Source organism: Talpa europaea, assembly GCF_964194135.1.
Source record: "Talpa europaea genome assembly, chromosome: 3".
NCBI classification, from domain to species: Eukaryota; Metazoa; Chordata; class Mammalia; order Eulipotyphla; family Talpidae; genus Talpa; species Talpa europaea.
The window spans coordinates 7,696,291-7,768,379 of NC_140069.1; positions in this window are offsets into that span (position 1 = coordinate 7,696,291).

The following is a 72,089-nucleotide window of genomic DNA, read 5'->3' on the forward strand; positions in this document are numbered from 1 at the left end:
ACATGCAAATCTGAGATGCTGTAGACTGGGCTTGAAGGCTGCTAATTTGAGACCCCTCATAGAACACAGTAAAATGTCTTCCAAGTAAAAATTCAAAGTCATTGGATACTGTGGCTTCTGGGTGGGACTGGATGGGGGGACAGTAAGGGGGAGGCATGGATTGGAAGGGGAGAATGCATGGAAATAAGAACATTGAAAAAGCCTCTAATTGTCCAGTCACTGAATGATATATTATATTTCAAAAGATAGGAGCTTGAAAAGTGAATCTGAATTCTAGCTTAAACAGCTCTCAGGAATTCCTTGGGGAATCCCCCCTCAATTTTATCACTATATAGGAAATTCTTTTGCTATATATATTAAATGACCCAGCTGGAAATATTTCTCTTTTTTTTTAAGATTTATTTATTTATGCATACACAAACTGGGATGCAGGCCAGAGGTGTGTGTGTGGAGGGTGAGAGGATTCACCAGAGACAGAGTGGGGAGCAGAACAGGCCGATTGGCTGAAACACACTGCGGAGGGGAGCAGCGGGCAAGTCAGGAGAGGGCTGCTGCACCATGTGGGAATGACCGGGGATCGAACTCTTGCTGCAGTGGCTGTGGAGAGCTTCATAGTTTGCGTCTTAACCCCTTGCGCCACCAGTGAGGCGCTGGCTGAAATAGTTCTATTGAATTTCCACTTTCTGCCAGAAGGTGGCAGCATTGCCAAACAGCAGGAAGCTCCTTGGTGATGCCAGACCCTGCTTTTGGGGTCCAGTGGAATTGCAGGCAACATCTCTCCCCCAACTCTGCTCTCCTGCTGCCTTCTCCCATCTCTCCCTTGCTCCCCTCTTCATCTTCCTCCTTGCTGGGTTAACCTGGAAGGCGCTGGGAGACATGGGGAAATGGCGAAGGGGTTCACCCTGGTTTCTCTTATATCCTCAGGTTAGAATCTCTCACTTACAAAGGCCCTTGATCTCGAGACTGAGTCCCTTAAAGATCTCTGGGAGCTGAGGCCTGAATTATGGGGAACGAGAAGCTATTTTCAATGTTTCAGAAAAGCTTTGACTGGTAAAATGTCCACTGCTTAATGCTGGAATTATGGATTCTGGGATGACTCTGGTTGTCGCATGCTAAGCAAAAGCGCAGGTGGACAGTTTAAACGTCTTTCGATAAGTGGGGAAATATTGTTTCTAAATAAATTCAGCCAAACAATTAAATTCTTTCAAAATAGTGGCAGCCTGGCCAACATGTACGGAAGCAGGGGTGGTGGTGGGGCTGGGGGAGAGCCTGCCTTCTTGGTGGAAACGGAGATTGTCGTCAGGCCCTAAGGAGGCAGCTGTGCTTGAGGCGGTGGGGACAGGGCCAAGGATCCGGATCTGGAGCTGCCGGAGAGCGACTCCGTGACCTCCGGTGGAAGCTCACATTCTCTGAGCTGCATTCTTCTTATCTTATTGGGTTGTTGCTGGATCGGGTTAAATACTTTATATAAAGAACCCGTCGGAGTTCCTGACATGCAGTTAATGCTCAATGAACTTTTACTGAATAAATTGAACTGAAGGTACCAGTAACAAGGCGGACCTGAGGTCATGGCTCACGGAGACTCGAAGGCAGAGGGAAGAAGAGAAGAATGTGGTTCTCTGGCCCGGGACATTTCCATGACTATTTAAAGCCATTTTGCATGTCTTGGGTCATTGAACAGGACCCATGTCCCCTTCCCGGGCACGGGCTGGCACGAGTGGGTACCGCTTTCCTCACACAGTGGCCCCAAGTGCTCTGAGCGGGACCCCGCAGCCAGGGGCACGTCTTGCTTTTAATCTGCGCCCCCTCCTCATGCTAGACGCAGCGAGACAGCGATTTGCTGCCGTCTGTTATCTTTTCCCATTTCTATAGAGCTGTCCTCAAACGGAGAGCCTCACGAGACACAGGGGGGATGTGAACATGAATGTGTGGGCCCTGGACACTGTCAGCCTCCTGGCCCTGCCTCTGGACAGCAGCTCCTGACAGGAGGGCTCAGTGCCCTGTCGTGTGGGTCTGCCCGTGGGTGACATGAGTGTCCTCACAAGAGGACGGACGGCTTTCCCCAGAATGAATGATTAAAAAGAAGAGAGACAGAGACAGAGAAGGGAGGTAGAGGTATAGATGGGGGGGGGGGTGGGGGGGGAGAGAGAGAGAGAGAGAGAGGTCAAGGAGAGAGAAAAGGAGAAAATCCTGGATTCTTTTATGACCTAGGCGGCACACACTGTTAGAAGTTAGCCACCAGGCCCAACTCCCAGTGATGCTCCATCTTTTTATTTTTATTTTATTTATTTATGTACACAAGAGTTGGGGTATAGGCCAGAGTTGTAGGGTTGGGGGGGTGAGAGGACTCACCAGAGACAGAGTGGGGAGCAGAACAGGAGGATCCACTGAACTACGCTGCTGAAGGGAGCAGCGGGCGAGACGGGAGAGGTCTGCTGTGCCGTGTGGGTCACCTCCCTGGCCAGGGATCGAACTCATGCCGCAGTGGCTGGCCATAGCTTGAGAGTGCTGAGACTTAATCTCTTATGCCGCCAGGGAGGCCTGAAGCTCCATCTTTTGAAGGGAGGCCTGTCAAAGAATTTGTGGACTTAAGACCACTACACGGACGCCTGTCCTGTACATCTTCTGGGGTGGTGCTTCCTTCGGGGTGCAGAGCAGGCCCTGGTGCCCCTACGCTCACTCCTTCATTCACTTGACAGATCTTTATTGACCCCCATACTTGCTGACCATCCCAGCATTGAGTCATTTCACTCTTGGGATCCTGGAAAGGGTGAAAAAAGACTTTCCACTTCATAAAACTTCCAAGGGGCTATTTTCTAGAGTAACCAAGAAATAGACCATCTAACCAAGGTGCAATCCAAGCAACTGCAGATTATGGAGGCAGTTGTACTTGATTCGAGTGTATTCTGGGTCTCTTTTTATTTTGGAAATCCTTTGGCTTTTGTAATGGTTGCCTAGCAACCAGAGCTTCGCTCAGTTCACACCATGAGCGTTTGAGCAAGTTGCTCAATAACATTAAAATTCACTGGGTTTCCCAAGCAGCCAAGAAACACTGGCTGCTGAGCCCAGGGCCTCCTGGCAGTGCAGAGGGTGGGCATGGAGGTGGGAAGACCCTGGGAGCATGTCTGTCTGGGGTTGTGGGGACAGATGTGCACACACAGCTGGTCTCTCACCTTCTAGGTGGCCAAGAATGACATGGTTTGCAGCCGAGAAAGGACAGCCTCTGTTTTCACGTGCCTGGACACTTGCTCCAGCAGCATCTGTACTGAGTCGGGAATGAGTCAGAAAACACAACTCGCTTGTTTGCGAGTAACTTAGAGTCTCACATCTGTGAACATTCGACCCTTGTATGATTAGAAGCTATAAATTTTGGTGATGTTGGCACATGGATAAGTCCAATCCAGCTGCTTCCCCAAATTTGTGCCAGCTCACAACAAGAAAGTCTGATTACAAGCCTTTCTTCTATGTTTTGAAATAAATTAAATCCACTAGACATTTATTGAGCACACGCTGTATACAATCTCTGTGTAGATGTTGTCGAAGTGAAAAAAATAGCCATGTGTGGTCTCTCGTTCATTCATTAGATCGATACATATTTATAAGGGTGCGATTTGCCAGGTACTCTGCTAGGCATTCGGAATATAGATATAGATTAAATGGATGTGTTCCCGTGGGAGTCATGATGCAATGGGCAAGAGAGATAAACTCCCCTCATTTTTTTTAAAGATTTATTTATTTATGCATATAAGAGCTGGGGTGCAGGCTAGAGATGCAGGGGGTGAGAGGATTCACCAGAGACAGAGTGGGGAGCAGAACAGGCAGAACTGACTGAAATACATTGCTGAGGGGAGTGGTGGGCGAGTCAGGAGAGGTCTGCTGCACCATGTGGGTTGCTCCCTGGCTGGCTGGGGATTGAACTCATGCTGCAGAGGCTGCACATTGCTTCATAGTGCGGTGCTTACCCCCTCGCGCCACCAGGGAGGCTATCCCCTAGTTTTTATGGGACAGAAGGAAAGGGAGACTCTCATGGTCAGAGAGGATTCTGACATCTACATAGGAAATGCAGAGTCACTAGGATCCATATTTCTGGCAGCTTTGCTGTTAACGCCATCCAGGACTTGTGGATTCTTACCTTACAGATTCACTTACAAGCCATACACGCCCAAGATGTCTGGTTGGGCTACGGGAAATGAAACAAGAGCACAAATCCCACCCTTCCTCACAGTGATTATGTCAATAAAGCTCCATCTCTTCCCAAGCCTGCCCCTCAACCCTTCAGTCCCATGCAAGGAAGACTTTGCAAATTACCAAGGCCTGAACATGGCAGGGCATCCCATGGGGGGTCATTGAAGGCTTGTGAACAGCGGAGAGAATTGGTGAATGGTATGATGTCTGTAAGATGAACATGCAGATGGGGGCAGGGGTCATTGGAATGGAGTGAAAATAAAATCAAGGAATAAATTAAAAGATATCTATCTATCTATCACCTATCTATCATCTATCTCTCTTACTGATTAGCTGTCCTTTCCTATTTGGGTGCAAATGTGGCTGCTTCTCTGTTTTGCTTTGGGGAACCATCCCTTGCACTCATTTAATATGGCTTGGATGGGTTTATGTCGCCCCCACTTGGGGGCTGGGACAGGTGGACTAAGTCTGACCAGTGAGAAGACTCCAAGTACATGATTCTCAAGCCAGAAATTATCATTTACAGAATTTTTGTTGGAACTCTGATTGAGATGCCCTCTTACCAATGGGACTGCCCATTAATAGGATATAAGCCCCAAACTGTGTTTGCCATTAACGAAGAAAGTATGAAAGAGTGTGGGCTTAGCCCAGGGGAGTAGAGCAGAGACATAGAGAAGGATATTAGGAAGTGATGAAGTCCTGGATTCATCCTTGCCTGAAGCCTACTTTAATTTACATTTTCCAACAAATTTTCTACTTTACTGAAAGGAATTTAATTGGAATTGCTGTCATTTTTGCAAAAAGAGCCCTTGCTAACACTGCTCCATATTTAATACAAGTAAGCAGCATCAAGGCTTAAATAAAGTAAAATAATTGAAACAAGGGAAATTTTGAGGACCACAAAAGAATATGGTGGGCAAAGGGGAGAGGGAGGGGGCAGTAAGTCTTCACATCTCAAACCTGGTGATTAGGAGGATGGTGTCTCCTTAAGTGAAATAAGCAGGTTGGGAACATGGTCTGGAATGAGACAAAGGCAAGAAACCCATTGCAGATGAGCTGAGCTCCCCCAGCTGACAGGCACCTAACCAGTAGCAGGGAACTTGGGGTTGAAGCAGGGGAAGCAGCCCTTTTCTAAAATGGAGGCTTCAATTAAAGAAATAAAACCATGAGGACAATCACAAGGGTGCAGATGGGGTAAGCATGTCTTCGTTTGCTTAGGCTGCCATGATGCATACCACAGGCTGAGTGCCCTGACAGAAATTTACTTTCTCACATTCGTGGAGGTTGAAAGTCTAAGATCTTGCAAGAGACACGCTCTATACGACTCTTTGTCCTTTTACACGTATTGAATTACTTTATGGCACAGAATGTCATCCGTCTTGGTGAGGGGTCCATGTCATCTTGAAAGGGGAATCCAGCTGCTCCTGGATATTGTGTCCTATAAACGTCTATTTGGTCTAGGTGGTTGATAGTGTTCAAGATTTCCAAATGCAGTCTCTTCTACCAACCGTGGAGAGATAGATATGGAAATTGCAGGCTGCCATCGCTGAATTTCTGTGTATCCTTTTGGTTGCATTACTTTTTCCTTTGTAGAGTTTTTGGCTGTCATCAGTGGAAGAGCTAGACCTGGCTCAGTTCACTCCATCAAGCCCAGCATTGGGAAGTTCTTGTCTTTCTCCTCCACTAGAAGGGGGTCCTTTGAGGCAGGCCTGCGTGCTCTCAGCTCAGTGCCCTTTTTCCTAAAATGAACTGTACGACTCTTTAAGGACACTCATGGGCAAGATCTTATCCTGCCACAATGTGCTCGTTTTCTAAGCAGGGGATGCAGGACATGGATTATTACACATGAACACAAATGAATTTGTGTGGCTGATAAAATGCCAAATGCATGAATTTGCAGCCTTTTTAGGGAGAAAATTTCTGGTTTCATTTCCGGAATCCTTGACATGGCTCATGTCAGACATTTATTAGGACACAGAAGTAACGCGGCTCTGTACGGATTATGAAAGAGGATCCTGTGACTTTATAGGGACTCGTGCTCTCACAGACCTCCACTGTCGGGAGGGAGCCGGAAGCACGGACTTTTGGACGAGTTTGCTCACAGCTGACTCCGACCCACGAGAGCACAGCAGCGGCCGGCTTGCATGCTGGTCACATGTCCACTGCCCTGGTCAGTTCTCAGCATCACAGCTAAAGCTGCTGATGTGACACGTCATGAGTGGCAACAGAAGTGGCAACAGAAGTGTGGTGACTGTTAGTTTGCCAGGGCTGTTGTAATAAGATACCACAGACTGGGTGATGTAAACAATACAAGTTTATTTTCTTGGCTAGGAATAGAAGATCAGGGCTTTGATAGGTTTGGTTTCTGTTGATGTCTCTTGTCCTTGGCTTGATCACCCTTTGCTGGGTGCTCACATGGTTTTTCATCTCTCCGTGTGTGCATCCCTGGTCTCTCTCTGCATGTCTGAATCTCCTCTTATAAATACACCACTCGGATTGGATGAAGACTCACCCATATAACTTAATTTTAATTTAATTGCTTTTTTAAAGGCCTTGTATCCAAATACAGTCTCATTCTGAGGTACTAGGCATTAGGATTTCAGACATAGGAATATTGAGTGTGGGAGGTACAATTTAGAACACAATAGTGACTAATTAGAAAATCAGCAAATATAGGATTACATCAATGACAGCTCAAATTAAAAAAGATTATGAAATTTCAAAAGTATATAATGGAATTTTGGAAAAAAGCATCTTATCTTATGGATGCCTTTTGTCTGGGATCTTTCTAACTTTAGAACTCTCTCTAAATAAACGTTCAGTTAATGTGGTGTTTCCAAGATTCAGTCATCCCTGAACCCACCTGTCCTTTTATTTGTTGAATATTTTTAGACTGATTCTCTTCTTTTAAATGAAAATAGTCAAACTATTTTAGATCACTACCAAAATGGCAAATCAGTGCCATTTTCTATATCTAGATGGCAACAACAAAACATTAACAGAGTAAAAGTAAGACATTATTAAGTTTTCTCTTGCCAGCCAGAGAGGAGCATGAAACATGTTCTGTTTTTGTAATATGTGATGCCCGTTGGGAAAGACATTGGATGGATGGATACATGGATAGATAGGTAGATGGATGGATGGATGGATGGTTGAGTGGATGAATGTGCAGATGGATGAATGGAGTGGATGGGCAGATGGTAGGACAGAGGGCTAGATGATGGATGGATGGATGATGGATGGATGAGTGGATGGATGGACAGACGGATAGATGGATAGATGTCTGGCTGGTTGGCTGGCTGAATGGGTAAACGGATCAATGAACGAGTCAATAAGAAAAGACTATTTCTCTTTATTCAGTAAATCAAGATTATATGAGTCTCTGTCCTAGGATGGGACCCACATTGTCTCTGGAGTCACCAAGTCTATGGAAGAGAGGCTGTCTAGACCCTCATGGTGCTTTGACTTGACAGCTCCATGTAGAAGAGCAGAACCAATCTTTACCTGAGAGCAGGTTTTGATGGGGCTAAAGCTGGGATAAGAGGGCACCTTGAAAAGCTGTACAGTACAAAGACTGTTAGAGATCAAGGCTGTTGCTGGCTGCTGTGAGCTGTCTCTCTCTGTCCAGCCTCCCAGGGATCCCGCCCCTTCAGGTTGACCTCAGCTGGGATGGCAGTGTGCGCTGCTTCAGTGATGTGTCGGAGCCATCTCTTAGTAATGTCACTGTCTGTTCCAAACATCTTTACTTAGCATTTAGTGAGAGCCTGACCTTTTCCCACCCGAGGCCATTAGTTATATCAGTGCCTCTGTGTGTGCTCTTAGCCAGAATAAATCCCCCCTGAGTCAGGGGCAATAGATCATGGGCTGATCATTTACGGCCTATAAATTAAAGGCTGGCTGGCAAATCTGGCTTCGGTGCCTGGCTGCTGGCTCCTTAGATACACAGTGTCACTCTTTTATCGGGGGATGGTGGGAGCAGACTGTTTGGTCTCCTTCTGAACCCCCTGAAAGACAGTATTTACTGGCTATGGAAATACCTTCACCACATGTTTATTTCTTCGAGACACTCTGCCCCCAGCTCATTGGCTCCTTGTTCTTGTCTCTGTCTCGAGCTGTCTGGGCATTTCATAGCTTGGGTGGGACGCTCTCCACATTTCCAAGGCTCCTCAGTGGCAGCAGAATACTCTTTTAAAAAACCCACCACACCCAGAGTGTTTGGGGTTTCATTATGGCAAAGGGTGGCTGTCTTCAGCGCTCTGGAGGGCGCATTCCTGAGACAGGGCGTGTTCTCTCTCCTCGGAGGCCACAAAGCCCCATTGACGGCTGGGAGTCCCATCCCTCTCCTCGAGAGACTTGGCGCCACTCTCGGGCACCCGCCTCCCCGCAGCCGGCCGTCACATCACCTTTGAAAACAGACACACGGCTGCCTGTGCGGCTCAGGTCTCTGATGAGCAATGACTGTAGGGAGATGGGTCCCGGACACATCTCCGCTAGATTCAGATATTGGAAAATTTTGCTATCTCCTTATCACCTAACCAGCCCTGAGATGCCTCTGTGAGCTCAGATGATGGTCCAGAAGGCGGGGGAGCAAGTTGGAAGAAGCCCGTGGCAATCGTGGGGTGGCAGGGCTGTGGATGTAAAGGATATGAGAGGCCATCTGGCCTGACGTGTCCCCAGATTCAAGACACCCCACCCTGGCAGTGCTGAGAAATGTTACCAGCCTCGAGTGTCGCCCTGCCTGGATCCCAGGCTTGGAAAGCTGCTGCTAGTTGCTAGTTGGAGCCTCTCAAGCTCATCTGCGCCTCCTCTCGCTGCTGGCCAAGCTCCCTTGACTCGGCCGTCACAGGGCAGGAGAGTTTTTAGAAACTAGATGAGTGGGATGGAATTGAACTTCCACTTGGGCCGCTCCACTCATGCCCATCTTTGTCCAGTTATCACGGCACCGGCCACCCACCCTTCCTTCGCGTCCAAGGCATTGCTTTCAAACTGTAGACACTGCCCGCCTGCCTTGTGGCAAGGTCTCCCTGGGGCTCGTTGCCTCATCCCTGAGCCCCCACTCGGTGCTTCACGTCTTGCCAGGTGCCAGCAGCCCTCCTGGATCTAGACTTGCCTTTCCGGGTGTATATGGCTCCTGATTTCCATCCCCTGAGGCCGCTCTGTGCTGGCACCACCCACAGGTGGGTATGCTCTGCCTGAGGTGGCTGCAGCACCCGATGCCCCCCGGGGACGTGCTGCGGTCACGCGCGAGATGTTAATTTCAAATCGGAGACTGTCCTGGGCATCCGTCTATCTGATCCCGCTCCGCTAAGCAGGGCTCCTCTTTTTTTTTTTTTTAATAATAATTTTTATTTTTATATTCCCCATACAATTGCAGCCCCCCCATTCTGACCCCAATCCCTCCCCTCCCGCCACCCACCCCCCCAAAAGTGTCTCTGGTTCATAGTTTTTTGTTGATTTTGATTTTCACTTTCTTATAGTTATTAATTTTCCTGGTCCCTTATTTAAGTTTTCTAGATTCCTGCTATGAGTGAGACCATCCGGTATTTTTCTTTTTCTTTCTGGCTTATTTCGCTGAGCATGATCCCTTCCAGCGCCATCCATGTTGCTGCAAATTGCATGTGTTTATCTTTTTTGAATGCTGAGTAATATTCCATGGTGTATACATACCACATCTTCTTGATCCAGTCATCTATTGTTGGGCATTTGGGCTGTTTCCCAAGCTTAGCTATTGTAAACAGTGCTGCTATAAACATAGGGGTGCAGGTGCTCTTTGGAATTGATGTTTCTGTGTCCTTTGGGTAAATACCTAGGAGTGGAATTGCTGGATCATATGGAAGCTCTATGTTTAGTAGGTCCAGAAATCTCCACACAGCTCTCCATAGTGGTTGGACCAGTCTGCACTCCCACCAACAGTGCAGAAGAGTTCCTTTTTCTCCACACCCTCGCCAACATTTGGTGTTGCTAGTTTTTTTAATATGTGCCATTCTCACTGGTGTAAGATGGTATCTCATGGTAGTTTTGATTTGCATTTCCCTGATGACAAGTGATGTTGAACATTTTTTCATATGCCTGTTGGCCATTTGCATTTCCTCTTCAGAGAAGTTTCTTTTTAGCTCTTCTGCCCATTTTTTGACTGGATTATTTTCTTTGTTGTTGTTGAGTCTCATCAGCTCTTTGTAGATTTTTGTGATCAGTCCTTTATCATTAGTGCTGTGTGCAAAAATGTTCTCCCAGTTGGTGGGGTTTCTCTTTGTTTTGGTTATTGTCTCTTTTACTGTGCAGAAGCTCTTTAATTTGATGTAGTCCCAGCTGTTGATCTTTGCCTTCACTATCACTGCTTTGGGTGATGTGTCTGTAAAGATGTCTTTGATGTGCATATCACGTAGTGTTTCGCCTATATTTCCTTCTATGTATTTTATGGTTTCAGGTCTTATGTCTAGTTCTTTAACCCATTTTGAGTTGATTTTTGTGTATGGTGTGAGGTAGTGGTCAAGCTTCATTCTTTTGCATGTAGCGACCCAGTTTTCCCAAAAGCAGGGCTATTCTTAAGCACGTACTGAAAAATAAGGACGAGCCTCCTAAGGAGCGAGTGTGTTTCATGGTAAAATGTGCTATGCACTGAGTAAGTAAGTGCTACTGGGCAGACCCTTGGTCTGTATTTCATGTGCATCAGATTCTGCAAAGCCTGCTGGGTAGGTCTCCTCCCCCCCACCCCCCTCTCCTTTCATCATCTAATCAGTCTGGAGGCACCTCTGTTTTGTACAAAGAGGCAGCACATGGGCCTCCTCATCCTCCTTCTTCCCCTCGCTGTTTTCTGAGCTGCGTGATCTGAGCGCAGGGATGGAGCCCCTGAGCACCTGAATTGAAATTCCAATTTACCACTTTCTAATTAGGGAACTTGGACAAGCTGCTTATTGTCTTCATGTCTCAGTTTTCTTATTCAGGGGCAGGGACTGCCGGCTCGCACTAGGGCTGTATGCATTCAACACACTTAGAACCACGCCTGGTGAGGTCTAGAGGCCAGGTCCTGAGAGGCTAAGTCACTGGCCCAGCCAGACCGAGAAATGGTGAGACCTGGACTTGCAGAAAGCCCCTCCAGGCCTCACTGTCCCTTTCTCTCCCTCTATGTCACAGTCTCTCTCTGCATCTCATGCCCCCTCTGCTAGCCTGGAAGCCCTGGGGGTGAGCATGGGTGATACCTTACCTGACACTCTTTGCAACAATCAAATGCCTTGTTTTCATTGATTTTGAATGAATCACCTTTCATCTGTAAAGCCATGCTATTTACCTGCTTGTCAAGGAAAAAAGTCTCTGGTATCTTGGTGAAGGGGATGGAATTGGCTTTGGGAGCACCACATGTGAGATCAGGCTCTGCCCCTGCCCAGCTGGGTGACCCTGGGCAAGTCAGCAAATCTCTTCTGTCACTGGCTTTCTCTACCATATAAGAAAGATGATCAGATCTACCAGGCATTCAGTTAAATGACGGGCCAACCTCTGGAAACTGTGGCTCTCTCATCTGGAAAGTGGGACCGTTACACCTGCTTGCAAGGGTCAGTGCGTGGAGGGCAGCCCCTGCCAACACAGAGCACCCACTCAGCGGGGCAGGCTGCCTTCACCATCATCCTTGATGTTGTGTGCAAGTGCAGGCAATGGTGGCATTCCTCTGACAAAGGACCTCAGCGAAGCCGTCTGTGCTCTCCCCTCCGCTCCCAGACAGATGCATGGATTGGCAAGAGGTTGCCCAGCATTAGCGCTGAGTATGGCTGCAAAGCAGATTTTTCCTTTGCCTGCAGATAACTGCTCTCCAGGGGGCCTCAAACCCGTGACCTTGTCTTCATTAGCCGTGTGAACTGGCTAGCCTGTCTGTCCTTGATAATAATTCCTGCCAGGTCACAAAGAATTTCTTACCCCATGAGTCTTGGGTTAATACCAACCTTTGACCCTATTCACTTAAAAGGTAATAGCAACAGGAGTGTTCATTCATTTATCCAGCAAGCATTTATTAGGGGACATTCTTGGTTCTTGGTTTCTTGGTTCATTAGGACTCAGTGTGGTGGCTGCCAACGCTCTCAGGCTGTTACATTCTTCCCCAGATAAGAATGAAGTCAAATATCGGGGTCCCCTTGTATTTGGGTCATACGTCCCTTTTTCTCTTCTCTCACCACTCAATCGAATCAGAAACACACATTAAAAGGCCTCGGAGCTGATGACTGAGAAAGCTCAGGACCTGAATTTCCCCTTCCTTTATGATCCCATTATTGGCTTGATGGGTGAGGAGCCTGTGAGGGAGGGGCGGCCAGCAAGCCCCCCTGACAGATGCAGGACATATCCCAGCCCCTGGAGGACATGGCACTTCCTCAAACTGCAGCTCTGCACAGTTCAGTCTAGTCCAGCAAGTTTTGGGTTAGTGCCCCACTGCTCATTCATTCAGAGTTTCATGCAGTCATTCATCAAACATTTCACGGGTGTGGTGTATCAGCACTGGACTGGACTGTGTACTGGGCTGGGTAGAAAATACACCTATAATCCTTACTCTGCCTGAAAGCTAGTGGAAAATACCATCAGCATTTGCAAGACATGCATAGGGTAGGGGGAAGCAAATTTACTCCATTTATGATTCCTGTGTTTATTCATCTAACACTTATTTACTAATAATCAACGGTGTGCCATGCTCTGCTAGATGCTGTGGTGGAGATGAACCACAGAGACATTACCTCAATCATCATGGACACTCGACTGGTAGCCTTGTATGAAGTGGTCAACTATCTGGAAAAGAGATGGACATTTTGCTGGAGATATTTTGAAAACTGGCCAGGGGGGTGGAGAGTAGGGATGAGGGGGGAAAATGACAAGAGATGAGGCTGGGGATTTAGGAACGGACCAGGCCACGCAGCTTCAGCAGGCACTGATAAAATTTGGATTATTATTTATTTTTTTTTTGAGGGCAGAGAAACTGTTGTGGGGTTGGAAGCTGGTGCCAGCACATTCCAGCCTCCTGTGTGTCTCTGATGTGTCAGCCTGTGCTCCGAGGATGTGCATAGTCCAACAAGTGGATGTCATCCTTCCTTAGTTGAGAAATTCATCCAACACTTACAATCACCACAATACTGTGGCCATCACAGCAGCAGGCAGCCACCTGAAAGCAACTGATGACTCCAGTGTGTGGAACAAACAATGTTCATGAATGTTAGGCGGGGAATCGCATGAGAGATGGAGGCAGAAACCCCTGGGTGGGGTAAGATGTGAGTGAGGCTTGCATTGGAGATGGAGAATGCTCAGTGGATGGGAAAGTCGGATAAGCAGGTGCAAGCTCTGCCCTTTTGTGCTCATCACAGGTGGCCCCTCCTGGTGAACTAGACCCAGTGACCGTCAGGGAGGTGGTCCAGGCACCAGCAGCTGGCAGAGCACAGGACACCTGCCCTCACCCTGCTCTGGGTCACCAGCTTCTGTCTTTGCTTAGGAGCTCTCTCTGGGCCTCAGTTTCCCCATCTGTAGCATGAAGGGGCTGAGCAAGATGGCTTTGGTTGGGGGGGGGGGTCAATTCTTTCCTGTGCTTTTATTCTGTGCTCCTCACCTGTGGCCAGCAGCCCCTGACATCCTACTGTGCCCCACATGTGTCACCTGCCTCGCTCCTCCACCTGCCTTCCCTTTAATTCCCAGGTCTGTCCCGGGGCCCCGGAATCATTGGCTCATTTCATGCTTGGGGTCCCAGGCCCTCTCCTTCTTACAACCAAATTCACCTTTCTGGGTCTCACTGAGAAATGGACTTGAGGATCTTTGTATCATCTTGGAGTTAAAATCTAACTTCTAAAATTGAGTTATTTTAGTAGCCAAAGGCACAGGTCAATCAAGAGAAAGGTTGCCTCATCTGTCTTTAATTATAACTGATTTAAAACCTGGATTTTTTTATTCCAACCAACACAGCTCTAGGATGGAGGAGGATGCATGATTCACATGGGACTTTAAGCTGAGACTAGAAACTTCAGGGCAAGATGTCCTCGGTGGGGTGGGGTGGGGTGGGCGGCGAGGACTGGAGCCTCCAGGGTAACCTGTTCATTCTCTCTGGCCATTTGGCCTATTTCCTCTGAAGATGCTGAAAAGCAGGTCTTTGCTCTTTTTCTCCTTTTTGCCTGACCACATTTTTTTTAATAATAAATTTTATTTTTATATTCCTCATACAATTGCAACCCCCCCATTCTGACCTCAATCCCTCCCCCCTGCCCCCCACCCCCCATAGAGTGTCTCTGGTCATAGTTGTTTGTTGATTTTGATTTTCACTTTCTTATAGTTATTCATTTTCCTGGTCTCTTATTTAAGTTTTCTAGATTCCTGCTATGAGTGAGACCATCCGGTATTTTTCTTTTTCTTTCTGACTTATTTCGCTGAGCATGATCCCTTCCAGCGCCATCCATGTTGCTGCAAATTGCATGTGTTTATCTTTTTTGAATGCTGAGTAATATTCCATGGTGTCTATGGACCACATCTTCTTGATCCAGTCATCTATTTTTGGGCATTTGGATTGTTCCCAAAGCTTAGCTATTGTAAACAGTGCTGCTATAAACATAGGGGTGCAGGTGCTCTTTTGAATTAATGTTTCTGTGTCCTTTGGGTAAATACCTAGGAGTGGAATTGCTGGATCATATGGAAGCTCTATGTTTAGTAGGTCCAGAAATCTCCACACAGCTCTCCATAGTCTGACCACATTTTTTAAAAGATTTATTTATTTATGCATACAAGAGCTGGGGTACAGGCCAGAGGCACGGGGGCAGTGAGAGGATTTACCAGAGACAGATTGGGGAGCAGAACAGGCAGACTGACTGAATTCACTGTTGAAGGGAGCAGAGGGAGAGACAGGAGAGGTCTGCTGTGCTGTGTGGGTTGCTCCCTGGCTGGCCGGGGATCGAACTCGTGCTGCAGAGGCTGCGGATTGCTTCATAGTGCGGTGCTTAACCCCTTCCACCACAAGGGAGACCCCCCCCCCCCCCGGCCACATATTTCCATGACAGCTGAGAACTTGGAGACCTCTAGGGCTCCTGGGCATGCGTGGAGCCCCAGCAGGCAAGGAGGAGCTCAGCAGGGGAGGTCCTGGGGGGCCAGGGCTGGATCAGGCAGGAAGTGGGCATAGGGAAAAGGCACCAAGCAGGGGCAGAAACTGGGGCCAAGTGAGGCAGGAAGGGAAGCTGGGGGCTTGCAAAGCCAAAAATGGCAGTGCCAACCGGGGGGCTCAGTGGGTTGGTGGAACACAAGTCTGATTTTCTCAGGTGCTTGCAGAGGTTCGAGACCTGACTGGACCTTCAGGCTGTCGAGATGAAGATGCTGGAGGTTGCCTGGATGTGGGGGCTGCTGCGAGGACTTGGGAGAACACTGTGACCTCAAAACCGAGGGCTCATCTGCCCGATGCACATCAGTGCCAAAGATCTACCCCTTTGGGGTTTGGGAGAAGAAGGGCTGTTCATGCACAGCTGGGTCAGCAGGAGGTTGAGCCCCAAGACTCAGATCAGTCCCTCCCAAAATGAGGGGAACAGGCTTATATTTGGGGACATGGATTTGGGAGAACAAGAGTCGAGCTTCACTGGCTGGGGTGCAGAAGTAGGGGCTCAGCAGAAAGTCATTGGGTGAAGCGCGCAGGGGGAGGGGGTGAAGAGGGCAGGGCAGGGGACAAGCGGGCAGGTGGCTGAGGACCTCAGTGGGTGGTCGATGGCTCTCCTCTGTCTGTGGCCAGGCCCTGCCTACACGTGGACAAGGGCTGGGCTGGAGCGGCCAGGTTTTCTGAGCTGGAGCAGCAGAACTGCTCTGGCAGAAGGGGTGAGTCCGGCTGAACCGAAGGGGCCTCATGCTGTCTAGTTTAAGGACCAGGCTGAGCAACAGAACGTGCTTGGAACTGCGTCACGGCCGCGCTCTGGGCAGAAGGCAGGCAGGAGGGACGTGGGGTGGGTGTAGCTTTGGGCCTGTTTTCCTCACTCATGCAGTGTCAAGCTGAGGTAGGAGGCCTTGGAGGCGGTGGCCCAGAACAGGGCAATGTTTTCCATGTGCAGTTGAGGGGGGTCAACTACACAGTCCCCAAGGGGTGCTTGGGAGACACCCAGCTCCCAGCCGCCTCCCCCAACCCAGTGATTGGGCTGTGCACCGAAGATTTAGAGGCAGATGGGACCTAGCAGAAGCTGCGAGATGGGACCTAGCAGAAGCTGCGCCGTGTCCCCTCCAGGAGAAAGAGCCAGCACAGGGCTGAACTGGCTTCAAGGACCCTGGGTGGGGGGTTTCAGGCCGCACGGGCTGGGGAGGGGCTCTTTGTCTTGGGGCACCCCTGACAGCACAGCGTGGGGGCTCCCATAGGAGTGTCCCTTCCCCCCCTTTCGCCCTCCCTTGCACGCAGCCAGGATGCTGGATGTTGGTGATTGGCCTGATTCCCAGTGGTGCCTGGAGCTCAGGGGTCTTTCTGCAGATCCGGGGCACCACCAACTCTGGGGCTCACTCTCTGGTCCCTAGACCCCCACCCCACCCTCGCAGCTGGCCAGCGTGCCTGTGCCACCCCTTCCCCAAGCTGTGTAGCCCCATCCTGGCCTCCTTCCAGGCCCCCATGGGGGATTGACCCCCTCTCCTGGCCGGGTCTCGGGAGGTGGTGTCGGCCCTCAGCTGGGCCCAGCTGTCGCAGCCTGGGAAGGGCCCTGCTCTTCGCGTCTCCATTTGTTCCGGGATCGACCTCCATGTTCACTTCAAGGTTTTTAGACCACCCAGGACTTCGGGCCCTGAAATGTTCTTGGCTCCAGACACAGCCATGGGAAGCAGTCGCGGTGGGCAGGCCTGGAAGGCGCAGGGGCCTCGGGGCCGTGTGGCTTGGAGTTCGGCTCTGATGGGCCGTTACCTTGGACGAGTCCGTCCTTGGCCAACCCAGCCCTTGTCCTCACAGTCTCCTCCATAGGTCGGCGCGAAGATCAAAGAAACGCTGTGCACAGTGTCTTAGCTCTGCATGCCACCCTGGGAAGGGTGGACGAGGCAGTTTGTTGCCAGCATGAAAACCACAGCGTGAGACCACGGTGCATCCAGAGAGAGCACAGAGCAGGGTGAGGGACCCCCTTCAGCTGCAGGACAACCCCTGCTCCCCACTGCCCTCCTCCACCTTCGCCCCAGACTCCCCTGGTGCACCACCACCCCCTCAGTCTCGGCCTCTCTACCCAGAGTTCAGCCCCTGGGTCACCAGTTCTTGCTTATTATCCTTGGGGAGCGTGGAGGGGGCATGGATGCTGGGGCTCATGAAAGTCCCTTTTGTGAGCAGAGGTGGGGGCAGAGATGGGGCGGGGCGGCGCAGTGGTGGGAGGAGACTCCAGTTTAAGAATGAGACATGCACCACGTTTCTCTGTTCCCATTGGCCACCTCTTACTGCATGACTCCAGGGGGATATGATAGTCACAGGTTGTGTTTTTCTTAACAGAGCACCCTCAGAGAAAAGATTGGTGGGGTGACAACCCCTGTGGCCTTAGGCAAGGTCTCCAGCGCAGACCCCTAGCCCAGCCATCGCTACTGTTGGTGCGATAACAGCAGTGGTATTCCAGCGGGCAGGCGAGGGTTCTGACCTTGTTTCCCCACATTCCAGAAGAGGGTGAGGTGGTGGTGGTGCCCAAGTATTCCAGAGCAAAGGGCAGACTCCCAGCCAGGGGGTCTCAGACTCCCACAAGCTGGGGATAGGGGGCATGGCTGGGTGGGGTTCAAGCTATCAGCAGGCCATGGTAACAGAAACCCAAACATTATCTCTGGCAAACATTTGGTGTCAGCGCCAACTTCTGACATAAAAAGTCTAGTACTTAGAATGTGCAGGGCATAAGTGAATATTTTTAATTAAAGCTCAGAAAAACTGGGGCTTTCCAATAATTAGCCCATTTTGGAGAGGAGAGAGGACCTTGCATTTTTTTAGATTTATGTATTTATTTATTTTTTTTAAAGATTTATTTTTATTTATACAAGTGCTGGGGTACAGTCCATATGCACGGGAGGGTGAGAGGATTCACCAGAGATAGATCAGGGAACAGAACAGGCAGAAGGACAAATATACACTGTTGAGGGAAGCAGGAGAGGTCTGCTGCACCATGTAGGAATCTCCCTAACAGGCCAGGATCGAACCTGCACTGCAGAGGCTGCAGACTGCTTCACAGTGCAGCGCTCAATGCCTGCGTCACCAGGGAGGCCCCTAGATTTATTTTTATTTATTTATACATACAAGAACTAGGGTGTAGGCCAGAGGTGTGTGTGGGGGGGGCGGATAGTGATAGGATTCTCCAAAGACAGAGGGGGAGCAGAACAGGCAGACTGACTGAAATACACTGCTGAGGGGAGCAGCGGGCGAGACAGGAGAGGTCTGCTGCGCCATGTGGGTCAGTTCCGGGGATTGAACTTGTGCTGCAGTGGCTGGCAATAGCTTGATAGCACTGAGACTTTAACCCCTGAGCCACCAGGGAGGCCCAGGACCTTGCATTTTTAATGGAAAGAGTGATACAGCTGTTGAATGTACTATGTACTCACACAGACAACTCTTTTTTTGAGAACTCACTTAGTATGTTTATGATTTGTGTGGGAATATTAAGGCTGAGTCATTAGTATAGGAAAGAACAAAGGGTGTAGTTGATTTATAATATAAATCAAATGCTGAAAACTCAAGGTACTACAACAGGGTAATAGATGCTTTACATACGGAAGGGCGGGGCCGCGGAGGAGGGGCGGGGCCGGATCTGAAGCACAGAGCATAGCTGAGCAGCAGGCACAGAGAGAAGAGACCTTCTGCTGCACCACATGCGCTCTAGCTCCATGCCCCCGTACCGGGGCTCCCTCCCACGCTCCTTGCGGGTAGCTCCCTGGCCGGGGCTTGAACTCAAGCCACAGCGGTGAGAGTGCTGAGACTAACCCCTAGGCCATCCTGGAGGCCTCGCCAAGGGCTTCGTTAAATGGAGCCTTTAACCTTTATTAGGAGGCTTCAGGAGAACTACTGACAGCTGCTTCTCCAGCAAGTCAGAAGAGACTACGGCTGCCCTTCCCTTCCCTCAGTGATTATCACTGTCTCCTCCTCGGGCCCCTGGGCGCTGAGGGAAGATGGCTTTCAGCGGCACCTCCATGTCTTCATCGGTGACAAGAGGGGGCAAAGTATGGGGATTTTTCAATTCTAAAACAAGTATTTTTCATTGATGAATCAGAAGAAAAACCTACACAGTTCAGAAAGTAATCAGGATTGTACTGATCCAGAAAGATTTCTTTGGTGATGATCATGTGTAAAATCAATATTTAGAAGTTTCTAGAGATGTAAGTATGTAGACTTCTGATGTCCTCATAGAACAATGAATGCTCTTAGCGAGCTGAAGAGACTCAAAAAAACAAAGTAAATAACCCAGTCACAAAATGGGCAGAAGAGCTAAAAACAAACTTCTCCAAAGAGGAAATGCAAATGGCCATGGGGCATATGAAAAAATGTTCAGCATCACTTGTAATCAGGGAAATGCAAATCAAAACTACAGTGAGATACCATCTTACACCAGTGAGAATGGCACATATTAAAAAAACTAGCAACAACAAATGTTGGTGAGGATGTGGAGAAAAAGGAACTGTCCCGCACTGCTGGTGGGAGTGCAAACTGGTCCAACCATGATGGAAAGCTGTGTGGAGATTCCTCGACCTGCTAAAGACAGAGCTTCCATATGATCCAGCAATTCTACTCCTAGGTATTTACCCAAAGGACACAGAAACATCAATTCCAAAGAGCACCTGCACCCCTATGTTTATAGCAGCACTATTTACAATAGCTAAGCTTTGGAAACAACCCAAATGCCCAAAAATAGATGACTGGATCAAGAAGATGTGGTACATATACACCATGGAATATCACTCAGCCTTCAAAAAAGATAAACACATGCGATTTGCAGCAACATGGATGGCGCTGGAAGGGATCATGCTCAGCGAAATAAGCCAGAAAGAAGAAGAAAAACACTGGATGGTCTCACTCATAGCAGGAATTTAGAAACCAGCAAAGCACCTGTAGTCCATGACCCTAGTCTATCCTTTGCACTTGTTTTCTTCATGTTGTATAGAAGAAATGGATTAAGTAGAAGAAGCCATACATTTCTAGGCATTAAAGAATAGTTTGTGTGGTTGTTCAGAATCAACTTGGAAGGTGCAGTGATTTATCTCTCCATATCCTCCAGATATTTCTTAGCTCGTAAGTGTCTTCTAGTCCCACCGTCTCTTCTCCCATCAGTATACATTCTGTTTGCCTTCCTTGCTCCTAGAAGCTGCCCAAGGACATATGACAACATTCTAAGATCTTTCCAGGCCCTCCATGGATGGCAGTGGTTTCATATCACACTTAAAAAATCTCCTGAGGTTGTGACCAGAGATTCGTCCATTGTCGCTGCTCTCACAGACGCGCGAGGGCTCTGGAGCGGCGCTGGGAGGGGCGCTGGGGTCCAGCACAGAGGACGGAGGCAGCTGCCGGGGTCCTGGAGTCTCCTGGCCAGAGCCCGCCACACGCTGCCTCGGGGCGCCCCGGTGCTCGCGGAGGCGCCGAACTTCACACAGACAACTCTTGAAATAGCTCTTGGGCTTTATTTTCCAGATGATACAAGGCTCAGAGAAGTTAAGTAACATATCCAAAGACACACAGCAATGCAGAGGGACAGGATTCAAATACCAGGTCGGGGCTCTTTCTAGTCTATTGTGCTGTCTTTCAGAAGGGACACATTATAAAGAAGTAAGCTTATGCTTTTATTCAAATCTGTACTATTATTGCTACAAAAAATTGCCTAAGCTTAGTGGCAACACAAATTTAGTCTCTTGTAGTCTGGACATCAGACATTGGAGATGAGTCTTCTGTGGCTAGCCTGGGGGTGTCACAAGCTTCCAGAGGCTCTAGGGGAGACTCCCTTTCTTGCCTGTCCCAGATTTTAGAGGCATCCACATTCTTTAGCTCATGGCCTTAAACCACATCATTTCTCTCCCTCTGCAAACATCATCCAGATGCCCTTCTATCTGTGACCTTGTCCTCCTGCCTCCCTTTGAGAGGAACTGGGGATGACAGTAGGGCCACCTGCATAGTCCAGGATAATCCTCTCACCTTGAGACCCTTCACATGTCTCATCTCCCAAGTCTCTTTTGCTGTAATAAATTACAGGCTCCAGGAATGAGAACACGATAGCTGCGGGGCGATATTCAGCCCCAATACCTTGGGGTGTTTGATCACAGCTCTCTCAGAGTAATCTTCCCTTTTAAGACCATATTCTGCACTCACCACATGACAATAATTGCTTACGTGAGTTAAGTGCCCACTGTGTATCCTGCACAGTATTAAATTCTTTGCTACTTCCTCACTTAGCACACATCAGCTTTAAGAAGTCAGGATTATCATTATTTGCATTTTCCAGGGGAGAAAAATAACAGCTCAGAGAGGTTCAGCAAACTGCCCCCAATTACCCAGGACATGGCAGTCTGGAGCCTGCTGCCCGGCCCAGTGCCCTCGTCCTTGAAGCTGCAGCTCCTGAGTCTGTTTGACTGACTGCTGTATGCTCCCTGTGTGTCCTCATGGGGCAAGACTAGGAGGAAACGAAATAAACATGCTGTGCTGATAAAACCATAAAAAACACAAGCCAATAACTGATTAGGTATCCTAAGAGGGGCCCTTACATAGAAAAGAAGAGTTAAGCATGTCAGAGAAATTGAGAACTCTCCCAAGAATTAGCTGGCGTTTCTGTCTACTTTGCCAGTAAGCCAGAAATTAAGCTTTTTTTTTTTTTTTTACCAGAAGTTTCTAGATCCGAGGGTTAATGGTGACTGGCGTGCTCACGGGTGTGCTCTGTGGTTCCAGACCTGGCCCTTTAAATAGGTGGGTAGACTGGTCCCGTGATCTCTCCTCTCGCTCCTTCTGGTCTTTGCCAACTGCTTGCTGGCAATGCCACTTTTACCCGCCCTCCTACAGGAGGCAGCTGTCCGGCCACATCTGTTAACTTGGCTGCAATTTGTCCCCAAGAATCTTATTAGTCTCAGTGCTTATCTGAAACCGACCCCAAGAGTTTCGGACTCGCAGCTCATTTTCTTTGTGAGAATCTCCCAACTCCATCTATCCCCGCACCAGGGGCTCTCAGCGGATAATCTGTGTGAAAAGACAGAATAACACAGTCCCACTGCGAGTGACAAGCAGAGACGACAGTGTGGCAGTGCTGCAGGACTTGGGGTCCCGAGTCAGCCACAGTCTCCTACCTGGGCTCAGAGAAGAGTGTAAGGACAGATCTCTGAGTCCAAATCCGCGATCCCGGTGGCCTGCGGGGAGTCCTGGTCACCGCAAAGGCTTTGCCTATGCAGCCCCTTACCACCTTGCTCCCTGGGAAGGCACCAAGTCTGGAGATGCTAATTAATCACACCCTTTTTATTGCTCAGAGTGCAGAACTTATTAAAAAATGGAGAAAGGACACAGGCAATTAGAAGCAAACTATCAAGTACCACGAAGGCCAATGCTGTGCTGGGAGCTGCGTGTCCTCCTGCTTGGGGGTAAAACCTCCCTCTCAACTGCCAGCAGCAGGGCTGAACCTGGCACTCCAGGGCCCTGTTCCCATGCCAGGACTCATAGACCTGCTTTTTAGCCACAGGATGGCTTAAGTCCAGCCCCTCACCTTGCATTCAGCGGGTGTAGACCTCTTTAGTCCTTGCTAATATGTTATCTTAAGGGCATGGTGGGCATTCAAGTGAGAGGGGACAGAGGTGACGTGTCTCCGTGTTTTAGGTCCCGGTGTGAAAAAGGTCTCTGGACTTGCTTGAAAAGCTTGGGCTCCGTGGCGATATCACACATGTCCAGCAGGTGACGGTGTTACTACACGCAAGGGACGATTCAGCAGACTTGACATTGCGTCTTCCTCCCTTTCCAGAGAAAAATAAGCAGGCTAGGTTTTTTCCCCATTCTTTGAAAAATGGGGAGAGCTTTATAAAAGGATGTATATTTCTCAGCTTTAGGTAGGATTTAAAATGAATTTGAAAGAAACCATATTCTCTTCTTAGGCTTATACTATTTCCCTCCTGCCCTCCCTCCCGCCTCTCCTGGTGCTGACATGGCTTTATTATGGAAAACAAGGAATTCTTAAACCATGTCATATAAATTAGAAAAGATTACATGTGTATTTGTTAGTGGCACACATAATTTCCTTTCCAAAAATGCATACGAAGAAAAGAAGATTGAATAAAAGAGGCCAACATGCCAGTCAAGGTTTCCTCCTGGGGAGATGGAATTGTAAGTGATTTTTTTCTTTTTGCATTTAATTGATTTTTAGAACGATCTTATCATAAAATTGACTTATTTTGATGTACGATTCTGTGAGTTTTACCATATGCAGACCGGCTACTGTCCCACCCAGCCCCGCCCAGCATTTCCTCCGAACTGCCTGCCCACCCCCTGCGCCTCAGCTGCCTCTTGCTTGTCCACAGCCTCTGAAATGCTGGTGGCACAGTTTGATCTTTTTGAATAGGGACTCCTGGGGGCAATCGCCTTGATCCCCTAAATTCTGTTAACCCCAGCATGCCTAGCGTCCATCTGTGCTGTCCTGCTCTCGCTTCCATCAGATCCACCTCATCTATACATTTGGGCATCACTGGGACTCCAGCTCGACCCTGACACCGCGGGTCGCTTCCAGACTCCCTTTCTCCTGCTGCTGCGTGTGTCTTCTGCATCGCAAACCTCTGACGCGGTGACGCAGGGAGCTTGGCCTCCCAAGCCGGGGCCTCAAGGCTTCTGATGCTGGCTCTCACCCCCGTGTCCATCTACCACCAGCTTTCCCGCGTGGTGGTATGTGTTTCAGGCTGTCCCACCTCCTCATCTCCCCTTCATGGACTTTACCCTAACCGGGTCCCTGATCTTACCTTGCCTGGGTTCACCTGGAAATCCTCCTGACTAGTCTCTCCTGTCCTTCCTCCCCTGCCAGCAGGAGGTGCACAGTCGGGACGTCACCCTCTGTGCTTAAAACCCTCCAGAGCCACAGGATGCGTGGCAGGCGCCAGAGACACTGGGATCTCACCACGGCCCCATGAAGCTGTCAGCCCCACTGTCCCCACCAGCCTGGCCCAGCTCCAGGCTTCACTCGGTCACACTGAGCAGGACGCCCAACCGCTGGGGACAGCCCGGGCTCCCGCGCGCTGTCCACTCCATCGCCAGTAGTTAGCTTCACACCACCTCCTCCGTGCTCTTCTTGACTCTGGAAAATGGACTCTGGAAAATTGAATTGTTCTTTCCTTTGGGTCCTCCTGCGCTGAACTTGGGGAGGTGGGAGCAACCACGCAGGGGTGGTCAGAATCTAAAGGACCTTGCAAGTATGCGGAACAGTCAGCACAGAACAGAATGGGGTGAAGACCGATGAGGCTTGTCTTAGAGAAGAGCAGGGGGCAAAGGATAGAAAACAGACGGGCAGCGAGTGTGGAGCATGGAAGGAACCCTGCGCCGAAGGTTTGTCCTGCTTGGTCACGACAACCATAAGAATCCAGCTTTCAGATTAGGATGGTGAGGTTCAGAGACATGTCTGGTCCCACCCAGGAGCCTGGGAACTTCTTGAGGGTCAAGACAAGTTCATATTCCTTATACATAAAAGAAACTGTTACATACCAAGTATGTAGGGTTTTGTAAATCTTAATAAATATGAAGTTTTCTCTTGAAGGTTCTGAAGACAATGCTCTATTTTTAAAAAATTCATCCTTGCATCTAGGCACCGACTCATTCTTCATCGAAGTACAATTGACACACGATATTTTGTGAGTTTCTGGCGTGCAACACAGTGATTCGACTTTGTCCACATCATAAAATGATCACAAAATGTCTGTGTACCATCTTTTCTTTTCAAATTTGCAACACAGGACCACTGACCGCAGTCCCCTGCTGTACACGACACCCCGTGACATCAGAATTTTATATTTGCATTTGGGTCCTCTCGACCCCCTCCACCCATTTTACCCACCCTCCATGTATTCATTTCTTTGCATAACTATCTGTGGATCATTGACAGTGTTGCAGGCCGTGTGCAGGTCTGGCAGACATGGAGAAACAACAAACATGGCCTCCACCTCGCTGGACCAAGCTCTGGGAGATACAGTGCCCTACCCACACCCACACACACAGGCCCAAGTCGGGGGGCACAAAGCAAAAACGATGTGTGTGTTGTGAGGAGGGGCAAGCTTCGGCTTACGGTTAGTGGCAAGGGAGACATCTCTGAGGAGGGGACATTGTGGATGACACATAGGGGCGGGGAGCTGGCCAAAGAGGGACACAGGGTGGTGAGGTGGGGCAGAGAGGGCCTGCGGAGACAGTCTAAGCACCTTTCGTTCTAATGTAGGTGCTGCTTTTATTTCACTGAAGAGAGATCAGTTCTGGAACTTCTAATAAGAGAGTTTCACAGCCTGCTCCAAAGGGAGTCTGCTCTCTGCCCCAGGCGAGCTGGGAGCCGGGGTTTTCAATCCTTGCACCAGCACAGCACATCCATACAACTGATGTCAGGCCCCCCGGGGTTCAGGGAGAGGGAGGTCTCCATCGAGGGTCTTGGGGCTGTGCAGGAGTGGCCCGTCCTGTCACAAAGAGACTTCTGTTCCCAAGGCCTACCCCCACCCTGGCCCCAGGCATGGTCGTCTACTTGACCTCCCCTTCTGCCACGTCTGTGTGAAGACCGCTCCAAAGGCTTCAATGGCAGGAGGTGACTGGGAACAGCTGGGAACTGTTGTTAGCTTCTGGCAACATCCTGGAATTTCTTCCTTGTGGATCCTGCGCCCCTGAGCTGCTGGGGACCCCTGACTTGACCTGAAGTTGAACTTAGCGAAAGGGTCCAGGCTAGGAGTGGCCTCCGTGCACCCTAATAACAGCTTGAGATTGTGTCTTTCTAAGAAAGCCCAGGCTGCCCTCAACCTGTCCTGTCCTGGGAGACTCAGAGGCCACGCCCTCTGCAATCCACCCCTGTTTCCCCAGGGCAGGGCGGTGCATGAGAGGGGCCAGATAAGACACCAGCTTTTGTTCACAAACACCCCAAAGGAGGTCCCATGGGTGATAGCCACGCTCCTGGTGGGGAGAAGTGAGGAGGGTGGCTTCAGATAAGACTGTGGGTTGAGGAGAGTGGCTGGTTTCTTGGGCGGAGGTGCTACCAGTAACATCCGTTACTGAGCTTGTCAAGGGGGAGCTTTTCATTCACAGAATCGGAGAACAGGGGGGTGCAGTAATTCAGTCTTTTTACACCCATGTGCAAAGAGGCCCAGAGACCGGAAGCAATTTTTCCCCTAGATCGCGCAGCACCTCAGGGAGCCTGCTTATGGAATCCCCTTTTCCTTTGTACCTCCCCCGCCCCCTGGGTCTCAGGAGTTTGCCTTTCCCTCCTCTCATCGCTCTGCGGATTTACTTCCCCGTTAACGGAGCAGCCGCCCGCTCATGCCCTCCTCTGTGTTTACTCCTCACCGTTTATTAATAAATAGACGATCACAGCAGCTCCTTCAGGCATGGATAACTTGATGGAGCACACCCTGCAAGGGCAGAGGAGGGTTCCAGTCAAGGGCGTGGGAGAGGCTGAGGGGGGCCATCGTGGTGAGCACGGAGAGGGCCCATGGGGAGGCTGGCTTTGGGGCAGTGTAGGGTAAAGAAAATGTCAGGCTTTTCTGTCCTCCCGCCATCAGGATAGATGATGGATCTTGAGGTCCTGAACGCATGCCTGATGGCGGGCACCTGGAGTAGGGTGCGGGCAGAGATAGATGGGATTCACCTGAGCTGAGACTGGGCTTTTACGGGCGGCGTCACGGGGACGCCAGCAGAAGCCGAGAGAGAAGCAGAGAAGGCCGGAGAGCCCAGATAGAGTGAAGGCTTGCTGGGGGCTGGGAGGCCTGCCAGCCTCCCGCCCCCCAGCACCCCTGCCTGTTGTGTACGGGGTAAATCCCAATAAAAGACCTGCAAAACCCACTGAGGACTCTGACCCCTCCTTTACCCGGTCTGCATGGGATCAGAAAACCTGCTCAGTGACCATTCCTGTCCTTACCGGCAGGACGGCGAGGAGGAAAAGGCCTGCATTTGCTTTAGCATAATTCCGGAGAATGCGTGAAGGATGGAGTGAAGCAGTGAAATGTTGGCACCAAGGAGGTGAGTTTTAATCGTCAACTCACCCAAGAAGCCAGCGATTGAAGCTCATGTCTTCAGAGCCCCCCAAGGACATTAGGAGCCACAGGGACTTGGGGTGCAACGCACTGTTTTCTCGTGGAGGAACTTGCCACTCCAATCAGGGGTAAACCAGACAAATCTTTTAACATAATAAACTGCAAAGTGAACAATAGCGGTGGAGATTGTGAGCCCAGGATTTTAGCCCCATTTTGCCACCGGCCTGCAAAATGTTTCCCGGAGCTGATTTCTTGTGAAATGGTGCCTGGTCCCTGCCCTCCTGTCCTGGTGGAAAGCAGATGGCCGTGTCCAATCGTGAACCTCTGTGTGTGACCACCAGACGTTAATTAGACCCTGGAGCTCAAATCCTCATCTGTGATGTCAGGGAAGTGACCCGCGTCCCAGGGAGTGAGGTTCTCAGATGGCAAGGATGGGCCCACACGCCATCTGGAGAAGAATCACCTTAAACAAGCTCCTGCTTAGTCCCCAACCCCTAGCTCTGGTTTGCCTTTTGGGGGGTGTAAAGGCAGGACTGGCCACAGTGCAGGTTTTCTGATCCCATGCAGACCTGGTAAAGGAGGAGTCAGAGTCCTCAGTGGTTTTGTAGGTTTTTTATTGGGGTTCACCAGGCATATGGCAGGCAGGGGTGCTGGCTGGGGGGCTGGGAGGCCTGCCAGCCTCCCAGCCCCCAGAAAGTCTTCACTCTATCTGAGCTCTCTGGAGTTCGTTCTGCTGCTTCTTGGCTTCTCTTTCGACTTCGGCTTAGGCTTCTACTGCTGCTGCTGGCGTCCCCGTGACGCCGCCCTTAAAAACACAGCCTTAGCTCAGCTGAATCCCATCTACCTATGCCCACACCCTACTCCAGGTGCCCGCCATCAGGCATGCATTCAGGACTGCAAGGATCCATCATCTATCCTGATGGCGGAAGGGCAGAAAAGCCTGATATTTTCTTTACCCTACAGTCCACCCCCTCAGGGTTTTCTGCCATACAGTCTACACATATATACAATTTTCTAAGCAAACAAACAATGCAGCCATGGCCCACAAAAGCAAATACATCAAATATAACAAAACACAATATAACAAAATACAACAGAACACAAATAAGTCCAGGCAGGGCACCAACCTAGGGCAAAAGACAATTATTGGTACCAGCAGATGAGCCACCAAATCTGCTGCCGAAGGCACTGCTCATACAAGGGAGGGGAATCACTCACGGCATCTACTATATCACACCAGGAGCCGTCAGGCTTCCTGGCCTTTTCTGGCTGTAGTCTCGGCTACAAGGCACACACAGCATCCACCCCCAGGATGCACTAGCTCTGGGATTGGCAATTTTATTCTGTTGGGGGTAATCGCCAACCCTCAGGGTTTCTGTCTGCAGTTGCTCCAACACTCGGCCTTCACAGCCACCCATGCGACTCACAGACCCCTGCACTCAGGCCAACCCACTGCACAAGCACATGGGTCGGGGATCTAAACTCTACATGTGGCTTGGGCTCCACCCATCCTCCAAGGACGGGTTCCCCAGCTCCTCACCCTCACTCAAGAATGAGCAGGGCATCACCCACAGGTGATTTTACGAGACTCACAGGGCTTCAGCATACCCAGGCTGCTTAACAGCCGCTCAGGGCTTCTCAACTTACATCAGTACCTGCTTTTGCCTTCTTAGTTGGCTTTTCTCCTCCACCTGGCTGCTAGGCATACACAGGCTGCTTTTGGCCATCAAGGCCCACTGGCCACCCCCAGATTCCCATCTCCTGGGGTTTACAAACAAAACTGTTCCACCCCCAGGGTCCCAAAATATATCAACCTGCAAGGTCCTCCGCCTTCTGGCGGGATTGTCAGTCCTAGTCCATCAGTCCATCAGTTCAAGTCCACTGGCCTCTCCCTGCGTCAGCAACGGCCTGCTGCCTCAGGGGTCATTGGCTGGTCCTTTCCGGTGTCATTGGCTGGTCCTCTTGGGCATCTTCTCCTCCATGTGAGGTCTTGTCCCACAGCTCCCGGACCATATCCACCTTCTGTGCCACCATGGCGCCTCCAGTGTCGTCACAGGCAAAGTCTGTTCTCCTTAGTCCCTCCAGGTCTTTGGAGGGCTCCAATACCTGTCTGCATGGATCTTGCCAACTTACGCCAATTGTAAAGGCAGGACTGGCCACAGTGCAGGTTTTCTGATCCCATGCAGACCGGGTAAAGGAGGAGTCAGAGTCCTCAGTGGTTTTGCAGGTTTGTTATTGGGGTTCACCAGGCATATGGCAGGCAGGGGTGCTGGCTGGGGGGCTGGGAGGCTGGCAGGCCTCCCAGCCCCCCAGCAAGTCTTCACTCTATCTGGGCTCTCTGGCATTCGTTCTGCTGCTTCTCGGCTTCTCTTTCGGCTTCGGCTTCTACTGCTGCCGCTGGTGTCCACGTGACGCCGCCCTTAAAAAGCACAGTCTTAGCTCAGCTGAATCCCATCTACCTATGCCCACACCCTATTCCAGGTGCCCGCCATCAGGCATGCATTCAGGACAAGGATCCACCATCTATCCTGATGGCGGAAGGGCAGAAAAGCCTGATATTTTCTTTACCCTACAGGGGGGATGCTGGGTGGAGTGGGGAGGAATCAAGAAAGGTGATATTGTGAAATCTCTTAGTGACAAGAACAGCCCCGGGAATGCCAGAGAACCCACACTGGGCTTCGGCACGGGGAGACTGGCCCCCCGTCTGTTATAGTAAGTGCAGCCCCCATCACAGGCATCCCTGGGGCAAAGGCACAGCAGAGACGGAGCCCCAAGCTGCCTCCCCTTTGTGGGGCAGACAGTCTAGGAGGCCCCCTGGCCTGTTCCTCAGCTCAGAGAGTAGCTCACTCCAGGCCAGCCTGAACCCCACCAGTAAGGCTGACTGCTCAGACCACTCACCTCTTCATTCTCCCTCCGCGCGTCTCTCGGACACCTCTGCTTTCCCAGCACCCCTGCGCCCACCTCCCGCCGCCTTTATGACTGTGTCACCTCAAGCTTTGCTTCCGGCTCTAGCGGCCAAAGGCATCTTCCTCCCTCCTACCCAGCTCTCTCCCGGGCCACAGTTTTCTGCCTTCTCTTCCCAATGCAGTGGAGGGGAAGGCGCAGAGGATGCCCAGAGGGGCAGGGCTGGGGCCTGGCCTGGCGGGGCTTTGACCTGCGGAGATCTTCTCTGCTCTTGTTTTGTTTTGTTTCTAGAAGGGTAATTATTTCATTGTGATTCCATCTGAATGATTCTTCTTGCACTCACAGGTCACATGCAAACACCTGTGCTCAAGGCAGCACCTGCACTGAATGAACTTCAACTTGTTCCCAACGGTTGCCTTCAAGTATGGCGTGGTGGTGAGGAGCGCGGATGATCGCTCACAGGCAGCCTCTGCCCTCAGCGGCTGTGTGTCTTGGCCAAGTTCCTTAACCTCTCTGGGTCTCGGCTTTCTCGTTCATCCATCGGGAATGGTAATACTCCATGCCTGGCTCCTGTGAGGGTTAAATGAGATGATCGAGATACAGTTCTTAGACCTGACCCAACAGTAAGTACTGGGCATTACCTGTTGCAGAAAGCCTTGTCTTAACTACAACCTGTCTGCTTTCGACGTGCCTGCCTGATGGCTCACGTTCCTGCCTGCCTTCCTCCTGCTTTTATTTGAGTCCTTTCTGTCCATCTGGGACACCCAGGAAACGGGCTGGGTCCTGGTGTCAGATGGCCCCTGTTCTCACCTAGGAAGCATAGTTGATTTTTTTTTTATTTATGCATACAAGAGCTGGGGTACAGGCCAGAGGCGCAGGAGGGTGAGAGAATCCACCAGAGACAGAGCGGAGAACAGAACAGGCAGACTGACTGAAATACACTGCAGAGGGGAGCAGCGGGTGAGACAGGAGAGGTCTGCCCAGCCATGTGGGAATCTCCCTGGCCAGCTGGGATTGAACCTGCCCTGCAGAGGTTGAAGACAGATTCACAGTGCTGCGCTCAACCCACTGCACCACCAGGGGAGGCCCTAGGGGGCACAGCTGATTTACTGGGGAGTGCTTCCCCCTCTGTGAGACATTTAGGCCTCATAGAAGTGTTCAAAGTCAAATAGGCTCTCCGGTGCTTAACAGTCGGCAGATGCCGTTAAGTCAAGTCTTGTTAGGTCTTTCTGCTTAAACATCCCCTCTGAGCTCCACTCCTAACTGCTGATTCTACCATTTGTCTGACCATTCAATGCCCTGGTCATGCTTTGTGTCTCCTCTTATTATTATTACTTTCTTGCTTGGAACTACTGTTGAAGTATTATCACCCCCTCGCGTTTCAAGCACAGGTGGGGTCCTCCTCCCTGCGCAGGGAGTCTGCACACCACTCCTGACCTGGGCACAGTGACTAGGCTGCCCCTCTGGTCCCGGCTTCATTTCCCAGCCCTCACTGTCTTTTCACAGCCGCCCCCTGGCCTGGCAGCCCCGGCTCTGAGGCCGCAGCTCTCTCTTAAGAGATTTTTGTTTTCTTCTGTGTTTTCACCCTGTAGGGTAGCCTCTCCCTCTCTGGCTTTGGACTTTGTCTTTGTCTACCCGCCCCACTGACCTGTTGTGAGGTGGTCCAGGGCCTGCATTGAGAGCTGGGTGAGGGCAGATAAGGGTCTTCTCAGAAGCTGCTGCCTGGCTGGGTGTCTTCTTCACCTCTTTCTTCTCTGTGAAAGCAATTGTTTTCCAAGAAACATTTCAACAGTCCTCTGTGCGGGACATTTTCTCACCTGAGATAAGACCTGGGCGTCTGTTCTAAGGAGAAGGGGTTAGAAGGGAGTGATAGCCCACTTGGCTGATAGCCCACTTCTGGCCCCAAGGGGGTGCAGATGGGGCTGCGTTGGTGTGCATGGAGACATGGCTCATCTGGAAGAGGGGCTGCTGGTACTGCCTGGGCATCCTCAGCATTCCAGACCCAGCCGGCCTGAGAGGTGCTGGGGCAGCAGTGCTGGAACAGGCCCCGCCGCCGGTGAGAACAGCTCGCTCGGCCTCCCCAGTGAGGTTGAGTGCCGGAGCTGAGGCGGCAGGAGCCACAGGAGCCTGGGCATGTCACTCAAGTTCTTTGGCCCTGCTTCCTGTCGTCACATCAGTAGCTTAAAATTTATTAAAAAAAGAAAATATCAAACTGTTAATTTCCCCCCCCCAAAAAAAATCGCATGCTTATTCCAAGTTTATAAACCAGATTAAAAGAGCAGGGAGGTGTGAAGGGGTTGGCACTGCCAGACTCCCGTGCTTGGCACTGCTAGACTCGCGTGCTTGGCTCTGGCCTCTCATTCCTGCTAACATGTGCGCACCGGCGGCACACAGCTGTGCACACCTGGCTTAAAAACATGATCCAGCTTCCGGGGACGCTTCGTCTCAGCATCTGTTCCGGGTCTGCCAGGCGGCTCGGGATGCCCCCTGACAATGGGTGAAGCACAGTGCTGTGTAAGGACCCACCACAGCCTGACCGGAAGGGCGCTGGTTAGCCTGCTGGATGGGGGAAGATGCTTCAATTCGTATACCAGACAGGGTTGATATGAAAAATAAACAACTCCACAACAACAACAAAGCATACAACCCAATAAAAGGATGGTCCAAGAATCAAAACAGGCATTTCACCAAAGAAGACACAGATGCCCACAGACATGGAAGGATGTTCTATGTGGCTTATCCCTAAGGAAGTGCAAATCAGGTCCACAATGAGATTTCACCTCCCACCAGCTACTATCAAAAAGTCAAGAAATTGTAAGTGTTGTTGAGGACGTGGAAAAAAAGATCCTCCATGCACTGTCGGTGGGAATGTAATTGGTGCAGCTGCAATGGGAAACATTAGGAAGGTTCCTCAAAAAATAAAAAATAGAACTATGAGATGATCCAGCAATTTCATTCCTGGGTATTTACTGGTAGAATATGAAAACACTAATTTGAAAAAACTTATGCGCCCCTATGTTCATTGCAGTGCTAGTCACATTAGCCAAGATGTGGAAACTACGCAAATACCTGGTGACAGGTGACTGGATACAGAAGACATGGTACCTAGACACAGTGGAATACACTCAACCACAAAAAAGGTGAAGCCTTGTCATCTGTAACAATATGGTTGGACTTTCGGGGGTTTTTGCTGAGTGAAGTAAGTCAGAAGGATAAAGACAAATGCAAATTTTTCTGTGGAATATAAAGGTAAACAAGCAAACAAATGAGACACAAGCAAATGCTCAGAGGCTGCCTGCAGAGGGTGGCTAGCGGGGAAGGATAGGGTGTGGCAGAGGGGCCGCTTGTGGGTGGCCACTGGTCACTGGACACTGGGTGGTGGGTGTGGTGTGAGCTATATAGCTGCAGAGGTGAGAAATGCACCGGAAACCTAACAGTGTTACAGGCTGTTACCTCAATGAAAAGGAAAAGTAAAGAAGAAATGCTGGTGAGTATAGTGTTTGACTATCAGTCCCATTTTTGTGTCAGAGTCATAGGTCAAGTGTTTTTAGATTTATGTAGATAAAAATTGGGGGCTATTATTTTTTAAAAAGATTTATTTATGCATATGAGAACTGAGGTACAGACCAGAGGTACAGGGGGTGAGAGGATTCACCAGAGACAGAGTGGAGATCAGAAAAGGCAGACTGTTGAGGGGAGCAGCGGGCGAGACAGGACAGGTCTGCTAAGCCATGTGGGTAGCTCCCTGGCCAGGGATTGAACTCATGCTGCAGAGGCTACAGACATCTTCATAGTGCAGTGCTTAACCCCTTGCACCACCCGATGGGGTAGAGGGAGGACTATTATTTTGAGCTATGTCCACAGGGAGTAGAGAAATGTACACCCCAAACAAATAAATAACCCGAAACCTAGACACTAAAACCTTTCTTCTGGATCTTTGGTTGAGTGGGCACAATGAGAGGGACTTGAGTGAGAGTAAGAAGATGGTGCTAGGAAGCAGCTGCCCGGGGAGAGGGTCCCTGCTGAACAGAGCATGAAATCTGTATGGATTAGTTTCTGAGGGATGCTTAAAAAATCTCCAGATATGTATTCTCTCATATTTCTGAACGCCAGGAACTGAAACAGAAGCTCAGGAATCATCATTGCCTCTTTTAGCTTATGAAGACTCCAGACCTCCCTCGACTTGTGATTGTGTGGCTCCAATCTCTGCTCCTCTGTGTCTTCAGGCCAACATCTCTGTGTCCTTCTCTTATAAAGACACTTACCACTGGATTTAGGGCCCACCTGGATAATCCAGGGAGATTCCAGATCCTTAACTCAACTGTATATGCAAAGAACCCTTTTCCAAATAAAGTTGTGTTTATAGGTTCTGGAGGTTAGGGTGTAGACATAGCTTCTGGGGGAACATCATTCAACCCACTGCAAGATAGAATTGACTTTGCTATAGAAATGAGGAGCCCTGAGTTCAATCCGTGGAGGTAAGTGGCTCATTACCACTCAGCTGGTTGGGATGCACCTTCAGATCCGCTTCGTGCTCATCTGCAGAGAGTTGGGGGAAATCAGCAAATGTGGCTGACACTTAAGAAGACCCTTAGAGCTCCAGCTTGCAATGCTCTCTCTTGCCCACAGAGGGAGCTCAACACCAGTCTGTCATTAAGGGGGCGATTGATTCTGAGCTTCCAGGGGACAGTGAGCTCATCTGTCTGCCTCCGTATCTCTGATTAGTGCAGACCATGTCAGACACATGGAATTGAATGCCCCTAAGAAGATACTGTGCTTAGGGTCTGTGTCTTTTAAACAGTCTATACCTTACAGTTCTTGACAGTGTATAGAAGCCATGGGAAGGGGGTGTAGGAGAAGGGGGGATTTCCTGGGAGACCCAGGTCTGGCCTCTCTTCCTGCCTTACCCACAATCCACTCAGGGACCTCAGCCCGGCCACCCGTCTTGCTTTCCAGGTATATCAGTTGGGGTATAAAGACATTCCCTCGTGCCACAGGGTCTTTCGATGTTTTGTGGTCTGGGGGTGAGGGAGGGTGGGTCCTGACTGAAGGCAGGGGGAAGTGAAAGATGAAGTTCCCAAGTTCCTTCCAGATCTGGTGTTTTAGGACAAAAAGCAATCATATTTTACACCACCAGCTGTAAGCACATATTGTCACTGGGAGGGCAGATGAAATGAGGACAATCGTGTTCTTTCACTTAGATCTGAGCAAGACACCCTGCGCTTAAACTTCGATTTGAGGATGGGCGTTAGACAAAACCCCCTTTGTGATGCCAGGGGATCTGTTTCATGGGAAAGGCTCCTGAGACCAGCTTCTCAGGGGAGCGTTTGAGAAGTGGGAGGACTATGGGGTGCAGAGGGCAGGGATGAGGGTGATAAGGCATTTTGACATAGGGAAAGCCTTTCTCAAAGTGAAGGTTGGAAAATGCTGCCGTGGGTGAGTCAGAAATGTGACATGAGCTTGGAATCGACAAAACAGGCTGAATCCTTGATGGGTCCATCTCTGCCGGGTGGAGGGACGAGCACTTCCTGTCCATCCCACTTGGTCCCAGCTTGGGCAGGAATCAGGGCTGGGCTAAGTCCCTCCTTTGTCATTTCCCGGTGTGTGTGGGGGAGGGGAGGTGATTGCAGCATCCCTCGCCCAGGTGCTTTAGCTGTAGTGATGCTATGTATATTAGCACCACACTCCTGACGTTGAGAATGAAGAAGATGGTCAAGGCATAGGCATCTGAGACAGCGAGCCCAGGGCGTGGTACACAGCGAGCATTGAGAGGTTCTGCCCTGTATGTGACACCCCATCATCCTTGTCAGTGTAACACAGAGTTTGGGAAGCTCCAGGCTGGGGCAGGAGAGTGTCTGTGCTGTTGGATGACAAACACTCCCAATGTTTCAAAGCGAAGGCGAGTGGGCACTTGCTGTTTTTGATGAAGGCAAGGCTGGGTGGAGCACCAGGAAGCCATTTTCCGGGACTGTGGGGCTGGGGCAGGGTGTTGGAATGCCCCTGCCCCCCGACTTCCTTCTGCTGCATTGATGACTGCCCACAAAAAAGCCAGCTCCCGGTCATCTGAAACACCACTCAAGAGGCAGGAATTTGCAATCCGTTCCAAGCTGGAAGTGACTTTCATGTGACGGGGCTGCATGGCTTGCTCTGTGCCTCTTACCCCTTCTCGGGGCTGGGCGCCTCTCCAAACTCCCGGGATATGATCAATGACGCAGCACTCCAGGTCGGGCTGAGAACTGACACTGACTCTGGAATCCGGGGAGTGCCCCAGCATGGGGAGCCTTCAAGCTGCAGTTTCTGTTTGTTTTTGTGCTGCTCCTTTCAGGCAGCTCTTGTTAGCTAAGGAGCATACCATAGTGGAAGCTGAAGGAAGTTTAGGCTAAAAACGTCAGAGCTGGAGTGGGATGACTAGGCGGTGACTCAGTGGCTAATGGTCAGCTTATTTCTGTTGAAGCACAAGGAAGGGACATGAGCTGAGTTGCCTTCAACCTATCTTATGAGCCTTCTTGGAACTTTCCTGGGGCTCAAGGTGGCTTTTGACAAGGAATCTGCTCCTGTGACTCCCCCCAGGGGCTTCTAGAACTAGTTGATTCCCAGCTCAATGTGAAAATTTGAACAAACCTCCTAACTTGCCAGGAAGTCAGCCTCCTTACTTCTAAAATGGCTTGGATTCGGAGTTTCCTTGTACTTTCAAGTGTTGGACAAATTCCCCATTGATAGATCCATGAAAGCATTATCGAGATTCACTATGTTTGTATATTGCTTCATTTTTTCATTTGTTGCTTAGGACCTCCTGATTGTGGCCAGGCAGGTTTTGTTACCCAAGGATATAGATGAGGAGACTGAGGCTCAGATAAATTCAGTGTCACGGCCAACAACTCTTGGCTGGTGAATGGAGAAGATGAGAATAAACCCCAGATCTCCTGCTTTCTATCCAGAGTTCTTCCCCACCTTGATGTGTAAGATTGAGGGCCGAGCAGGCAGCCACCTCTGCCATGGCTGGCCTCCATCAGAGGCACCATCCTGTTCTACTTGTCCTTCTGAGTAGAGGTCACCAGCCACCTCAGGCGACTCTTCGTGGATTCGCATTAGGGATTCAGTTGATAATGATATGTGCTCATGCCCAAAGGGCAGATTTCCAAGGTGACTCTTCCCAGCCTTCATGCAAAGGAAGCACAGGTGTGGAAGAAGGAGTCAGGTTGGAAACCAGTCTGGGGCATCTCTGCTCTATCATTAACTGGCTGTTCACTTACCCTTCATTTTCACATCTATAAAATGGGCAACATAACATCTAATTTTGAGGATACTTAATGCAGTAAATTCTCACTGAAATCATCAATCAGATTCTTGGAAATGCAACTTTTAGTGAAATGCGGTGTAATGAGAGAAGACCCTTAAATAGTGCTTGCCCAGCATCAGCTGGGATTTGTTATGTCTCATCAACATTGTAATTAAATGCTGCTAGTTATGACCTCCTGCATGTGAATTCTCTTGATCTCTTCATCCTCTGTGATCATTGTTTTTTTTTTTTAAAGGAAGATATCTATTTTTTTTCAAAGATTTATTTATTTATGCATACAAGAGCTGGGTACAGGCCAGAGATGCGGGGGGTGAGAGGATTCACCAGAGACAGAGTGGGGAACAGAACAGGCAGACTGACTGAAATACACTGCTGAGGGGAGCAGCAGGCGAGCCAGGAGAGGTCTGCTGCGACATGTGGGTTGCTCCCTGGCCAGCTGGGGATTGAACTCGTGCTGCAGAGACTGCGAATTGCTTCATAGTGCAGTGCTTAACCCCTTGTGCCACCAGGGAGGCCTTCTGTGATCATTTGTAAGTGGAATACTATGCATTCCTTGCAGCTGATGTCATAGAGGAGCACTGAATGCCAGAGAGATCGGATGCACATGACACCAACGGAAATGTTTTGTGTCAAGTCTGAAAATGCAAAACAAAGTAGAAAAAGATAAAGATGAGAGAAGGGTTATGTCACATGGGGTCATAATGATTCTTTTATAGGTCATACAAATGCTTTTCAATTCTTTTTTGCTCCTCAACTATATAAAGTGATCCTATCTTAAGACAATAAGTTTTTTTTTCCTACTCACTACCCAGTTTTATTGTTAAAAATCTTTATCATATGTGCTTCATTTTTTTTTAATGATTTTATTTTATATAATTCTTACATCATTTTTCATTTTTGCATAATGGATGCATTTTCGTTTTGGTTATATTCCCCATACAATTCCCACCCCCTTTTTCTGACCCTAATCCCTCTTCTCCTCCCCCTACCCCCGCCCTCCTTAGGACAATCAGTTTTAAAAGGTTTCTTTTTTAACAGTGTACAGGTGATGATTGTATTTGATGGGGAAAAAATTGGACAACCAGTTTACTTCTAGCTGGTCATTGAATAAGACTGACTCCCAAATATTTTCAAAACAGACACAGATGATGTCATCTGCAGTAATTGCTAATTAACCCTCTTTTTGTTCAATGAAGACAGCCGCTCTTAGCTGCCTGTGGGTCTGAGGCTTGAAGATGCTGCCGCCTAGCACAGTTGGGGCCCGGGCTTCACATCTGCTGCTAGCTTTGCCAAACAGCTGTGTTCTGAGCAAGCCGGCTGATGCCACTCACCTGCAGGAAGTGTGGGTCTCAGAGCTGGTCTCCAGGCGGGGGAGCGAAGAGCTGATGGTTCCACCCTAACAGGTGGGCCAGCCAATTGACAAAGGCTAGAGCAATGCAAAAAGAATGTCTGTTGCTCTTAGTCATGAGCGAGGTGCCCAGCTGTTGGATAAGACCCTGGGCAGGATGCTGTTGCAATTTGGCCAGGAACCCACTGTCCCTGGCCTCAGGACTTACAACACAGAGGAGCCTGCCTGGGGCTCCTCCCACCCCAGAGCTCTGGAGAGAGATGGAAGACTGAGAGAAAACGGTGCACACACACGTGGAGGTACATAGGAACACATTGCAAAATGGTGCATTTTGTCACATTTTCTTTGGTCTTTATCAGGAGCAGAGAGGGGGAGCTTTCTTTGCTCTCAGTAAGCAATGGTGCCCCCAAATTAGAACATGCGATAACTTCCTATCAAGCGTGAATATGCATCTTTAACTTTTGTGTTTAAATTAATTTATTTTTATGGTTCAATTTTTTTTTATTTTTAAAGATTTATTTATCTATGCATACAAGAGCTGGGATATAGGCCAGAGGTGTGGGGTGAGAGGATTCACCAGAGACAGAGTGGGGAACAGAACAGGCAGACTGACTGAAATACACTGCTGAGGGGAGCAGCGGGCGAGACAGGAGAGGTCTGTGGCCAGGGGACTGAACTTGTGCTGCAGAGGCTGTGAATTGTTCCATAGTGTGGTGCTTAACCCCTTGTGCCTCCAGGGAAGCCTGATTCAGTTTTGTTTTGTGGTAGGTGATATTGGTTTTCCATTTTGGAAAGTAGCATTGTTTGTCAAGGACAGTGATTTTGGCAGGAAAGGGGTACTTCCAATGTTATTGATAAGATAGCTACTATGGAACGGGCAAGAACATTCAAAGTGCACCCTGCACACCTGTGTGTATGTTGGGGTCACCTCAGGGGAGAGGCAGCTTCAAAAATGACTGAGTCCCCAGAGATTCTGATTTAATCACCCAGGGTGTGCCTGGGCTTTGGAAGTAGTGGACGATCCTGGCGGTCCTAAGGTCGGGCGTGTGGGGAAGCACGGCCACGTGGAAACACGTTCATGGACCCGAGTCTCCCTCTTTTCTGTGACATGGGGGTGTTGAGTGTCTGCTACACAGATCTGCCCTGTCCTCCATGTTGCTAAATAAACTAAGCATGTGACTTCAAGTGAATGGGCCAACAATTTCTCCCTGAAAGGGATGGGTGGACAGCAAGAGACATCCAAGTTCTAGACGATGAAAATTTCAGTGCAGGTCCATAGTCTGGGGGCTGTTGGTATAAAAACAAAGAAGGTGGTAGAGGAAATGCAGATAAAGGGGCATCTTGCAGAAACTCTCCTCCAAGTCAACTCCCTGATGGTTCATATTTTCAGAAAGAACCAACGTGGCGTGGGGCAGAGGCCAGATCTGCACCTAGGAGAGGTGGGCTACCTCGGGCTCCTTTACCTCTGAGGGCCTCAGTTTCCCCATCTGGAAGATGAGGGGGTGGGTTGATTGGTGGATACAATCCCTTCCACTGTGCTAGCCGCCACCAGCGTAGGCCTGTGGAGACCTGTGGAGGCTTCACACTGCTCCCCAAACCCCTTCTTGGCTCCCGGCCCACAGGCTCCCCGGAGGGTCAGTAGGTGGCAGTGCAGGCTTTCCAATGAGGACCTCAGGGCTGCCCAGCCCACCTGACTTCCTCTGCCCACCCTGGCAATGCCAGGAATGCTGCCCAGAGGGCTTCTCTGTTGCTGGGCTCCACAGCTGTTGTCTGAATTTACTCATTTGTGAATCACAAAGGGGCAATGTTGGAGGGAACAGCATCTCTGTGGCACTCACAGCCCAGCTAGACAGGCCGAACCACCCAGTCACTGCCTGCGAGGGACACCTTTCCTCTCCCAGGGCGCCACCTCACCTGAGTGGGTGTTGGGTGCTTGTTCCTGCAGTGGGGGATGCACAGGGATGCCAGGGAGGGTAAAAAAGGACTCTTGGGGTACAAGGGAAACCTGGGCCATTTTCAGGCAAAACCAGTTTCCAGGAGGGACTGAACCTTGCACAGGACTTTCTGGTTTTAAAAAGCATTTATGCATGTAAACTGATCTCACCTTTGAAACTGTCCTTTGAAGTCAGTAGAAAGAATTTTTAGTTTCATTTGTCAGGGGAGGGAGCAGAAACTCAGGGCGAACAGGAAAGCAATTTGTTCAACATCACGCTGCTCTGAGGGGCCATCAGGACCCCAAGGCCAGTTGCTTGGGCCTGTTGGTCCAGTCATCTCTCCTGCCTCAGGCTGTGGGCCGCACATCCCCATGGATTCACGGAGTCTGGGGCGGGACACACCTACGTCCCCATCACTGGCTCCCAGTATGTCAGGCACAGACCCGCTTTCTGGGAACAGAGATGAGAAGCGGCTTCCCTTACATTTGCTTCTTATGTCCCAGGAACTCTTAGAAGCACCTCTGGAATTCCTCACAGCCCTGTGACGTAGGCACGGCTTTAGCCCCAACAGAGGTGCCGACAGGGAGGTGCAGAGCAATTCTGTCTCCATCACACAGGAAGGGGTGAAGCTGGGATTCAAAGACATCAGGAGTGTTCTTTGTTTTAAAAACAGCTCCATTGGGGTATCATTTGCATACTCTACAATGCACCCCCTTAATGTGTCCAATCCAATTTATTTTTAGCATGTTTGACAGAAACGCGCCAACATCACCACATTTCAGGATACCCTTTCCTCACCTGGCGGGAGCTCATCTCCCACCAGCGGGGATCTGAACTGAGGTGCCCCAACCCCTGGCCATGGAGGGCACAGAGGGGGCTGCCTCCTGCCCCCCAGAGTTCTGTGGGCACAGAGGTGGACGTCACACACACCATGATAAACCCACAAGAGTGGGGGCTCAAGATCGATGGTCAGCTGCTGGGTGCTGGTCTTCATCGCTGGCACTGTCACCTCCAGAGAGGAGAGAGGGTTTCTGGATGGGTCCTGTAGATACTAAGTGGATTAATGCATCAAATTCCTGGATCGGGAATGTCCTTGTAGGGGATGCTAGAGACGATGCGTGTGCCAAAGGCCAGTTCCCAAGATGTTATCAGATCAGCCAAAGCCCCGTTTCTGTTCGTGGGGGAAGGTGGCAGGTGGGCAGGAGGCTGGGCACAGCCTGGGGTAAATGCAGGTTAAGAGCCCTGAGTCCCTGGTATGGGGGGGTGTCCCAAGGTCACTCAGCTGGTTTCTCAGGTACCCCAGGGTCAACCAGGTATGATAAACTTTTCCATCAGGAAGGTTTTTTTAGGATACACTTTGTCTTGGATGCTCCAGTAACTTCTGAGGAGCATCCAGAGGACCAAGGAGACTTACATTTGCTCTATGCATGGTCTTGCCTCAGTTTTTCCAAGTTTATGGCATTTGTGAAGATCCACAACCGCTGATCCCAGGGATGCTGATGATTGCATTTTAGCTTCCACAATGGCACAAAAAGGATGGTTGAAAATCTTGTTTTCATAACATCATACAAATAATAATAGCTGCCATTAATCTAATGCCTTCCAGGTGCCAGACGGTATGTGCGGGCTTTTTCCTAATTTCACTAAGCTCCCTGATAACATGCCAGGGTCCACATTGGTAGTGATGGATCAGCACAGGGAAGCAGGTTGCCTCGGGTCACATAATTAGAAGGATCAGGAATTCTAACCAGGGTGTCCAGCTCATCCAGGTTTGTCTGGGACTTTCTGGGTTTTAAGAGTGAAAGCCCCAGGTCCCAGCAACTGCGTGGGTCCCGGCAAGCCATTGAGGTTGGTCAGCCTGATATCCGGTCTGTTGGGTTATCTCTGCTCTGTTTCCTCGGCTCCTCCCTTGACAGCATCCATGGCTGTGGCTCCCCTTCTGAGCCCTCTGGGCATGCTGTCCTGCCTATCTGTCCCCAGTGCCTGCTCCCTCCCACTGTGCAGAGCCTTGTCTCCTCCCAGCTGTTTCCTGGACCCTCAGTTACCCACTTGCTCTTGTTTTGAGGCAGGCCCTTTACCGTTTATCTGAGTAGAGCTTCCCCCAAGCACCCGACCCACTGGCTACAAATCCTCTGAAGACTTGACTTGAGTTCCTGCTGAGCCACCTCCCGCTATGCCCCAGGGAAACCACTTCAGCTCCCCAGAGCCTTCGCTTCTTCATCCAAGAGGCAATGGCAACCGTGCTCACCTCCCAGCACTGCCGTGCAGTTTAACTTAAACGCAAGCTGGCGAACATTCCAACGTGAAAGGCCCTGCACCTGTTGACTGTCGTCACTGCAGATGACTTCCTGCTTCCCCGGTCCACCCCAGGGAAGATAGACAAGTTCAGTGCAGGGGAGGGACCCGGCCTGGAGGGCTGGGTGCCTGCTCGCCTGGCTACCCATGGCTGATACGTCTTGGGTTTCTTCTCTGCATGTTGTGGATTGAAAATCGGGATTTATCGGAGTCTGGGAAATCAGCTTGTGAGATGCTTGGTCTCTTGCGAGCTGGCTTCCGTGGTTCTAGCTGGGGACTTGGAGCCACTGTCCATGGCACACGGAGCGGTCCGCTCACGGTGTTGCCGTCCACATCTGGGTGTGGGTGAATCAATGAATGAATGGACGAATGAGTCGGATACATTAGTGCTAAATAAGGGGTAGGAAGAGCGTGCGAGGGAGGCAGATCGCTCTGTAAGATTAAAAGCATTCGGTGTAAACAAGTTGATTCCTCAACATCTTTAAATCTTTCCTAGAAGATGCGCAAGGTGGGCGTGTGAAGAAAGGCAGGAAAGAAAGAGCGTGATGATCTACGTGGTTCCCGAGTTTTTCCTTCTCCACTCCGATTCTTCTTGCTCTTTACCATCTCTTTGCTGAGGCCGTTCCCCCGTAATCCCATCTGGCTCTTGTCATCAATTGAGCACAGATCAGAGTCCTTTTTGTTGGATCTATTTCAGAAGCACTTAAGGAGGGTATTTTTCCTCTTCTCTGAGCCAATGCAGAACTCATGGCATTTTCAATGATTGCTGTTATTTTGTTTCATCTCACTGGTGACTTTCCTCAGTCTTCATTGCTGGTTTTTTTCCTTCCAGATCTCTTAAATGGGGAGGGCTCCATACGGGGCCTCTTTTCTTTGGGTTTTCTTTGGGTTTCAGTGACTGTTTGGGGTTTCAGTGACTGTTTAGAGCCTGTGACCCTCACGCTTGTATCTCTGGTCTCACTCTCTCTCCTAAACTTGTATACCTGGCACCCTATGGAGACTCCTTACTTCTATTTTTAATGGATACCTAAACACCTCCCAGCCCATATCCCTACCCGCACCTCATCCCCTGCCCCCGGACGTCCTCTCTCCAGCTCGGACAGCTCATCCTTTCAGTTAGTTGTGCAGACCCCAACCCTTGCAGACACCTTTGACCCCCCCTTATTTTTCCTCCCCACTTCAGTCTTGCCAGAAGCCTGTCAGGTCAATGTTATCTTAATGCCTCGGTACTGCATTATTGATTATGTCACTGCTTAATTTCTCCAAGCTAGGAATGTGTCCCTCAAACAGACTCCTTAAGTCCAACGGGATCAAGACATCAAGGATTTGGACATTTCTCAGCCCTCTGCTGTCCACACTGGTCAAGCCGCCATCGTTTCTCACCTGGTCACTCTCCTAGCTTCTCCTGCTTCTGTCTTTACAATCCATTGTCTATCCTCAAATGATAGCAACTCATTTAAAGCATTCAGTGGATCAAGACCATCCGCTGACTTCCTATCTCCAGCAGGGAAGAAGCTGTGGCCCCACAATGTCCTACAAGAATCTATGGAAAGACTCTCCCTCTTTGACCTCACCTACTCTGCCGACCCCTCACACATGCTTCCCCTTAGCCTCTTGCTATTCTCCAACAAATTCTGACATTCTCCACATCCGGCGTGGGGGTGGCTCTCCTATGCCTGCCCTCAGATACCCACTTGGCTACCCCCCTTGTCTCTTTCAAGTTTTGCTCAATCGTGTTCTTACCTTTGAGGCTTACTTTTTATTTTTTACATTTTGATAAGAATTTTATTTTAAAATTATTAATGAAAAACACTGTTAATATTTTTGTCAATATAGGATTTCTCCCCTCAGCTGTGGTCCTCTTAGCTCGACCACCACAAATCACCACAGCCCTTCACCATAGTCTCTTGTGCTCTCTCCAACCCCCCCACCCACCTTTCCCCTCCCCTTTTGGATGCCTCAGGTCTCTGGTCTGCTGTCTGCTTCCTTGAGGCTTCCTTTAACAGCTTTCTTAAAAAATACAAATGCCCCCTGTCCCTGCTACTTATTCCCCCATCCTCTGCCCTTCCCCTGCCCCCATATCATTTTGCCTGTTTTGCTTGCTAAGTGCGCCTTAGTACCTAGAGCAGGTCCTCATCAACACCTGCATACAGGTGAACGCGTTGCAGATTCAGCCCCAACAGCAGCAACCAGAGGGTCAAAAGCCGAGCATACAGGCCTGTCGGGACACCTGTGTGATTTCGGCGACTTCCTCCCTCCTTTCAAACAAGCCTCCCAAAGCTGAAGCTATTATTGAAAGTGGCTGTGGGGAAAGGATGGGAAAGACAACTCGTGAAAAAGCCAAGTCAGCGTCTTCGCCTGTAGGTGAGTCAGAAGCGGGGCGGCCTTGGGTCACTTCCATTAATCATCCTCTTCACAACACATCAACACAAGGGCCGACTTTTGTCTGCACCTCTTGCCTCCAGGGCCATGATATATGGCCTGAGAAGAGTCCTGGGCACTAATAGTTGAAGAGCCCAAACTGATGAATGCTCACGTCCAGGCCCGTGAAAGAAGAGTTAATCATAATGAAGGGGGTGAGGGGTGTGGGTCACGCAGTCCTGCTTGCCTTTGCTCTCCCAAGCCTGGCCTGGCTGTTTCTCCCCATGATGCCTGCTGTTCTAGAAGACAAAATGGTGCTCATGAATATACTGGTGACCACCAGTTGCCATGGCTCACTGTGAATCAGTCTGAGAGGACAGCTGAGGGCAAACCACCAGATCAGGCCAAACAGTGAGCCCCTCCTCTGGCATCGAGTTTGCCCCCTTTTACCTCCTGGCCGCCCCGCAGAGCCCCCCAGGTGAGAGAGCGAGGAGGTCTTCCTCCAGAGTCTCATTTCCCATTCCTACCACCCTTGGGCCAGTGATTGATTCCTCTCAGCTTCCCCCATGATTTATAGAGCGGTAATCTTTTGGTGCTGTATGGAATTTTAGATATCACAAATGACTTGAACAATCATTAGCTTATGAGGTTCTCTCAATCAAGGAAGATATAATTATCTCTATTTTACAGACAAAAAAGCCCCTAAGATTCTGAAATTCCCAGCCATTTGTCTGAGGTCATGAGGCCAGTAAACAGCAGAGATGAAATAAAAATTCTGCCTTTTCCTTTAGCCCTCTTAAATTTGAAGTGTCTCTTAAGCATTCCTATCTGACTCACGGACACTGCAGTACAGTGACCAGTGATGACTCCACCAGGGAAAAAAGTGGACTGGGGAAAGACACGTGAGAGTGGTTAACTGGAGGAGCTGCATTCTGTCACCTGCTTCGGACACTCATTCACCTCATAGTTTTTTTTTTTTTTAAAGGTTTATTTTATTTATTTATGTATACAAGATCTGGGGTAGAGGCCAGAGGTGCAGGGGGGTGGTGGTGGTGAGAGGACTCACCAGAGACAGAGTGGGGAGCAGAACAGATGGGTCCACTGAAATGCACTGCTGAGGGGAGCAGCCGGTGAATGAACTTGTGCTGCAGATAGCTTCATAGTGCTGAGGCTTAACCCTTTGTGCCACCAGGAAGGCCACACCTCACAGGTTTTTGCGAGCACGTGCTTTGTGTTGTTAACCTTTCTAGGTCTTTGAATCTTGGGTCCCTTGGCACATCAATCTTAAAATAGCTTTGTATGGTGGAAGAAGACCTTGCAGACTCTGCATATTTAACCATCCCTAATGGCTATTCCTGGTGGCTGCTGAGGGTTTGCTCAGGATGCCTCCTAGTGCAGCTCTCCCCTCTGTTCCTGCTTGAGACTCGGCTCATGCATCACCCCTGTCCTCGATGGAAGCTTCCTTGACCCCTCACTGTTTCCCATAGAATTAACTGCTGTCACCTCTTTGAGCCCTGCAAACGCTGTCATTTACTTGCAGTCTTTCTTGAGACTGGGTGTTGTACACGTCTTTTTTTTTTACTAGTTTCTGAACATATTGAAGGAAGAGGTAGTATCCATTTAGAAACTTTTGCAAAGTATCAAAAATGGAACAGAGAGAGCCACAATTAACATCTTCAAATATTTCACTTTAGTGCTGTCTCACATATACTTAAATGTATTATGTTTCTGAGTCTGAAAGCTTATGGCTTTATTTTTTTATCTTCTAAAAATGACCAATTTCTCCTACTCTCAATGCTTAAAGTGATACACACTTTGTGGCTAATTTACATTATTATTATACTGTGAATCAACACTCAAATTTGATATCAAATGCGTAAGTCTTAAATTGCTACCAGCTAGAACTGAGGAAAGAGTATGTGTGTATGTGCATATGCTATATATTTCCCAAATATACATATATGTATAGCATTTTGTCAAATATTTATATGTAATATATTTTGTAATGTGTGCTGACCACAAAATACCATGCAGTGAGACTTTTGTCATGACAATAACTATTTCTTCAAAACACAAATTTGAATGATCGCCTAGATCTGCATCTATGAACAGACCACATTCTTCAATTATTGTTGTCCCTTTGGACTGTTTCCAGATTTTTACTATTAAATGAATGTGAGTAGATCTGATTGCACCTAGAAGTAGCATTACTAGTTTGAAGACAAACTCTTTGTAATTGGCCAGTGCAGGACAGGTACAAAAGCAGCCCCTACCTACCTCCACTCCTGCTCTCCCCAGTGTCACCTCCTAGGGCCATCAAGAGAGCCAGGTACTATTTACAAGCTCCTTGGAGGCTGCCTGAGGATCCTTAAACTGTCTCTGGCGAAAGCCATACCGGCACGTTTAAGAAACTCATTCATTCTTTTATAAAAGATGAAATAAAAAAGTAAAATTTAAGCGATATTGCTGCATGGTGACCCTGACCTCAAGCCCCAGTTACTGATCCTCAAGGATCACTACTCTCAAAGTCGTACAAAATCATACTCTCAAAGTCGTACAAAACTAAGCCATCCAGACTGACTGCATCAAGGAAAAATAATGAAACAAAGGAGCAGCTTCAGCTTTGGGAAAGCATGCTCTATTCCAGTTTTCAAACATTAATTAAACACCTTCTGTATGTTGACATTGTGCTCTGGGAACACAAGATCTAGTTCTTACGTTTAAGAGACTGGGAGATGAACGGGACATAGGAGCTCACTAGAATAGCACATATGTCTCGTTCGGCTTGTGGCAACAGAGGGAAAATGGGGGAGGATTAATTGTAAATGGGAGAAGTGACGATTCAGAGAGAAGCTTGAGCTGGGACCAGCACGGAAAGTGAGGCTTTACCACAGTGAATGCTACAGACATTGGATTTTCTCACTTCTTTCTTCACCACGAGTCCCAAACACCCCCTTAATAATTTTTATGAAGCCCTAGTTATGTTGTCTCCAGGGGGGGACGCTTTAATATCCTTCATCATATCAACACTCCGGCTGGAGGGGGGTGAAGACCAGTGGGTGTTCTTTTCAGGTTGGTTCCTGAGAGTAACGCCAGGGGAGCCTCGGAGGCTGGGATGACACTGATTAAAAACGACTCTTTCTTGCAAGATGACAAGATGGCTCCTTTGCCAACGTATTTGCATCCTATAATAATTCAGTTTTGCTAAGAAAGCAGAAAAGGGAAGACTAACCTGAGCAGATGTGAACATTAGTCTGAGTAGTTTAATGAGCCAGCGCTGGGGGATCACACCCAGTAATTTACTCGGATGATGATAAGACCTTCTACATCCAGAGGTCACTTCTCTGACCACATTGGCTAAGTGACAAACATCTGAGCACCAGGAAATGGGCAAAAAGAGACTTGCAATGTCAAAGCCAAGTTCGAAAAGCCCGTGTAACAAAGCGATCTGCTCCTTGGCTTTGGTGCAAAACTTCATTTTCTTAAGAAACAGTCCTAACATAGCAATCTGGTTTCCTAAGACATAGCAGATTAGATACAGAAAATTAAAAGTGTGAAGGGGAAGGGGAAGCAGCTTCCGCTCAGGCACGCTGTGTAAAATCCGACAAAGAACCATCAGTAAAAACTCAGTCAGTGGCCACATTCTAGTGTTTTGTGGGGGACCTCGTGCTCCCTAATTCCCAGAGGTGGTACGGGGCAATGATCATGGGATGACTCTTGGTCACTGAACAGGACAGAAATTATGTATAGAATCCTCACTTTACTAAGCTGAGAGAGGTGAGACTCTGTCGTCGCTCCAAAATAGTGAAGAGATTTAATTCATACATAATTATTTTTAATTTCAGAGAATATTTTTGGTTTGAAATTCTTTGTTCTTGCTATGCCTAGGTTCATGAAGTACTATTGTCTCAAAGGCAGCTGCTATCCGAGGCAAAGTGGGAGCCGCCTGTGTGTACGGAGTCCGCGTAGGAGAGAGCAGTGAGTGAGCGCAATCGAGGACCAGAGGAAAGAGAGAAGGTGTGTGTTAGACATGCAAGAAACTGCGTAAAGTCGAGGCTTTGCCTGGGCTTTCAGGGCACACTTAGAGATGAGTTTGGAGCTGTTGAAAGCAAGGAGAACACTGTAGGGTGTTAAGAAGGGGGAGGAGGCAGACAACCTTTGAGAACAAGTTATTTTGACCATCAAGGGGAGAGGGTGGCCTGTGTGTAGGTCGTCTTTGGCCACCTTCTTGCCAATCTCCAGAATGGCCCCTTTCTCTCTGTGCAGAGTGTCTTTGAGGGATACCATTTCCCCACTTGTGTTCTGATTGATAAACGCAAAAGACAGGTGTGCACCAGGTCACGACGGCCTGGCAATGGCTCGGCCTTCCCTTGCACTAAACCTTTCTTCTTCTGAACCTTCTTATGAGAGCTTTAATGAAGATCAAATAAATCAGAGGAGCACAAGTGCTTTGTAAAACAGAGTACTCCTTTTGTTTTAATCCCATGGAAAATTGCTTCCGTGGTGCCATGTACCTAGCAAGTGGGATTAAACAAGAGTGTGATAAACAGATTTGATTCACTGCATCAGAAATGCTACTTGGATCTCCTGTTGGAAAATCTTGGTTTGCTTCTAGAACTTCTTCTAGGTTTCTCCACCTCTTCTGCCCCAGGTCCTACATTCAGGAATGGCATCTTCTTGATCTCCCTTGCTCTCTAAGTTCTGCTTTGATTTTGCCGGCAGACACAGCTAGCAGGAGACTTGAGGACAAGAGGAGAAAGAAGTCAGTGTATTTAGCTGGGATCTGGAAGGAGTTCTTTCCCTTTACCCACATCTGCAGTTCCTGCTGGGGTTCCCCACCCATACTTCAATCTTATTTCACTACCTTCAGACCTCAGTATGACAAAAGCACCCCATCATAGTACATGCCTGGGTCCTCTACCATCCTCTGGTTCTCCAATTCCCTCTTCATGAACATAGCCCCTTCCCTTCTTTTCTGAGTGTGACATCTGTTTTTATAGCAGGATTCTAATCTATGAAGGGATCACAGGGCCTTGTGTGATATCTCAGTTCAAATTCGTGGAAGCTGCCTGGAAGTTTAGAAGGCTTCCTTTGTCTTTGAACTTTCAACTACTGTGGGATTTCTGTACTGATCTTTCAATTCTTCCTACATCTGTTAAAGTGGAAATACGTACATCCTATGCTAAATGCCCCACAGACCTTCCCCCACTTTAAAAAGTATTTAAAATAAGCTTCATTTAAGTATAGTTTCCATGCAAAAATATGCACCTATTTTGAATGTACAGTTTGATGAGTTTGAAAAATGTTTATGCCCTAAACCCATCATGACATTAAGATTCAGAACATTTCCGTCACTGAAAAAGATTTTCTGGTCGGTCTTCCTACTAATTCTGGCCCTACTTGGATCTGCTTTTTCTCACTGTAGATTAGATTTATCTTTGTGAAACAGTTATATTACTGTGCTTATTCTTTTGTGTTTGGCTTCTCTCACTTAGGGTAAAATTTGGAGGTTATTCTAGCAGTTGCATGTATCAGTAGTTCATTCTTTGCTATTGCTGTGTTTTGATTCATTTACCCTCTAATGGACATTGGAGGTATTTCGTTTTTCTTCTCTTGTACATAAAGCTGACATAAACATTCAAGTTCAGGGTTTTGTGTGAACACATTTTCATTTCCTTGGGTAAATATCCAAGAATGGAACTGTTGGACTGTATGGCAAACATATGTTTAACTTTGCAAGAAAGTGCCAAGTAGTTCTCCAAATTGAGCAGATCACTTTACACTCTTTCCAGCGATGTGTGAGAATATCACTTACTTCCTTGCCAACACTTACCATTGTCAGTCTTGTTAATTTTAGACACTATAATGGATGTGTAGTACTAACCCATTGTGATCTTAATTTGCATATCCATGGTAACTAATATTTCTGAAAAAATTTTAATGTACTTATTGACCATCTGCATGTTTTCTTTTGTGAATGTCTGCTCAAATATTTTACCTAACTTTTTTTTTTGGTAGGAGATCTCACATATAGTTTAAATATAACCCTATAGAGTTTCATGTTTATGATACTATTGTAAATAGCATTTTTTAGAACTTCACATATAGCCTCTGCCCACCTGTGATGATACAGGTGTCTCTCTTTTTCTTTCTCCTTTTCCTAATAATCCTGTCCTTTTAAAATGTTAAAAGAAGAGTCTCCTTGGTGACACAAGGAGTTAATGCTCAGCACTATGAAGATATCACCAGCACTGTAGCACAAGTTCAATCCCCGGCCAGGTTGCTAACCCACACAACGAAGTAAACCTCTCCTGTCTTTCTGCTGCTCCCCTCAGCAGTGTATTTCAGTAGAGCCACCTGTTCTGCTCCCCATTCTGTCTCTGGTGAATCCTCTCACCCTCCCATACCTCTGGCCTGTATCCTAGTTCTTGCATAAATAAATCTTTAAAAAATGTTAAAAAAAATAAAGCTTCACATGTAGATGTTTGTTGCAGGTATATAGAAATACAATTTATTATTATTGACTTATCCTGCAACTTTTCTAAACTCACTTATTAATTCTAATAACTTTGCATCTTTATAAATTTCCTAAGATTTTCTTCACAAATGATAAGACCATCTGTAAATAAAGAGAATTCACCTTGTGTCTGGTGAAACTGGTCATCTTTGCCTTATTCCCAAACTTAGAGGTAAACATTCAATTTTTCATTACTATGTGCAATGTTAGAGCAGGTTTGCATTGATTTTTTTTTTAATCTGTGTCAGGAAATTCCCTCTCTTCCTGATTTGTCGAAAGTTTTTATTATGAGTAGGCTTTCATTTTGTCAAATGTTTTGTCTGTACTGATTGAATTTGTTACATTTTTTTTCTTTATTCAATTGATATGGTAAATTACATTGATTAATTTTGAATTTTAAACAAGTTTTGAATACTTGAGTTGGTAATTTGTATTGCCTTTATTAAAACCCTACCATGTTGAATCCTGACACCTTTTTAATTCAACTGTAAGATTACTTATTTTAGGGTCCTAGAGTTCTACATGTGACACATGTTACCAGTTATGAAAAGACCAGGTTGAGTTAGTGATGGCTTCTTATTGTTCTATGACATCCTTTCTTACTTTTGGCAATGTGCTTTTTCATAGAATTACAATGGTGAGTGTCTTTCCCTATTCAGTTGGACTTTCTAAGAGCTGAGACTTTGTCTTTTTCATGTTGGTATTCCTGGTGCCTAAGGCATGATGATTTTAAGAATAGTTATGAAGAGACACTTTGCCTCTTTGACCTCTAAACCTCCTAAAACCCCTACTAGGTTGGGCTACTTAGTCTATTTTATGTATAAGACTCAGAGAATTGAAGTTGTTTGCCCTTGGTCAACATGCTGACTGGCAGAAATCCATTATTTAAAGTTTATTCTTTTTGTATCATGGTGCAAAATTTCTTCCAAATAAGCTATTACATAATTATGTGTTGACTGATTGACTGAAAGAGTGGATGGATGAATGAATGAAAGTAACCTTTTCCTCTTGTTTCATGAATGGATCAGGTTCACCTAATGAAAAAAAACCAGCTTGGATACTGACATGTTGGCAAGGCATGAGCGAAGAGGAACAGTGTGGGTATGGAGCACTTACTAAAAAAACAGAAAGAAAAGGAAGTATAAACTATAAATTTACTTGACAGAGTTGCATCTCTGTGGCTTTAGACGTTGGCCACTTCATCTTGGCATGATTATTATATAACAGGAGGATGGAGAAATGGCCGGAAAGTATTGCTTCCTATTACATAACTCTTACTATGTGCCCGACAGTATTTCTGATAATGGGAGAACAGAAAGGGTGCCTCCCTCCCAGTGAAAGGCTTCAGGCGTCTTGCAGTGGAAAGAGCCTGCTCTTCAGCCGTTTGGAGCGTTACTGATTTCCTCAGACACACTCAGCCTGCCTGCGCTGCCTCATGTCTCCACACTCTCCCCCAGGAAATGTCATATTCACATGCCTCACACACATTTTTAAGATCTTCTAAATACATGGTCTCATCCTGTTCTCCACAATTTGACTTTATCTCCTACCTCTCTTGCTCCTTCTGTTCCCCAAACACATTTTGTCTAAGGCTCTTTGTTCTAGCTCTTTCTACTGCTTGGAAAGCTCTTTCTCAGGATCCTGGCATGGCTTGTTCAGTAGCTTTCTGGTCTTACCTCAAATGACATCTCCTTCCTTGCCATCCAATCTAAATTTGCCTCTCATTTCTCTATCCTGTTACATTGCTTTAGTTTCTTCCTAGAACTGACATGTATTCCATACTTTCTGTCTGTCACCACTTATTTTTATGTTTATTAACTTATTGGTTTCTGAGACCACTGAGGGTCAAATCAGGGCTGTTTGTTTTTGTAAATAAAGTCTTACTGGAACAGAGCCACCCCTGTTTGCGGATGGATTTCCATGGCTGCTTGGGTTTTCTTAGGTATCAAGCTGCACAATTGTGGCAGTGACTATTTGGCCTGCAAAGCCTGAAATATATTTTTACTTTCTGGCCCTTCACAGAAAATGTTTATGGACCCCTGCTCTCTCTCCTTCCATGCGCTACCTGATATGTCCCTGCTAATTCCCTCCAAGGACATGGTGGGACCCATTAAATATTTGTCAGGGCCTCCCTGGTGGCACAGCGGTTGAGCGCTGGGTTGCGAAGCTGCCCGCGGCCTCTGCGGCCCCAGTTCAATCCCCGGCTGCTCCCCGGCCACCGGAGGAGGGTCCCACATGGCGCGCAGACCTCTCCTGCTGCCTGCTGCTCCCCTCAGCAGTGTCCTTCGGTCCTTCTGCCTGCTCTGCTCCCCGCTCTGGTTCTGGTGAATTCTCTCACCCTCCATGCTTCTGACTGTGCCCAGTGCATGTATAAACAAAACAAACAAACAAATAAATAAATAAATAAAACATGCCTCTATTAAAAAAAATAAATAAATATTTGTCAAATGAACAATGAGTGAGGGGACACAGAATATTGGCTTGTTTTGACTTTACCCATCTATGTCTTTTCCTTTTTTTTAAGATTTATTTTTATTTTTGTTTTATGAGTGAGAGGGTTCACTGGAAACAAAGTAGGGAGCAGAACAGGCAGATCTACTGAAATGCACTGCTTAGGGGAGCAGCGGGGGAGACAGGAGAGGTCTGCTGTGCCATGTGGGTCGCTCCCTGGCCAGGAATGGAACTCATGCTGCAGTGCTGGTGATAACTTGATAGCACTAAGACTTAACCCCTTGGGCCACCAGGGAGGACTCCTACTTATGTGAGTCTTTTGAGCCTGTATTTTTTGCAGGCAGAACATAACTCAAAAGGGTCATGTGTATGTTTATGTGTTCACACATATTTGTGTGTCTGGGAGTGAGAAGGCAGGGAGGCAAAATCGACGTTATGCAGGTTTGGCATCCAGCACACAGAATAGCACTCCAGACCTGCTTCCATCACTTAATGTTGGTATGATTTTAGACACAATGCTCAACTTTTTATGCGTTAGACTCCATTGTAAAAAAAAAAGGAGAACATGATGCCTACTTTTCATGGTGCCAGTGAGCATTTCAGAGACAACACTGCCTGACTTCAGATGCACACTGTGGAGAGTGGAGGCTGTGCTTAATTGTCTTGAAGTATTTTGAAGGAATGGACTAGGGCAGAGTCCAGAGCACCAACACCGCCATCTGGCAATTCAGTTCAGTCGAATCACCTGACCTAATAGACATTTATGAAGTCCTGCCTTTCAGGTGCTCTGCTGTATTCTAGGAATGTAGAAACTACCCAAGAAGAGCTTAACAGTCCTGAGATTCCTGGGTACCATGTAAGCCCAAGGCTAAGTGCTACACACTGGGGAATGCAGAGGCAAACATGAAACAATCCAGCCCCTCAGGCCTTCTGATCTTATAAAGAGGTCAGAGAAGCTCACCTACTCCACCTTAGCAGTGGAAGGTTAAATAACCACAAGCGACATGCAGACATCAGAGAAGATCTAAAGAAGGGGATATAACCACATCAGGTTTATTTTTAGGTTTGACACAGAAGGCCTACAAGTAGTATCAGCCTTTTTCTTTATATTATCTCCAGTGTCCTCTGGTTTTATTTTTATATGGCCTTTATTTATATATCACCTATCTGATATCACAAATCTCATGCTTTTTCCTAAGTAGGTGAGCCATACATAATAAATTTAAAAAGTAATGTAGATCTTAGTGGAAAAACTATGACTTTTTTTACCATTGAGGATGAGTTAGCTGTGGATTTGCCATCTAAGGTCTTTATTAAATTGAGGTATGTTCTATCTACCCCCATTTTTTAAAAAGATATATTTATTTATACAAGAACCGGGGTACAGGCCAAATGCACAGGAGGGTGAGAGGATTCACCAGAGCCAGAGCGGGGAACAGAACAGGCAGACTGACGAAATACACTGCTGAGGGGAGCAGCGGGCGAGACAGGAAAGGTCTGCCGTGCCATGTGGGTCTGCCAGCCAGCCGGAATCAAACTGGCACTGCAGAGGCTGCGGACAGCTTCACAGGGCTGCACTCAACTGCCTGCGCCACCAGGGGAGGCCCTCTACCCCCATTTTTTAGGTCCTTTTAAAATTAAAAATGGGTGTTAAATCTTAACAAATACTTTCTCTGCATTTATTGGTATAATCATATGACTTTAATCTTTCTTTTTGTTGATGTGGAGAGTTACATTGATTGAGTTTTTGGATGTTGAAACATCTTTGCATCTTTAGAATAAATCCCACCTAGTCATAGTGTTTGATCCCTTTAACACATTGTTGAATTTGCTTTGCTAAGATTTTGTTGAGAATATTTGCATCCATGATTGTCAGGGAAACTGGTCTGTAGTTTTCTTTTTTTGTGGATATGGTGTGTTTGTCTGGATTTGGGGTTAGGGTAATGTTGGCCTCATAAGATGTATGGGAAGTATTTCTTCTTTCTCAATTTTTTGGAAGTATTTGAGAAAGACAGGTATTAGTTTGTCTTTGAAGGTTTGGTAGAACTCATAAGTGAAACCATCTGGTTCTGGGGTTTTGTGCTTTTTGAAGAGTTTTGATTACTGTTTTAGTTTCTTTGCTTGTAATTGTTTTATTCAGGTTTCCTATTTCTTTCTGATTTGAGCTCAGATGGTTTCCTATTTATACAAGTTTGTCTATATCTTTCAGATTATTCAACTTAAAGGTATACAAATGTTCATAGTAATGTCTTATGATCCTCTGAATTTCTGAGTAATTTGTTGTAACTTCACCTCTTTCCTTTCTGACTCCATTTATTTGAATTTTCTCCCTTCTTTTATCGTTGTGAATCTAGCCAGAGGTTTGTCTATTTGTCCATTTTTTTTCAAAGAACCAATTTTTAGTTTCGTTAATCTTTTGGAGTGTGTTTTTGATTTCTATTTAATTCATCTGTAGTCTAAATTATATTCCTTCCTTCCTTCTACTGGTTTTTGGTTTTATTTGTTCATTTTTTCTAGTTCCTTAAGATGAAAGATTATTAATTTATTTGTGTTTCTTGAGTAAATCCCATGGGATCATGGCATATATTTTTTCTTGTTTTTTGATATGGACATGCATTGCTATGTATTTCCCTCTAGTATTGCTTTTTCTGTGTCCCGTATGTTATGGTATGTTTTATTTTCATTTTCCTTTGTCTCAGGGTATTTTAAACTTTCTTCTTTGATTTCCCTCATTAACCCAATACTCATACACTAGTGTATTGTAAAGTCTCCAAATATTAGAGGTTTTTCCTCTAGTTTGATACTATTGTTCCCAGAGAAGATATTTGATATGATTTTAATCTTCATGAATTTATTGATACTTATTTTGTGACCCAGTATGTGATCTCTCCTGGAGAATATACCATGTGCATTTGAGAAGAATGTATATTCATTTGTGTGTGTGTGCCATTACTCTATAAATGTCTGTAAGTGTCCATGTGGTCTAAATCTTTGTTTAAGTCTATTGTTTCCATGTTGTCTTCTGTCTGGTTGAGCTGTCCATTGCTGAAAGTGAGGTATTGAAGTCTCCCACAACTCAATGCCCATGTCTGTTTTCAGAGTTGATAATAATTGCCTTATTTATTTTGATGTTTCTATATTTGGTGAATATATATTGGTGAGTGTTATCTCCTTCCTTTAGTCATTGTGTCCATCCCTACTGCTTGTTACCTTTTCTATTGGGAATCTACTTTATTTGGTACAAGCATGGCTGTGCTTGCCTGTTTTGCATCCCATTTGTTTCTTGGATTGTTTTCCAACCCTTTACTTTGATATATTTAATCTCTGGAGTCCAGGTTAGTTTCCTCGAGAGAGTAGAAATTTGGGTTTTTGTTTTTGTTTTCTGATCCATTCAGACCCATTGTGTCATTTGGTTGGTAAGTTCAGTCAAGTTACATTTAGTATGACTGTTGATATATGGGGGTCTACTACTTCCATTTTGTCTTTACTTTTCTGGTTCTATCTGTATTCTTGTTCAGTTTTTTTTTTTTTTTTGTGTGTGGCTGTTCTTCTTTTCAATTTAGATCCCAAATAGCTAAAGCAATACTAACAAAAAAGAGAAGTGTGGTATCACATGCCTAGTCTTAAAACTATATTACAAAGCTATATTAATCAAAACAGTATGGTATTTGGAACAAAAAACATATTAACTCATGATTTTTACATCCCATACAATTAGGTAGAATATATTTCTAGCAAGCTGTGGATAGAGAAAATATTTTCCTTCATTGGGTTGCAACTATGAGCTAAGGTGTACAAATGGCAATGAAAATACTGTATATCTGAGACAATTTAGGTTTCCCAGGCAATGGAGAAAAGTCTAGTCCTTTTTTTGGTGGCAAACAACCAACCACCAACCAACAAAACAAACCACCCTCATTTAATATGGTGCCTTCTATGCTGAGCTCATATTTAACTTTTCAATCCAATGCAATTCATTTTAATTCAATTCAGTTCACTTCAACTCATTATTTATTGGTAAACTGAGCTGATCTACTTTGAGTGTGGCCCAGTTAAAGCTCAGAAAAATTTGCCTTTGAGGTCTTGCCCACTTGATGGACTTGAAGAGGATAGGAGAGCTTGAGCTTCCTGTATAAAAACTAAGGCTGGACTCTTTGGTTTGCAAGAGCCAGAAACCCAACTCCAAAAATTTTGGGCTGAAAAAATTTGGGGGATGTCTTACTTATCTGAAGGGGATGACAGCATGTGTTAAGATCAAAGATAAGTGGAACACCAGTAAGATTTGGTTTCCTCATGAGTTATCCTTCCTCTCTGCATATGGCCTTATCATTGTCGACTTTCAGTCTGGCTCTTCCAACTGGTAAAGATACATAGCTCTGGAGTGCCCCTTTCGATCCCAGGATAGCAGTTGAAGTTTCTCTCAGGTTGTAAAATACCAGAGAAGGGCTCTGATTGTGCCCAGCAGAGGTCATCTTAGCAAAGGCCGGCTGCCCTATTCATAAGACTGAACTGACTTGTTTTTATAATTACCCTGCAGACTCCAGCAGGCGGTCACATAGTGCTCTGAAGTGTAGCAGAGGAGAGGATCTCAATTAACTTCTGATTATTTAATGAACTGATTAAAAAGCAATGCATACTCACTATACAAGATTTAGAGAGTAAAAATCCAAAATTACAAAGAAGGACATTATCTATAAAGAGCTGCAATGGTAGTTCTAAAAATCCTTTTATTTATATGAAATTTTATTTATATGAGTTTTAATTCTGAATCATATTGGTAAAAACATTTTCTCTTGAGACACGGTATCACCACAGGTGACAACAATGTAACAGTGTTCCCAATTCTAATTCTGCTGTCTTGGGGGTGGGGTGAGATAAGGAGGATTCAGAGCAAGCTATTGCTATGCAATTTAATTTTCTCAGTTTTGGTTTGCCTACTTCATCTTGCAACAAATAGTGTTAAAATAAATTGAAGTTTACATGTGATTTTTAGGCTCAGTTTTGAGATCTTTTACTATAATGAATTGCAGTTTGTTTTTAGATTTGAAGGAGACAATAGATACATTGTCCTAGAATAGTTACTTATTGTAAGATTCAGTGCTATTTCCTCTCACTGACACACAAATATTCTGTTTTGGGATAATTTTAGATTTATAGAAAAAGTCGCAAAGAGAATGTGGGCTATTTCTGTATAACTTTCACCCAACTTCCTCTAATGTTAGCATCTTGTGTAATTATGATGCATTTGTATAGTACAGCACTATTAATTAACTCAAGATTTTATTTGGATTTCTGCAATTTGCCTGCTACTGTCCTTTTTCTGTTTCAGATTCTAACCCAGGACAAAATATTAAATACAGTTGTCATGTCCTGTTAGTCTAAGATCTATGACAGTTTCTCAGTTTGTTCTTATTTTCATGAACCCTGACAGATTTGAGGAGTATGAGTCAGGTATTTTGTGGAATGTCTGTCGGTTTGGATTTGTCTCACATATTTCTCATGATTAGATTGGAGTTATAAGTTCTTGGGGAAAAATATGACAGGGGTGAAGTTCTCTTCTCATTATACATTCTTGATAGAAATTTTCTCCTCTGTAAATTACTCCACTTTTCTCATATTCTATTCTGTGGAAGTGAGCCCAGCCCAAGGAGAGGTAAATCAAGCCCCACCCCCCTGAGTATAGGGTGATGTACATATATCAGCAAAGGCAGATTTTAATATGAGTTTTCCTTGACCAAAATGGAATCATACCGAATGTGGTTTTCTGTAATCTGCTGTTTTCCTCTTGATAATATAGCATGAAGGAATTTTTACATCAAACATTCCTCTCCAACTTGACTTCTAATAGCTGTTTAGTATTCAGCTGTCTGGACATATTTAGCAGAACTTAACCCTTTGTTACTTTGAACATTAAATTATTTCCAATTTCTTTTCCTTTATTTTATGAAAATCACTGTTATTAACATCCTTCTAGCTATACCTTAGTACAATAGTTTCTAAGAGGTAATCATCTAATTAAAACAGATGCATCGAAACATATGCATATTTGAAAAATTGGGGGTGTATGTTATTAGTTTGCCTCCTAGGAAATTTACCAGCATTACCTACTACCATGTGCCGGTTTCTCATGAGTACACTGGTGAGAGTAAGACAGGGAGGAAGGTATCAGCAATCATGGGTGAGGCTGCCATTACCTTCCTTAAGAGAGGAGTTGAAGGTAAGGACTGAACCCCATGACTGCTTATCAAGCTTGAGTTCATTTGTTAATGCTATGTGTGTTAACTCCTTACGAAGAAGGGCCATTCTACAATTCACTTATCCGCTTATAAAAATACTATTAAAGCTGTATTCAAATACCATATGATTTCATTCATACGTGGTGAAAAAACACATAAATGAAAAAAAAAACCCAAAACAAAACCCAAAAATTTTATTTAATATATTTTTACATCATTTTTCATTTTGCACAATGTATACCTTTTCATCTTGGTTATAGTCTCCATACAATTCCCAACCCCTTCTTTTGCTCCTACTCCCTTCTCCCCACCCCCTGTAGTGTGTCTCTGGTTTATAGTTGCTTGTTGATTTTGATTTTTACTTTATTATAATTAGCCCTTTTCCTGGTCTTTTATTTAGGTTTTCTAAATTCCTGCTATGAGTGAGACCATCCGGTATTTTTCTTTTTCTTTCTGGCTTATTTCGCTGAGCATGATCCCTTCCAGCTCCATCCATGTTGCTGCAAATTGCATGAGTTTATCTTTCTTGATGGCTGAGCAATATTCCATTGTGTATATGGACCACCTCTTCTTGATCCAGTCATCTATTTTGGGGCATTTGCGTAGTTTCATATCTTACCAATTGTAAATAGTGCTGCTATAAACACAGGGGTGCGGGTGCCCTTTTGAATTGATGCAAAAACAAATTTGTTAATGACAAGAGAAAAATAGTTGTTACCAGAAGGGGAGGAGGAGATAGGGTGGGCAAATCAGGTAAAAGGTATGGTATGATAATGGGTGGAAACTGGACTTTTGGTAATGAACATAATGTAGTATATACAGATGTTGATAGATAACGTCTGCACAACGGAAACTTACATAATAAGCCAATGTCACAGCAATAAAAAATGTATTGCAAAATAAAATACACATACGAAAAAGTACATACAGCAAATTTAACAGTTATATATAACGAGAACATCCATATACGTCCATCCATATCTATGGTTATCAGAATGGGGAAATCAGTTTCTTTTGCTGTGTAGATGAGGCCAAACATTCCATTGCCCCTGTTCCAGAAGTCCACCCTGAACCTCCTCCTGATCCATACCCTCTCCCTGGAGGTGACATCAGAGACAGCATTTCTGGCTGTTTTTTTTTTTTTTTTTTCCATCTTTCAGGTTATACATAACATGCGTGTGTGCTCATGACAAATAAACAAGTGACAGGAAGCTTCCCAAGTAAATGTGTTTAAACTTTCTCCAGCACTGGTCCTCTTCCCAGAGGTAGCAGCTATCAGCAGCATAGGATATGGACCCTTCCAGATCAGTGCTTTCCAATATAACTTCCTGCAGGGATGACACGTTGTACTTTATCATTGTTTAATGCACCTAAGTACATGTTAACATAGGACATTTGCAGTGTAGCTGCCGTAATAGAAGAGCTGAATTTTGAATTGTATTTAATTTCAGCAGATGTTATCTGGCTAGTGGCTACCATGGCAGACAATACAGTTGTGTATTTTGGAAACTTTGTCACATACTAACTTACTGGAGCTTCCCATTATGTTACAAGCGGAAATGTGCATCTTAGGGATGAAGAATGAATCCAGGGCTCCCAGCTAGGACCTCCCAGAGGCCCTATCTCTCTGTAATGCCCAAGGCTCTTTCCCCAGGACCCCTTGCAAGGTAATCAACACCACCACAAGGGTTTCTGCGCTTGAGAGTTTAAAAAAAAAGCATTTATTTCAGCCCACATTCTCAGCTGGAATTTGAGCAGCCCACTCAGGGTGCTGTGTGGTTTGGTTTCACAAAGGCTGGGGTAAGGCTGATGTGCCCCTCCCCCATGACCTTTTGTCTCTAAGTCTACATTTCCATGCAGCTATTTTTGAAAGCTGAATTTTGTGTAGACTCATGTTATCACCAAAGGGATCTTTCAGAAGAATCGTTATCTCCTTTTCTCTTTTGAGACAGACAAATATAAACAAGGAGGACAGTTCCTGTGTGAACATGTATTCAATGACCTGTTTTAAAATCATGGTAACCTGTCATCAGGCTCACCTAGAAAGAGCTGGGGCCAGGTGTCTGCCTGGATGCCTTGCAGGGATCATCTCAGCAAGAATCTGCTGAATTGTAGACCAGGGTCTGCTTCGGAGAGTTCCAGAAGCATCATCTGAATCACATGGGGGGAGGCACTTCATATTTATGGTTCCCCATCTGTGTGTGATTTCCGTTGCTCTTACCACAAAATTAAAATTGTCTCCTATTGTACAAGAAGACAGAGGCTGTGAAATACTTACCTTGTTAACCTTAACTCAGGCAGAGTCACCCAAAGCAGGTGCTGAAGTGTGTGTTCTATTGACAAGAAGGAAGGAAGAGAGGAAGAGGAATAAAAGCAGGGAGGGAGAAAGGAAATAATACCCTAGTTACTAATTAATTCCTGATCTCTTTCTAACCTCTAGGTAAGAGAGATACCCACGATGAACCTGAGGTTCAGAGAGGCTAATAACTTGCTGAAAGTCACACAGCTGCCAGGTAGCAGTGTTTCTGTCTCAGTGGCAGCCACGAAGCTAGAATTCCCAGTCGAGATACCTGCCACCACTCCCGAGGTGGTTAAAAATGTTGAAGTCAGTGTCTTTGCCAAGTCCTTGTGCCTCCAGGAAGCTCCATGGGTAATTTGAAGACAAAGGATTTAGATCAATTCTTCTTTTTTTTTTAAAGATTTATTTTATTTATTTATACAAGCACTGGGTACAATCAGAAGCGCGGGAGGGTGAGAGCATTCACCAGAGCCAGAGCGGGGAGCAGAGCAGGCAGACTGACGAAGTACACTGCTGAGGGGAGCAGCAGATCAATTCTTTCCTCAGCTCTTTCTTTGCCTGACTTGAGCAAGTCTCCAGCCAGGTTCCTCTGGACTGACATTCTCATGCATATGGCTTTAGAGAGGGAGACGCTTTCTTAGCTGGCTTGGGGAAGTACATTAATTTCACAGAGGGCCCCCTAGCAACTTGGAGGGGGTCTCCTTCCAACCACTTAACCTCATCTTTTGTCTGAGTTGGGAATGAGCATTCCCTCCCCCCCTTTTAAATATATTCTCCTTCCCCACTCCCCCCTTGTTAAACTCTTTGTTGTCCCTGATCAGACCAGAAGGGGAGAAGGCGCTGGTCCACCAGACCTGGGGGCATGTGAAAAGGAGGGCTTTGTAGGAGGTGACCCAGCCTCGCTTGGGGTCCCCTGGACCCTGAAGCCTAATCTCCTGTAAAGACCTGTGCTGGAGAGTCTTTGTGAAGTTGATGAAAGGCAGGGGGCCTGCGGAGGGGCCTTGCCCTTCTCACCCACAGTTCTCAGAGGGGCTTGGATTGCTTCTAATGACTAGGTGGGGACAGTGCACCCGTAGCTGGAATGCCACCACCTGCCACAGAAACAGGGTGCTGCGGAGGCTGCAGGATTCCCATCCTTTCACTCCCCACCCCTTGAGGACATCCTGGTGCTTTGTAAGTAAACACAGGAGCTGCAACATGGCTCAAGGTCACCAGGCAGATCTAGAAGGGATTAGAAATAACTGACTTAGCATCACTGCTAAAACAGATTCCTGGCAGTACTGGGATGAATCCTGGAATCCTTTAGCTGTGCCTCATTTTCGGGGTGAGGAAAGTGAGTCTCAGAGAGGGAAATGGCTGTGTGAAGGTTGCATGGTAAGTTACCAGAGAGCTAAGCTGAAAATGCTGTGTGCTCACCACCAAAATCAACTCAGAGAAGTTCTGGAATCAAGGTCCATTTATATTTTAAAAGTTGGATTTGTGAAGTGTACAAATTTGGAAATGGTGTTGTGTGCATCTGAGAGGTGTGAAGGATGAGTTTACATTCCCTTTGGAGTATCGTGATCATATTTCTAGATGGTGTTTTCTTTGGAGCAGAAATGGAAAGGCATCATTTTGAGGCTGGGATCTGACAAGCTGGGTAGTTATTCCTGCTGGAGCATGGAAGGTGTAAAGACTCACTCTATTTCTGGGGAAAAATTGGGAATGGGGAGAAAGCTGGAGAGGAGCTAGCAGGGAACTGGAGCCATCAAGATCAAGGATCTCTGTGTGGGGTGAACTTCTGCCCCTAGATCATAAACACCATTGCAAACTGATCTTATGTCAATAAAAATGTCACAAAAATAAAATGATCTCATTTTCATTAGAAAGGACTTTAGTTTGGTTTCTCTAATTGAATTCTTGGCTGTTCTGATTTCAGTAGGATGAGTCAGATACTTGGGTCTGTGCTCTTCAGAGACTCTTTTGGGGTAGAAAGACTATTACTATGGCCACCTATTTATGACAGCCCTTTCATGATCCCCTGTAAATTTTGTGAAATTTGGAGTAATATTTTTATCGCTTGTAATTTTCAGATGAAGAAATCAAGCCTCAGGGGTGACTCGCCAAGGGCCATTCACCTGGGAAGACCAGACATTAGGTTTTCTGATGTTATGTGAAGCATATCCCTCAGAGTCCTTTGGCGTTTATGTCCCCTGAATTAGCCACATTATGGGGACTCTGTCTCTGATTCTGGAGTTATCGTTTCTGCTTTGGCCTCCTTTCGTATCACTGGGCTTTACTTAGCTTTACTCCAGTCTTCAGCAGTCACCACCCCCTCTTCCTTGCTAACAGCCTGCTGGGCTCAGCTGTCCACTCTCCATGTCCACACTGGGGAGGCTGGTCTCAGCACCAGCCCCAGCCTTGGGGAGTGACTCCCGAAGGGTCTGAGCCAAAGCTCACAGTCTACTCTACTTCACACTCACTGGGTGAGGCCAGTACTAGTAACTCACTTTGGCTGACTTCTGTGTCTGCTGTCTGATGCCCACCCCACTTGATTGAATATCTTTTAACTAAAAGAGTGCTACTTTTAGAAGATGCACCAAGGGCAGTAAACATCACCAACCCTGCCCAGTCTTCCAAGGAAACAGCTCCCTGGAATTGCCACAAGTCCTGTTGGAATTCTCCCCTTCCCCCACTACCTCCCGCCTCTCTCCTGCCCACGACTGATTGTTTGCACACAGCTGCCTGCCCTCCCCATGTATGTCCTTTCCTGCCCAATGAGCCTCCATGGTTATTCCGCTCAAAGTTGCTGTCACTGCCCAATCTTCATTGTGGACAAAAGCCAGGTATTTCCCTGCCTCTAAAGGAGAGAAACAAGCTGCCTCACCCCAAATTCATATGTTAAAGTCTTAACTCCCAAGTAACTGTATTTGGAGATGGGGTGTTTAAAGAGGTAACTAACATAACATGAGGTCACAGTAGAAATGATGTCCTTGGAAGGGACACTAGAGACATTCGCAGCACAGAAAAAGCCATGTGATGGCACAGCAAGAAGGTAGCTTTAGGAGAGCCTCAGGTGAGAGGTCTTAGGAGCAGCTAGCTCTGCTGCTGGTCCTCCAGCCTCCAGACTGTGAGAAAATAAACTTCTGTTGGGTAAGGCACCCCGTCTGTAGTATCTTGTTATGGCACCCTGGGAAACTGATATATAGGTCACACCTCATATTCTAATACTTATAATTTATTGCCAGACATTATTCAATTCATTCCTTCACTCATCCTTCCATTTAGCTTTTTCGTCAATAGTGTAGTTAGTATGGAATTCCCAGTCTGTGTGCCATTGAAAACTAGTCTGGGACGATAATCTGAGAACAAGCTCTGAGATCATATAGTATATGATAACCCAACTTGAAGATTCTTGATATTAAAGAATTGATATAAAACAATCTTGATATTAAAGATTCTGAGAAATACTGCAGGAGAGAAATGTGTCTAAAGCTTTTATCTGGCCATGTACAGCATTGGGATTTGACTCTGTAGCCCTTTGTGGACTAATATGTAATTAATACCCATGAAGCCAGTGGTGTGGTGTGAAGTATTGATCTTGTTTTCAAAACATAGCCTTGAAGTCAGACTGTTCTGCCACTTACTCTGAAGTTCCTCAAAAAATAGAACACAGAAAATAGAACATAGAACTGTCTTATGATCCAACAACTCCACTCTGGGTGTTTATTGAGAGATGCGAAACACTAATTTGAAAAGCTATACACACCCCTACATTCATTGCAGCACTATTCATACTAGCCAACATCTGGAAACAACCTAAGTGCCCACGGACATACGATAGAATAGAGGTGTGGTGTAGCTCCACAATGGAATGCTACTCCATATTAAAGGATGAAATCTTGCCATTTTCTACAGTAGGTTGCATATTGAGGGGATTATGCTAAGTGAATTGTAGAGAAGGAGAAAGAGAAATACCATAGATCTCACTCCAATGTGGAAGATAAGGAAATGAAGCAAATGAACAAAGCAAACAAAACAAAAACAAACCCTTAGATTCTGACAACAAAGTGGTGGTTTCCAGAGGGGAAGAGGCTGGGGGCCACTAAGGTGGGTCCATTGGATGATGGCAAATAGAAGTTAGACCCTTGATGGTGGGTGTGGTGTGGTGGATATAGATGTTGGTGTGTGGAGCTGTACTTTGAAACTTGAAGAGTGTTTGTTGTAAACCAATGTTACTGGAAAAAAAAAATAGTACTACCAAAAAAAAACACCTTGAAGTCAGAAAGTTCTGTCACTAACTTTGTGAAATTGAAGTTCTTTCAACTGCCAAAAGAGACTAATAGTTAATCTGTAGACCATAGATTTTGAGGATAAAATAAGAAAATCTACATACTGTGCAAATACAGTATCATTCTACTTTAGTCCTTCATAGTCTTCCTCTATTTTTTCACTTGTGTTCTCAGGAATTCAATAAGTATTTATTTATTGAGTGCCAAATTGTAAAACTTTTGCTGGATGGAAATATTCTGAGCTCCTTGATTGTCTTGCTGCTCTGAATTGTGCTAATGTCTTGAAGACCTGGAAAAACTCAGCCTACACCTCTTCTAAGTCTTTTCCTCATGTTCTGTTTCTATGATGGATGACAGGTGGTTCTAAGCTCCTCTGACTTCATGTTGGCTACTGGGAAGGTTGATGAGCTCTCTTATTTTGTAGGTGCAGTATGGGCACCTGGATTTGTGGAAAGGAAAATCAAAACCTCCATCTGGGACCAAAGATGCTGGCAAACCCACAGCATATCCATGGCAACACCAGGCCTGCTTGACCACAGGCAGAAGCAAATTGTGGGGTGGCTCTGCTGTAGGTCTCCTACCTTGAACGTTTTTGAAAGCTCAGGGTGATTTGTAACTTTCCTTTTGGCATAATGTGAATTAGCTCCTATTCGTAGATAATTCTCACATTGACTCATAATGCAGAGTACATTCGTGCAAGTCAGAAATTGTCAAGAGTCAGGGCCTCCCCGGTGGTGCAGCGGTTGAGCGCTGGGTTGCGAAGCTGCCTGCGGCCTCTGCAGTGCCGGTTCTATCCCCGGCAGCTCCCCGGCCACCGGAGGAGGGTTGGCGCACAGGCCTCTCCTGCCGCCCGCTGCTCCCCTCAGCAGTGTACTTCGGTCCTTCTGCCTGCTCTGCTCCCCGCTCTGGCTCTGGTGAATTCTCTCACCCTCCCGTGCTTCTCACTGTACCCAGTGCTTGCATAAATAAATAAATAAAAATAAATAAATAAAAATAAATAAATAAATAAATAAATCTTTAAAAAAAAAGAAATTATCAAGAGTCAGTTTTGCCAAGTACATTCTTTGGGGGAGGCCCTGTGTTAATCTCATTCTTTACACTGCTTCATTGACTCTTCACAAGTGACCCAAAGGCTTTCCCCTTTTACAGGTAAGAAAACTGAGGTACAGCGTCCTGAAATAATTTTACCAAGCTACATAGCTAATAAATGACAGAACAAAAACCAGCCCCCAGGCTTCTCTGTCTTGTACGGGTTTGTGTGTTTTATTGGGGAGCCATGGCTCCCTGCTGCACTGTGTCACATGCAACACTACTTAGCTGACTGCAGCCTTGAAGCAATCCCATGGAGTGTGAAGTGTTAGTTCTCCATTTAGGTGAATCAAACAGAGTTACGTGACCTGCCAGGAACACACAGCTCTTTGTGTGGGACTCAGTTCCAATCCTTCTCTCATGTATTGGCCTCTAACCTGAATAGCTCCTTCACTTTCCCTTGCTAAATCCTTTTCATCACTCACATCTCAGCTCAAATGTCACTTTGTTGGTATGACTTTTCCTATCTAGTTCAATATACCCTCTTGGAAATTTGTACAGCATCCTTTCATTTTCTTTCTCACTTCTTTATTATCTATGGGGCATCATTATTTTATAGTTGCCTGCTTTCTCCTTGATCACCCATACTCTGTGGTCAGAGTCCACATCAACGGTATTCAATAATACCTCCAGTGTTAACATATGGCTAACAATGGTTAACTGTAACTATTATTGTATATAGCACATATATTTGCCCATGTCTATGTTTATAGAAAAATGAGTCATATGTAAGTAAATATGTATGTTTATCATATACATATATACTTGCACATATAAATGGTAATTATTAGATACAACCAATTTCTTCTCATTAATGCACCAGAACCACAAGGGTCCATTATAGCACGATTGTTTCAAGTCCCTGATCACTTGCTCTTGGCAGACATTGCTAGTCAATAACCATGCTCTCTTTTGCTGAGACCAAAGGAACCCTCAATATCTTTTTCAAGGCAATGTTCAAGGCAGCTACTATCAATTAATTGGCCTGACACAATAAATGGAATGTGGTAATCCAAGGTGCCGAACTCATTGTCAGATATTATAAGCAATTGTGCAACCATAGTTTTCTGCAATTGAAATCTCCTGATGAATTTTTAAAAAGTACTGAAGCTCAGGGTCCTCATCTAGAGATTCTGATCCATTGGTGTCTCTAATGGGTCAAAAGCCACTGGCTAATTTCACCAAACGCAGTATACAGATTTAATGAAATTCCCAACAAGATCACAATGGCATTCTTTACAGAAACAGAGGAAAATCCTAATATTTTCATGGAACCCCCAAAGACTTCAAATAGCAACAGCAATCCTGAGGAAAAAAAAGAACAAAAGAGGAGGTATCATCCTCCCTGACTTCAAGCTATACTACAAAATCATAGTAATCAAAATAGTACAGAACTAACAATAGGCATACGGATCAATGGAACATAATTGAAAATCCAGCGAAAACTAATTGTGATAAGGGTATTTAGAACATATGGAGAAGGGAAAATCTCTTTATAAATGGTGTTAGGAAAGTTGGACAACCACACACATAAGAATGAAATTAGACCACCATTTCACACCATATATAAAAGTTAATTCAAAGTGGATATTGAAGACTCGAATACAAGGCCAGAAACCATAAAATGCATAGAAGAAAATGTGGGCAGGTAGCTCTTCCACATCAGCATTAGAATTGTCTTTGTAGATTCATCTCCATGTTTTCATTTTCCCCCTAAGAAAGAATTATCTGGTCCCCAATATCAATATTACTGTTCTATTCTCAGAACCTAACTCAGTGTCTAGCACATAGTAAACTTGCTTTAAACGTTTGTTGAATTAAATAGAACTACTGACATGCATTCATATTTATAAAAAAATTAAATATATATGAATATGGCTTCTTAAAAATATACATGCCTTTATCCTGATGTAGTGTGTCATCTTTATTTCCTGTCAAATCTGTAACTTTAGGGCAATGTTTTTCATTTATCCTCGTCCAAGTCTTATCTCCTATAATTATGCTGTCTCCTGGCTTGGCCATCGTCCATGGATAGCAATTTCATTTTAAATCCTCCAGTTGCTATACTGACTTAGAAAAGATTTGGAGGTTTTTGAGTGTTTTCTTTCTTGTTCCTGCTCCACTCTGTTGGAATTCATTGCATCACCCTATACTTTCCTAGCTTGATTACAGGGGGGCTTAGTGTCCATTTTGGGGGCTGGGTTGCTTGCTCTGGCCCACCAAAGAAACTCCCTGAATAATCAGACTCATATCAAAGCTCACTGAATGAAGTGGTTGTGATTATAAACCTCAGTTCCCATACAGAAGATGACATATTCGTGAATATGGGCTTGGGAAGCTCTTTCCCTTGTTGTAAACCAAATGGGTTTTCCAAATCCCACCTGATTACATTACCCTGTATCAGATTTCTCATTGACAGCTGTTGCTCTGTCTTCTCCTACCCCCTGCTCTGGGATTTTTATTTTTTTAATGATTGCCACTTAAGAACATTTTTCATTTCCCCAATTTCTAAATTCTACATTTTCAGTTCATTCTGTCATAATCACTTTGAGTGCAGTTGTGATTAGGAAGAGGAATTCCCCATTATACAGCCTGTTTTAGCAATACAGTGATTTTTACAGAAGAATTGAGGAGAAGGGGGGTCATCTAGATCTGTATCTTGGTAAGAGGTCAATGAGTTTCTCCAGTGAACCCCAAAGTCTGGTTTTGTTATACTACATATATAACATGTAGTATAAGTTGTTATTATACTATATTTTTACTTTCATTTGACTTTCATGATCCTTTAAGTTTCTGAACACTATTGTGGGTCAGACATCTACAGACCCACAGAGGCAAGTATGAACACTAGCTGAAGTCAAGAAAATTGCCCCAAACCATACTTCCAACCTATTGCAATCAACCATATATGATCTTGTTAGACAAATGATGATAGTATCAGAACATGTTATACACAACAAATAACTAATTGAGAAGTTCAAAAGCAAAGTTTCAGCCTCAGATAATGCTGTTACCAAAGATTTGATTTTTTTCCCCCATCTTTTGCCTTCTTCACTAAGTCTGTTTTCTCTTTGTTCCTAAGATGCATACCAATCTGGAGTAACATATCTGCTTGTCTCACACAGCAGATGTAAAAACGTCTTTTTCTGAGATTTCTCAGCATAAGTCTTGAGATTCATTCCAAATTGGTTAAGGTCACACAACTGCCCTTGAATCAACTTTCTGGCTGAGAGGTTGAATGGCATGGTGTAACTTATGAGCTCTGTTCCAGGAGAGCAGATGGAAGTCAGACCAATTACGAAAGAAGGTGGTGGATGAAAAAGAGATAACCAGCCAATGTCCACCATGAGATTTACGCATGGTCTTCTTGACATTTGAATCTCAGCAATCTGTTGAAATAGATGGTTTGACCTACTGCCTTCCTTTGTATTCAAGAAACACCCACCACAACATATTCCTGACACTTGCCAAAAATGTAGCTCTCATTCTTTTTAATGGGGCAGAAAGAATGATATAATTTTGATCACTAATATTAACTTTAAAGCATTTCTTATTTAGAGAAATATTATTAATGAAAATGTATCCATAAATGCACTCATTCACATCCATTCATTTATTCTTCATTCATTTATTCTTCTTTTTACACTTTATTCATTCTTTTATCTATCTTTTCCATCTGGAAGCATGTATTAAATATGTGATAGGTAAGGCCCTTAAATACAAGAATAAACAACACACTAATCTTAGGGAGGTCAAAATGAGGGAAGTGAGACAA